Genomic DNA, 72,089 nt, shown 5'->3' on the forward strand with positions numbered 1-72,089 from the left:
AATTACAGACATGCAGAAAAAGTCACCTCTGCAGTGTTAATTCAGTGTTGTGCTTTTATTACTTGGCCAGTCCTTATACATGACCCCAGTTTTTCCTCTGTAAAAGGATGGATTACATTCAGGAAAGTAATGAGGTGCTCAATTTATTTTTCTCTTCTTTTTCTGTAAAGTATGCCCTTAGGTCTTGTTTGCACTGCATTATTCAAACTCTCCTTTGAGGCCATTTGTTTAGACTTCTCTGTGGCGCCCGTGACTATATTTTATGAACGGCAATGCCTTTAGTTTTACAACTGCCCATAAAGTATGACTGCAATATTATCCTCATTTTACACTGGGTAGCTAGAGCACCAAGGTTGAGAACCACTGATTTGGAGAACTCACTGTCTGGGATGACTCTGACTTGGTTGTTCTGACTTCTTAGATCTCACCTCCCAAAAACTGCAGCCTCCACATCAGTCCATCAATACCAGCTGCTTTGCCATTTGGGGAGCTCCTACCACCAAGTATCAAAATCAGGTCTTAAAGAAATGGGAAAGGTTATTAGTCAGCCCTGTAAAAAATGTATTTTAAGCAGCTTGCCTAGCATCAGGCAAAAATTCTGCAGCAGTGTCAGGGACAGAAATAGAAATCAGCTTTTCAATGACCTCATCAGGAGGTAACCTTTGTAGCCTTGCCTCATGCATGGTACAAGTTCCAGCTTCTGTGAGACAGAGGCAGGGAGCCCTGTGGAAGTAGCCTCCCTCATGCTCCAAGGCATTTCATTCCCAATTTTCAGTCTGCCCTCTCTGAGATTGAAGTTGGGTCCTGTGGTATCAAAGAGCACAGAGATGTGTCATTAAGTGCATAATGGGACCTGTGCTGGAACAGACCAAAGGTCACTCAGTGTCATGTCTAACAATGGTTAATAGAGGTTACTTAGAGGAAAACTGTAAGAAAATGTTGAAATATGGACTGACATAACTTTCTACCTTGCAAAAATAAGAAGCTTACAGTTTCTCTCACTCATACACTCTTCTTTTTATTTTCAAGGCAGAAGTTGCGTCCACGTTAGTGTATTTAATAGCCACCAATGAACATTCATTAAATAGAGCTGCCTAATTAACTTATAAACAGTTTTGTTTCCTGCACAATATCTTACAACAAAAACCTTCATAACTATAAAATAAATTTATCCAAAATAACCTGCAGACTTGTTTAGCACATTGTCCTTGTGGAGCAGAACCGAACATTTGAAACCCTTGGGTTCAGAAGAGAAATTATCCTGAATCCTGCGCATTAAAGGATGAGTGCTTTAACCCAAAATGTACAAATCAAGATAGTGATTGCCATGTGTAACCTAAGACAGTGAATGTGTCAGGAAAGCTGTTTGAATGTATAGACTGTTCTGGCACCCCAACTGCTGTTAAAGGGGGGAGTTTCTCTGGTATACACTGTCTACAGGAATAACTCTTGATTAATGTCTTTTAGAGTTCCCAGCTAATACAAACACAAGGTGTTCACAAATATTCAAGAGGAATTACAGACTTGAAAGCAGATGATATCAAGAAAGCTTTGCTGATATTGTTTAATACACCTGAATGCCCAGTACAAATAGTCCTACCTACTTTCTCCCCTTGCATAAATATACACAGAAATTTCATGGTCATTTTAATACTAAAGAATTAGTGATTTTGTCTCTGAAACAAAACTGGAAGATGTTAAAAAATCTTTAAAAATAATCTGTATTTTGTCAGTCTCTTCTGCAAATACTCTAGTTACCACCATTTCACCATATGAGGAAATGTTGAGAGCTTCACCTTAAATTTCTTTTATGGAGTCCATGGAGGTTGCTAAAACACCAAACTCCAAACAGCTTAGGAATATTCAACTCATATGATTAGAAAGGTTCAGAATGTAACCTTGAAACAATTATAACTTGCTGGTAGATCACAGTAGTAGCCACACACCAAAACCATACAGATATCAGTTAAATGAACTACAAATCAAGGAAATTATAAATGACTGACCTTTGCCAGGTAGCCATAAAAAGGAAGAGCAATTATACATCACCCCCAAAATCTTTGTTTTAAAATTTCAGACACTGTTCAGTCCACCATAATTATCCTAACTTATAAGCAGCAAAATGATCAGTGGGACAATTTAGGGAAGCAGAACCTATGAGAGAAATTATGCAGTTAATGGAGAATTGCTCAAGTTATAATTTACTAAATATTGTTCTAGATTCCTTGTGTCAAGCTGCAATAAAAAGAAAATGTTACTAAATTAATTTATATTGGTTTATTAATTCCTACAAAATAACTAACTATACTTTTATGCAACGCAAATCCAATATTTTAAGCCAGACACCTGAGATTAGACATCCAAAATCTCATAGTACCAGCTGTTGCACAGATCTTTAGCTTATGCATTGACTTAAATGGCTGAAAGCAGACAGACACATTTGAATATTGCTTTGTCACAACACTGCTGTACTGATTCAACAATTACTACAATTTTTTACTTCATTCTGATTGGCCCTTGTATGTCTGACATACTTGCTAAAAAATTTGGTCCCTAAAAAATGAAAGAAAGGATGAAAAATGAAAACTGGGCTATATATGGGTTATTATAAACACTGCCCAAGAGTAAAGAGGAGCACAGTGAGTAGTTATTTATTTGAGTGGCACATATTTACTTGAGAGTGCTGGACATTCTTCAATAATGCATATCACCTCAAGCTAGGAAAATGTGACTAGCTAAAGGCAGGGATGCAAATGATGCTGTGTAAGCTTTTTCTACCTTTCTTCAGTCTTTTATTTGCAGTGAGGAGGGGGGCAGAGAGAGGTGGGTGGAAAGAATTTATAAGAAAAGGCTTGGTGTGCTACATTCGCTGTCTGGACTTGCTCCTGCTGTTTGCCTTTAAAGTGGTCTTACATGGCTGTTGCTCTAAGAATAAATAAATAAAAATAAGTTTAAAAAGGCCACATTTTCAAAGAATTTGTTTTGTGAAAGACCTCGACAGATTTTTAAAGCTAGTATGGAAAAGCAGCAGGAAAAAAATCACACCTGCACCCCAGATTCAAAGAGAATCCGAACCAAATTATAGTTAATAGCTGAAAAGGTCAGTTTTATTTTTTGTTGGTATTTTTTTTTGGGGGCATTCATTTTCCTGTTCATTTTCCTTCCGAATTTTTGAAGAAAAAAGTCCCTGAAAAAAATATTATTTGAAATCCTGCAGGTAATTGTCTGTCCTAGTGCATTTTTAATAGTAAGACTCTACAAGATACAAACTAAAGCAACTCACTGAAGCTGACAGGCCTGAAGACAGACATCACTTAAGGTTTTTTTATGTTGTTCCTCTGACATATGGCATTCCCAGGAAGGGCAGTACCATGCCAGAAAACCTTACTTAGACCCTGACATTACAACATCACTCTCAGAGGAACTGGGCACAAAAAGTAATGACACAGTGCTACAGCAAGCAGGACATTTTAGTGAGTGACCACTGATAAGTTACACTTAGGACCAATACATTAGCTTTCATTTGTGAATTCCAGAGTCCTTTGGACAGAGTTAATATCTTTGACTCAAATCTCGATAAAGGACTTCTAATTCTATGCAGCATTCCCAATGCAGGGAAAGCCAATGCCAGAACAAGGATAAGAGCTGAGCTCTTCTCAATTTATGCCTGATAGGATTTAACCAGCTGGCTGAACTGTAGGGTTTAGTCAAAACACTATAAAACTTAATTTTCTTCTCCCCTAGTTCACTAGGGGAGAAGAAATTCACATTCTTGGTTGCTGTTTCCTCATACTTGCTGGGCATTTCAGATCAATTTAAGAAAGGGTAACACTGGGGTGGAGACTGGCCCTTTATTTTCTTTGTTGTTCAGTGATAGAGCAAAAAATCTGTATGATTTCACAAAAGCCTTCACTAGTCACAGTGTTAAAATCACCCTGCTCTCTGCTCTCGATCCTTCCTGTGAGGTGCTGGTGGAAGGCATTTCTCTGCAAGCGCCACTTTGTGGTTTTCCAGGACAAGGATGGAGCCATCTTTTTCGTAAAGCAAAGGTAGTTGCTGCTGCTGGGCAACTTTTAACTTCCTTATTGCTCTTCACAGTACCTGCAGAAATGAGACCAATGTGTTCAGAAGAAAAGTCCATCTTTCTTTATTTTGTGCTTTCACAGTCCTTTACAATTTACTAAATGCTCCCTGGGGGTCAACTTGTGTAGCAGTGCTGTGCATTATGTGGTAACTGCCGTGGCAGTACTTACACCAGCACTGGAGAGAATTACACCTGAAACGCTCCTTTTGGTTTTATAGTACAGAGCAGTGCCCTCTGCAATGCCTCCAACTTTACAGTACAAAGAGCTAGAATGACTCACTGTCCTACTTCAGATTCAAGAGAAAGCAGACTTTGCCTTGCTATTAAGGAAAGAGAGAAAAAAAGAGGCTTTTAGACATCTCTTGTTGCAGCTGTAAAGATGTGGCAGGCAATGTAAATTGAGCATTCTTGGCAGGTAGCTTCTTCCTAATGTTTATGGGTCAGGTTGTCAGACATGAACAGCAGGGTCAGCCAACTTCTTTCCTACAATAAGTGACACATATTTTTACTTGTAGAGATCTAAGTGATTTTCTGCTCTGGCCACCTTTTCCCTGTTTTTGTTTACCAAGCAAAATTTTAAATGAACTTTTAAATTATATTTTAAATTACCTTCAATCAGATGGGTGTTTAGATGCAAAAGACATTTTATTTTTTTCTGCTTCAGGTACTGTGCCAATAATTTGTAATTTTTTAGCATTACTATATAATAACACAAACCAGCTACCACCAAATATATTTACTTCTTGTGTATGTAATTGAAAACAACTAAAACAATTAAAAGCATTAAGGGTAATGGAGTTTCTGAGGAGCCTGTATAGAGGTGTGAAATCAAAGTTCATTTTTTTGCTTCGACTGGAATTTTTTTTCTTCAGTTTCTTCTGAAATTATAGGATCAGGCTATTAAGAGTGCAAGATACCCCTAGCATTCATAGAGAAACACCAATGATATGACAACTCTCCCAGCACCAAGAGGCAAAGCTTTTTAAAGTTCAAAGAGATAACTTTTTCATCAAAAACCCTACCAAAATCTTCCTGAGAAAAATAATTTTTATTTTTTTAATCCAAGAGAGATGTCAGGTAGTATCACTTGATCTCAGTAACAGAAGAATCACTTTCCCAAAGCTTTCTTCTGTTACCAAAGCTTAATATCACGCATTTATGAGACAACCAACATCATTCTCAGAAAATATTATTTCCATAAGGGTTTTTTTTTATTTTCCTAGATTTCTGTATCTGTATTCCATCTTATGTTTTTTTCATCCTTTTAAGTGATTATATTAGCAGAGATAAATGTTCCTGTCTTTCTCTTGGACATTTATTTTATGGAAGAATGGACAGAACCATGGAAAACTTATGAGTGCATTGGTTGCCTCAGCATATGTGCCTTGTGCCTAAATGGCAACTTAAAATATTCTAACTCATGTCTAGCTGCACTCTTAAACAGATGTAGTTGTGAAACTGCTAACCTTATGCCAACACCTGGAATACTCTAGGAAACCTAATAACGCCAGTAGACACCTTTAGGATATGCAGCTGCATTGCTCTCCTGTTTCAAAGAAGTGTTAAAGAACCCAAGAACTGCCAGTAAAACATGCCTTAAGAGTCATTACTTTCATAACCCTTGCTTGTACCGAGAGTGCAATGGCAGAAACAAGGATGAAGCTCAAAACACCTTCTGTTTGTCCCTTTAAAATCCATCTCACGTAGTCAGAGGAAAGCCCACTGCGACACAAGCTAGGTTCCAGAATTAGAGAATTATCTTGGACAGACATCTTTTCACTCTTCCAAATGCTGTATTAATTAAATTCTCTTGTAATCTTCTGGAGTGGCAGCAAAAAGCTGCTGTTGTGGCAACCCTAGAGCTGTCCCTCATGAACAGGCTTGTACTGAAAAATTCAGTTTAAAATATCTTCTCCTAATAGCTCAGAAACTTGGCTTTAACTGGTATTGCAGTTTTCAGAGTAATTGTGACATTTTGTTTGTATGACTACAGAAAAAAATAGAAGTATTTCAACAGAGGGAGGGAGCCAGTTTCCATTTAGATCAATTAATAGTCTCAGGTTATTCTTCTGAAATTTTACCAAGCCCTTAATAAATAAAATTTTATTTTACTTAAATAGAATATGGAATGGTAGTATTCTACAGAAGGTAGAAGTGGTCCTTTTTTGTTAAAATGTCTGTATCTGCAATTTTCTTCAATTTTCAACAGATGCATTAGCTTCACATTTCTACTTTGTACTATTTTGTATTATGTCATAATATGATATTAAAAATCCCAGCCCTGGTTTCTCATTTGGCTGAGCTTTGCTAGCGTAATTATTCTTCAGGTTTCACTTAATTATATGCCCCACCATGTCCTACTTTTCAACATCCTAAGTGGTACCACCTTACAGGTAGGAATATTAAACTATGAAAGGCAAGACGCTTTTGTTTGGTTACACAGCATGCTGTGTCTGACTTCAGTCTCCTCTTATAGATCCACCCCCCGCCCCGAGTCTTCTGATTTATATCCTTTACAAGGATTCAAAGAAGAGGTCTTCAAGTCATACTTGCTCTAAAATGTTAGGGTTTGTGTGTGGCTTTTTGCATTTACTGTATCTCAGATATTACCCAGTTTTTCAGATCCAAATTTAGGAATTAAAAAAAAAAAAAAAGAAGAATGAAAAAAACAAAGCAAGAATCTACAGCATTTCTGAAGTTTTATTTCAGGTAATTTTTTTCTTACCCTCTCAAAATGACAAGCTAGCAATCATGGTGAAAAATAAAGCATTCAAAAAACTACTTATCTGCAAATGGTGTTTCTTAGATACATAACATTGTGTTTACCTTAAAGACTGGAAATACTTTAGAATAAATTAAAAAAAAAAAAAAACCACCCCAGAGAGTGATTAAAAAGATATAAAAGTTCTTGATCCAGTTAAATTGAATCATATAATCACAGAATCAATTAAGTTGGAAAAGAACTCTACTATCATTGAGTGTAATCTAAGACCTAACACCTTCAAGTCAACTAAACCACGGTAGTGAGATATCCAGTCTTTCCTTAAACACCTCCAGTCCCTCCAATGTTGGATGAGAGTTCTAATCAAGACTTTTACATCCCAAAAGTTTTTAAATTATAATCCAAAAACACAGAACCTTTTGCCACACAAGTGCTAAACATTAACAGTTTGACTAACCAACCCAGAAATGCTATTCTTAAACATGTTTTTTCTGAAAATAATTTTAAAGAGTTTGACTTTAAGAAACATATTGACACTGTCTAAGTAAGTGAAAAAAATGGAATTTTTATATAGGCAACACTCTTCTATATCATGCAGAGAAGCTGTGAACCCTAGGCCACTGAAGTAAAAAAAGTCTCCCATTTGTTAAATCGGCTTTTTTGTCAAAGTGAAAATGAGGAGGTATTAGGAACATCACAAAGACAGAAAGCTATTTTAATAGATTAGCCCAAATAAAGTTAATTTTGCTTTAGTTTGTAGCTTATTTTCTTTCACAACATTCCAAGTCATAATTCTAAAATATAACCTCTCAAAAAAACAAACAAAAAGAGAAAACCAACCAACTAAAAATCAAAAGCTCAAATTAAATCTTATTGATAAATCATCCTGAAAAACAAAGTAACTTGCCAATCATTTCCAATCAACAAATCTTAATATTCAATCACAAGCATATTCACACTTCAACATGGACCCACTTCTGTCCTTAAGCTTCTAATTAATAATTGTGTTGTCAAAATGCAGAATCATGAATAGTCCTTAAGGCTTTTCCTGTACAGAAGATGATGAATACTTGTACTTAACCAATCAAAAGTTCATTTAGTTGTTAAAGAATATTTGTCTTTAAAGTAAAATAATTTAATTATAAAATTATTATCATTGGAAAAAGCCTTTAAGATCATAGAGTCCAACTGTTAATCCAGTCCTGCCAAGTCCACTAAACCATACCCCCAAGTAGGTTCAAACATTCAAAACATTCATGCCTTTTTTGCCATTTTAAATATAATTTTGAATGTTAAAGAAAGTTAATATCTAATGAATGATTATTGAAAAAGGCACTTCTCTCTAGGCTGTGGACTGCTGTTCCATGTATCTTACTTAGTACAATGAATTTATTGTATCAGGCTGGATACTATGGGGCAAATTATGTCACCCATACTGATACTACATATCAAGGATGTAATTTTCTCTACAGAGTATAGATGCATGAAAAAATAGTGGAACAAGTTCTTTTCATAAAAAAATCCTTTTCTCTGTTTCACAAAACTGATTCACTGAATAATGACGAGAGAGAGAGAAAGAGATAAAAAAGAGATTGTTTCTACAGTGTGTATGTCTAATACTGGACAGTTCCTTTCTGCTAAATCTCAGATGAAAATTAGTCTTGGATGGGTTTCTGCTTACCAGCTACCTTTGAAAGAAAAGCTTTCCCATTTTGCAATGATCTCTGGAACTTCCAATTCCCTCTTGGCTTCTTGGTCCTGCATTGTTATGGACCTCCCAGTTATCAAATTTACTTGAAAACTATTGTCTCATAGGCAGACAAATGCGGTAAAATAATGACCAAAGGCAAATGCTGACGCTTGCTTTTTGCCTCTCCAGAAAATTCCTTTCACAGGCTGAAACTGCTATGGTAGCTGTTTCATTGATCTATATAAAAATTAAAGCAAAGGAAATACCTGTAGTTAAAATTATGAAAGCTAATTTATTTACTCATAAAAATGAAATAATTTGGTATGTAAATATCTGAAGCTTTGCCAGTGTTTTTCATCCTCTCCACTCTGAAGTTTTCCAATGTGTTGAAAAGGCACTATAGTAGGCATTTTGCATTGTCATTGGCTTACCTCAAAGGGATATGCAATATCCATTGTTGACTAAACAACCTATTTTATTTTGAAATTCTTATATTTGCTCGCATCAGCAGCATAATGAAAGATTACAGTTTTATTAAATCAGAGCTCTCTCCCTTTTCGAGTTAAAGGTACTTCACTACATTGGTTTATGAAGCATGTCTTTTTTTGTTTGTTGTTTTTAGGATTTAAAAAAGTGCATAAAGGTCTTTGGGGAATAGCTAAAAGGAATTGAATTATTTAGCTGAAAAGGTTTGTACATGTCTCATGTTTTCCTGGATAAATAATCAGGAATGGCAATCTTGTACTAGATGATCACAGACAGATAATGATCAAATGGTACTTTTCACAGACTGTCATGTTTAAGAATTGCACTGATTGTCTCAGTTTCCAGTTTCCCAGTTTGCTGAGAAAAGTTGCAGTAATCTGTTCCTATCCTCAGCTTTCTCCTTCCTTAAAGAACTGTCCACAAGAGGGCTAGGCATAGCATAGACTAAAAACACAACACAAAATTCCTTAAAAATTTAATGAAGACAGCAGTCATAATTTAATCTTGATATGGACTGAGATTTTTCTGAAATGCAACAGTTATAGTAGACAGAAATTCATAAGACTGTAATATGGTTAAATGTGGATAACTTGTGGATGATCATAAAGCTTAACTGACAATTGAAAATTACAACAAAGGAAAAATGACCACAGAGCATTGTTCATAAAGACTTATTTGACAAAGATTTTGTTCCAAAACCAAACAATCAGATGACAGATACTATGAAACAACAGAAGAATTTTCAAGTGCTAAATAAGGAACTTGTCTTGCAAGAAAACAGTTTTCCCTAAGGCTACTCTCTACCTTCATGATTTATTGTAAACCTTCACAATTGGAAGAAAACAACAACAACCAAACAAACAAAAAACAAAAAAAAAACCAAACCAAACCAAAACCACAAAAAAACTCCCAAAACCCACAACCAAAAAACCTCAAACAATGAACCCAAAAATACAAAGCCACTAAAAAAAAAATCAATAACCCCAATGTAACATCTCTTCTGCTTTCTTTGCTGCTTTTTCAGTGTGCACTTATACCAACATGCCCATGCCAGTGAAGACAAGGAAAGAAGGGGAAATTAACAATGTGAAAAATATAAATTCACCAGTGAAAAATATAAATTCACCAGGGAAATTAGCAATGTGAAAAATATAAATTCATCCAGTTGTTACTCCTTTAAGGAAACTAAATATGCTATTTGAGCCCTATGACAACACTTTTTTCTTCATCAAACTGACAGGTTTTCCTAGGGTGACTTTATGATGATTTTATTTTTTTAATTTTTTAAAAAATGTAAAAATTTGTAAATCTGTAAATTTCCTCTCAAATTTGCTATAAACCAGGACACAACTGTTAAGGAATCAAGAAAATTTTGGAGCCAACTCTATACAAAAAAGAAAATATAATTCTTTCATGGACAGAATGATGTTTGCTTTAGTACTGTTCAAAGAAGTGGATGAATTTTTCTATCTGGCCAGCATGATAGTTGTCTCCTGCCCTTCTCATTTTTTTGGACATGGTGGGGACATCCCTCACCAACAGTGCTATAAATAGCATGGACAAAACATCCTAGTTACTGTCCTGCTCTCCAATGTGCCTTTCTTCCAAGTAATACCCCAAACCTCTATTTTGTTTGGGATACACCCTCAGAGAAACAAGAGCTAAAAAAGAAGGAAATCAAACTGAAATATCAGTTGAATTCGGAAAAATTGCAGTTAATACGCATAATTCAGGCAATATAACATCTTAACCCAACATTTCTGTATTTTTTTTTTAATTTGGTTTACTAAAAAGTTCTGTTCATACAATTCTAAACAACTTAGGAACTTCAGGTTTCAAAAATTTTCTTAAGTCAAAATGGATATATCCTACCTCTAAGATACTTCTACATTATTCTGGGTATGAAACCCCTGGCAAAAAAAAAAAAAAAAAAAAGTTGAAAAAAGTTTCACATGTTTTCTATAAACTCAGTACAGACTATGCTTAAAACAATTTTTTTTTTTTGCTTTTCTCTTATAAAAGCTAAGAAAAACCAGGAAAAAGCATTTGGATTGATGCCTAAAGTCTCATTTTAAGGTTCTGTGAGCTTTTCTCCCAGCTGCCTAATGGTAGAGAGACAATGGTAGAGAGAGAGCTATAAAATGTTTTGCTATACGTAAAAAGCTGTAAGACTGAAAAGACCATTTTTAAAGTTTCAAATTCAGTACGCAAGAGACAGCAAAGCAAGAATTAACTCTCTCTCTTCATATCCAAAAGCAATGTAGTCTTTAAATATACCATGACACAGGGATTTTTTTCTCAATCCTTCCCCCACCTCATTATGGGTATGTGAAAAATGGAATTAAACTAATCAGCAGGTCTTCAACATTTGGCTTATTTTTATTTTTCACTGTGTGTCCCTAGGCCTCACCCATGCACACCACTCAAACACTGAGCTGAAGACAGAATTATTCATTCCCTTCTGGGCTTCCCTATGGTGCTCATCATGCAACACTCTGAGAGCTTCCTGAAAGTTAATTTATCTTAAAAAAACCTCTCCGAAGTGACAAGGTAATATATTCCACTTTACAGACAGGCAGCAGAGGCATACACAACAGCTAGTGCTGAGCTACCCAGTGTCCAAGTTGTGGGATTTTGTCACATTTTATAATAATCTGCATCTTCAGTCATGACATCCATTCACTTTAATTGCAACTGTGACTGCTCAATGCTTCTTCGTCTGAGCCATCAGGGTCCTGAGGTGGGCATTCGGAAATGAAAAGCACACTGTTATTGACCTTATATGAAATGTCTGATGTAAGGGACTGCGGAGAGTCCCTCAGGAACTCTGATGGCCAGAGACAGACTCTGCTTCTAGGCAGAACTTAACTGTCCTGAGAGGAAGGCATTCATTCTCTTCCAATACTTATAAAGTATAAGTACCACATAAGACAGCATCCTTTACTTTTCAGGCCTAAGCAAGAATCCATTCTTAGAGTAGCAGAACTTTGTCTAATGAGTGAAGTATGAATCCAGGTTAAAAATGGGAGGAGTTCACTTGAAGTAATCATAATTGCCTGTAATGAAAGGAATGGATTAAGATAAAGGACAAGCTATACGTATGTTATTTTCTAACTTTCAACCCTTTCATTGATGCCTCATTTTGTTGTAGAATCTTTATTTTCTCTTACTTTTCTGTTTCTCCAGATACTAATTGCAGGGGGGATTGTGCAGCTAGTCCCTTTGCATGTCTGTTGACTCTGTGAAAATGTCATATATGCTCTCAGTCAGCATTCAGGGCTCTGAGGAATTTAGGCACCATGAATGAATACTGACTTCTAAGGGATGTGAGCTACTATTGAGCATATGCAATCCATTTTTCTTCACATTTTTGATAATGGCCAAATGCGCAGGAATTTTCACAAGAGTGAAATGTCCAAATACAAATGATACCTCTGTAAAATATTGTGTTTCTGATTTGAGGAGGAAGAGTGCAAGAGTATTTTAAATCAAAGATCTTTAAAGTAAAATAAAACTAATTTCTAACATTTTTCTAATCCTCTCCTCTTCCACTGCTGATTTCACAGATAGTTGATATACATTTGAATAAGTGGAGAAAACCCAAAGGTAACAACCACCACTTGAAACCGTGAAAGGCAAAGCTAGCACTGAAACATTGCAACCCAAATGTATAGTTTCACAAAGTCCAGCCCTATAAACTATGAGTATGGCTTGTGTTTATGCAGAACATTAATCAGAACAAGCAGTCTCACAGAAGTAACAAAAAGCATCACTTGGCAAGTGCTCTTCAAACAGGCAATTTTCTCAAATGCTACTAGTTTTGAAGGATTCTACATTTATTCTAGGTCATGAGTAAGGTTATGATGCTGCTTTCATCATGAAATAGCAGTCAACTGTATTAAATTTCAGGGAGCCCACAGTGACATCATATATAAATGTGAGAAATTCTAGTCCCCAAAGAACTTTAGACAAAAATTTGTTTAGATTTTCTCTCTTTAATGATCACAAATTCCCTGAGCATAGACAAGGTTCTCATTAGTTTGGGTACTAAGGATTCTATGTCTGTGTTATCTCCTTTAACTGAATAAATATTCAATTGTGCAAGAGGTCCCTGATACTATCAGGTTTGATAGTCAACCCTGCACAAGCTCTTTTCCAAATTATTACCAAAATAATTACTACTGAGTTATGGTGCTACTTCTGATATATAATTACATACTGTTGAAAAGAAGCAACAATGATATGCTGGGAGAGCTTTATATGAGCACTTGGGTTAACAAAACCAAAGAGCGATCCCCAGTGAGGAGAACCAGCCTCCATTTCAACTTTTATAAGTCACAAATTTAATCAGAAAATAAAAAAAAAATGCCTTGAAACTGTAAAGAAATCATTGAAATAATGATGGAAGAGCTGAAAATATCAAACAGTCAACAAAAAAATAATATAAAAAATAATTTAATTTAGCTTGTTGGATAGCAACACAGTCATGGTCTCAAACATCAGCTGATCAGTTTCCTGCAGGGCAAAGCAGCTCATATCAGTCCATGTCTTTATGGGACCAAAGCACTCCAACCTCGTTGCTGATTAGCCAAACAGTAACTTTCATTTCTAAGCTTTACTGATCTTGGAATCTCCACCTCCATAACCACTTTTTTCTTTAAGAGATGAATACACCTGGGATCTGTAAGCTGGGCAGAGTGACAAACATGCAGAGCAATTAATGATTTTGAAGGAGCATTTGATCTGGAATATGTATTGCAGTCGTAATAAGATACAAAATAGATCTACATAATTCAGCTCCAAGGCATCATAAATGGGTCTTCCATTTTTACATTTCATTGGCATGTTTGAAAAGTAATTCCACTGTGCATGGACATTTTTTTTCTGACCTGGGAGGATGTCCTGTTATGTCTCATCTGTTAAAATCATTAAGAGGGAGAAAAAAAGGCATCAGGAAGCTCACATGAACCATATCATTCATGTTATAAAGCACAACTGGTACTTCTCACTTAAGTTAGTTAAGTTACATTAAAAGTCTTTCTACAGCACAAAAGGCAAACCTTTCACACAAGGTAACTAGACAAATTCACTGTCCAGACTCATACAGCTTAGTTGATTGTGGAGAAGTCACACCCTCAGGATGAATTTTAACACTGATAATACTAGGTGGATTATTTCTTCTTTCTGTTTAAAGTATTTCTTAGAATCATATGGCTTGCTGCAGCACATGAATAAAATAAAAATAAAAAACATGTAACCAAGTTAAATCCATTGCCTACTAAATCCTCTGTTCTGATATTTTAATAACTATATATATTATTTTGTATGTCCCTGGGACATTAGGATTTCATTAGTTCCATTAACTACAAGTTATTTGAGAGAATTATTCTTCCTCTTAAATTAAAAATTGATAAAATTAAATTTATCTATAATGTGTCTTGAATTGGAAGAAGCAAATAAAAGAGAAAAAAGTGATCTGTTTTTGTTTTCTGCTTTTCTTCTAAACCAGGTGATACTGCTTAGATACTTTTTCCTCCTGTCTAATTTGCATTTAACTTGGCTGCTGATAATATGTCTCTAATTTGTAATTTCAACTGATTACTGATGACGTACATGGGTTTGAAGTGAATCCTATAATCAGCCTTCCTTTTCAGGAGTGACTTAGGATTTTGGCTGCCCATCTGAAAAGGAACTGAGTTCTTTTATAGAAATTATTGAAACATTCACTACCTGAACCTGTAAAGATGTCTATTGTGTGCATTTAATCATTGAATAACTGACAAACCTTGACTATTTCAGATAATTTAGGTCTACCACCTTTAAAGACTGGTGCTTCTCTTTTGTTAAACAGGCTTTCTTTGGTTTTGAATATATCCATCATGACCTCCTTTAAAGTAATTAAATCTCTGTGCTAATAGGAAATCTTTCAAGTAACACAATTGTTTTCCCATTTGGGATAAATTTTAATAATTTAAATTATATTTGATTTATTGTATTATTTTTTTTTCTCAGAATTATTGCTAAGCTTAAGTTATAACATGAATGGAATAGGCTACTGCCATGGAGAAATGGCTCCCTTATTTTCATGAATAAAAATGGGAACTCACACAATTATGAAAAAGAAAAAAGAAAAAGCTAAAATTTAGACAAAAAGATTGTTCTCCAATCAGATATCATTAGTCCTGTGAAAGAGATCTCTGCAGCTATGTCAGATGTTTTGTATGCATGCAATAATTTGGCTAGTGCAGTGAGTAAGGTGAAAGTTGCATTTTGTGCCATTGTGCAACTGCTGCACTCCCATTGCCAGGAATGACAGAACTTGTCCTGTTCCAGAAAAACCTACTGCCTGTGCAGATAAAATTGTCTTAATTTGGTACCATCTTGTAGCTTTTTTTAGTTTGTGATTAGCAGTTAAGTTCAGCTATTTGGCTGTCTGGAGTGATTATCAGGTGCCCTTTTCAGTTTCTATTTAATCTTTGTCTCAGCCTTCAGAAGGTATTTGGTGATTGCTTAGTGCAACAAGCACTTTCTAGATGGCTCCTTACTGCAAGCAGCAGGGCGATTTCAGCCAGAGAACTTCTCTCAGTGCAGATGTGTTTCAGGGTGTTTTGAATACCTAACACAGTCAAGGTTAGTGTCGTATCTGAAGATTATTAATATACATAGGCAGAAAACAGGGAGCAAGGAAGAAAAGATTCACAGCAGGAGGAAGCTTTCTTTAATATACTGTAAACACCTTCTCTGGTGTACATAAATATATACATTAATGTCAGTAATCTGTAAGATATTACAATCCATTTTTATCTAGTTAAATATTTTTCTGTAGAAATGAGTATAAAGCAACCTCAGCACACTCTAAGTATCATCCTCTTTATCTGCCTTTGAAGACAAAATGAAGTAATTTTAATGTAAGATGCTGGAAGCATAGTTATTTGGAGCAGGCAATAGCAAGTGCGACAGGATTACTGAGTAACTATTTTCCTCTCAGATCCTGTAAGAGGGACAGAAAAAGGAGAAAACAGAAACAGCTTAACTCACCAAAAATCAAACCACTGCATTGCCCTCTTAGCCACTGAGTGTTTTGGGATGAAAGACCGAAGATTACATCAGTACAATAAAAGCTCCCTCTGTCATAAGCAGTATTCAAAAAAAAAAAAAAAAAAAAAAAAAGGAAAAAATCTAAAAGCCCAAAGAAATAAAAAAAAACAAACCCACCAAAAAACCTGCAGATTTAGCCCAGCATCAGAGGCAGTAGAAGTTAGAACAGGTAGAGGGGTAGAGTATGAGGAGGGAGAGTGAAGGGTTAAAGGCATTATCGCAGCCATTAGAAGGAAAAGTTGTAGCAATACAAGCACAGTAGACTTCTCTTTCCACCCTGCCCCCCTCCTTTTCCTTCCCCTACTCCTCTCTTCCCAAGCTGGATCAGTGTGTAGGGAGGGCAGTCATCACGCCATCCTGAGCAGCAAGAGCTGACGTTGGACGAAGCTGCCAGGTAGCTGAAAAAAGGCACAGAAGGCAGCTGATACCCACTTTTCAACGGTTTGTGTTTTTTTTAGTCTGTATCTGGACTTCAAGCAACACAGCGCCTGAGACAGCTCATCTGAACCACGCTGTATTGCAATACTCGCTCTTCTCAAAGAAAAAGACTCCACTGAGCAGCAGAATGCTGCCAGTGTCGCAGCCAGGTCTACAATACAGAGCCTTTTTGTAACATTGCAAATTTCTTTCTGTTCAGATATTTGAAAGACACATATACACTTATATATCAGTTCTTTGTTTTCTGAGGACACCTTTGGATTTTTTTATTTTTTTTCCCTGATGTGACTTTTTCATCTTGGAATGATGGGGATCTTTCTAGCTTATATTGGATTCATTTTCTTTTCAGTTATGTATATTCAACAAGGACTTTCTACCCAAGGTAAGATCACTTATTGTCAATATGTGTCTGTCTGGTTTTCTGTTAGAACAGACTGAGAACAGGATTTGGGGGGGGGGGGGGGGTGGAGGAAGAAAGGGGGAAAGAAGGAAAACAATGAAAATGTGTACGAGATGAGGACACCAAGCATGAGGTTTGGTTTGTACAGACAAAACTGTCTGTAAATAGGAAAAGAAGTGAGAAGTTTCCCCAAAGTAGAAATATAAAAGGCTTCCTTTAAGCAAATGCAAAGAGGGAAATAGCAGGCACCTTGCAGAAGAGTAAAGGGGTGCTGGGGAATGGACATGCATGTGTTTGAGTTGTGCATGCTGTTAGAGGGGCATGTTTGCATACAATAAACACCTACCCGTGCATGCATAATTATTGCATTCAGACCAAGTACCGGCTGGCTAAACCTACTGCTTCTCTTAAAATATTGCAGTCTGTGCTGCTTTCCCTTTCCTCTCTTATTATCCTGCAACGTTCACAGTCAGACCTTCATTCCTATTCCCTGACTATGTGCATTTCTACCACTCTCCCCCCACCAAAAAAAAAGAAAAAGAGAAAATCGACTTCTTTGAATAGCTCCCCCACCCCCGTCGCCTTCCTCCCTCCCTCTCCGCCGAACGGCGCGCTTTGCATTCCAAGCAGCCCCGGCGCTGCAGGAGCCGGGTGTCCGGGACCCCGAGGCTGCGGCGGAGCCGTCAGCACCACGGACAGATCGCTCCCTGTGCCCCCGCCGGTCCGAGCCCGCGGCCCCCTCCCTCCGCCCCCTGCCCGCCGCCCCTGCCCTGCTCGCCCTCCCCTGCCCGCAGCTCCCCGCGGCTTGGCGCTGGGCCGTGCCACCGGGGGGATGCCGGCAGCGCTCCCCTCCCGCTCCCCACGCCGCTCACGCGTACTGGCCAGGAGGGGAGGGAAGGAGCAAACCGAAAAGAAGCCCCAAAACAAACTTACTAGCGCCGAACGCGCAAAATGCACGGTCCTTTTGGCAGTTTAAGTCGGTGACTAGCAATGGCTGGCTGGTGGGGGGTGGGGGTCTGAAAAAGGGGCACCGTGGAATATAAAGCTATCAGCTTTGAAAGTATTTGCTGCCAGGCACAGAGGCAAGGGTAAAGAGAAGTAACACTGGTTACCAAATTATCCCACCAATTCCAGGTTGGCTAGGAAGACTGTATAAAGAGAGGGGAAGGGGGGAGGAGACAATGAGCAATATTTCTTTCACATCACATTTCCTTCAGATCATAATGTGCTCTAGTCAATCTGTAGCAATTCATAACAGAAAGCGACATTGCAGAGTCTTTCCAATTTTTCCTCTTCTTGAAACACAGCATTTATTTATTAGATTGTTTTTCTGCAGTCCTCCTCACTTGACTATCATAATTCATTATGTTGCACAATTTTAAAGTGAGTGATAGGAAGGATGAGAAGGAAGTAAAGACTTAGACTTAAAGAATCACTGATACCTTACACAATGTCTATCAGCATTAGCTCTTATACCTTGCAGTGGTGAAATGAAATGGGCAGATCTTGTTGAAGGACTGAGATACAAATATGAAGGTTAGTTCTAGAAAGTGTCTGCTGGGACTGAGAAACAGAAGGTGAATTGATTTTTGGTCCAATTATGCAAGTAGAGGTTCTCAGAATCTGAGTAACTAAGTCAGGTAAAGCCTTTGAAAAGGAAATTTGAGGAGTGATTGCAACACTCACTCTGAACAGTACCCAGAGGTGCTTGTGCCAACAGCTGCTTCTGCTGGCACTGGAAGTTTAACAATTTACAGGTCTACAGCCCAGCCCCACAAAATGCAAGAAATAAGTCTGATTTTTTCCTCTCCTAAAATGGTCTTTTACAAAATCCCTGTGTGTCTGGTGACATACTGCATTCTGCCCAAGGGTATTTGGATCTAATTATGTGAAACTTCACCAGCTCATGGGAGCAAGCAGGGGGATCTATAACATTTCCCATGAGCAGAATTGAGGGTGTAAAGGATGGATTTGTGCATAGGGGAGGAAAAACATACCTGGATGTGAGAAAAATTGGGGGAGATAATGTGTGGGACACTTGGGAGAAAAAAAAAAATGAAAAGAGTAGGAATAAGAAAAGAAAACAGAGAATTTAAAGGGGGTGGGGGAGGAAACAAACAGAAAAAAAACAACACAAGAATCATTATTATGATTAGAAGGTAGCAATATGTTATGCATTTGTTTTGCAGCAAAATTCACAGAGTTTCCCCGAAATGTCACGGCCACTGAAGGGCAGAATGTGGAGATGTCTTGTGCTTTCCAAAGTGGCTCTACTTCGGTGTACCTTGAAATCCAGTGGTGGTTTCTGCGGGCAGCTGAGGACCAAGACGCTGGTGCTGAGGTGACAGGCACTCAGGTACTGATCCTCTTCCATGGAGTCTTAAAACCATCTGGGGAATGCTACAGAAAGAGGAAAGGGAGAAGGAAAGATAGGAAAAGCAGAGGGAAGGAGCAGAGAGAGGTTCTGTATCTCCCTAGGGACTTAATTTGAACTATGAAATGACAGAGCAGGAACCTGCAGAGAAAAATGCCCACCTCAGGGGTTGGTGCCTTTGGTGTCTGTCACTTCCACTATGCAGCTAGGGCTGTTCACATAACCATACAGGTTTTCCGAAGTCTATTTCCCCTTCCCCCTTTTTATTTATATGTATTATTATTGATATTATTATTGCTTTTCCTTATTTCATTTTCCCTTGGAAAGCAGCTGTTCAAAGATTGCTCCTCGTGAGAATCTTTTTATTTCCCATGTGGCAAGATCCTTCACGTGCCTTGCAATTTCCATCTAGCGCAGCCGAGTTGGCAGCCCGAACTCCGTAAGCAGCTGCCACAGGAGGGCACACGCAGGAGGGGGCGGGGGAGGCAGGGGGGAACCAATGCCCCATAAGAACTAAAAACCCAAAATCAGTCAACAGCGTGATTTCATCCTTCTGACTGGGACAGGAACAGCCATGTCCACTCACACTGCCATTCGGGAACGCCTTTCTACGGCCGCTGCTATCTCCCCACCGGGCGCGGCAAAAGGCGCCCATAGGAGGCGGGAGGGCGGAGGGTCCGCGGGTCCGCGTTCCTCGGCCGCCCGTGCCGGCTGTTCCCGGCTGTTCCCCGGCTGTTCCCCGGCTGTTCCCGGCTGTTCCCGGCTGTTCCCGGCTGTTCCCGGCTGTCCCCGGCGCGGCCCGCAGGTGGCAGGCGCGGCGCGCCGCTCCAGGGGCTGCGCGGCGGGAGCGGGAGCGGGAGCGGGAGCGGGAGCGGAGCGGGGCGAGGCGAGGGCCGGAGACCCACGGCGGCGCTCCTTTCCCTGCAGGTGGAGTTCCTGCCCGAGCGGGACCTGGACAGCGACGGCACGAAGATCAGCGTAAGTGTCGCCGCAGGGCGCGGGCAGTCCCCGCCGGCCGGGGGTCCCTTCCCCAGGGAGCGCCCCACCGCCTCCGAGCGCCGGGCCAGGTCCTGCCCCGCATCTCCTCCCCGTCCGCACCGCGGACTGCGGGTAGCTGGCAGCCTGCAGCTCAGCGGTTGGACTCGATGAGCTTAGAGGTCTTCTCCCACCTAAATAGTTGATTCTATCATTCTGTGACCACTTCCTACTTACTTCCTTGACCGCCCTGGCAAAGGGTGTCAGGACAGCCTTTCCCCATGCAGCCCCCCACACCCTTGGACATGGAGGCATCGAGCAGTATGGTCGAGGCAAAGTCCATTGGCAGACCCTGCTTATACCCTGTGAAGAATTCAGCCTGCACCCATCGTTGCATTTCTTGTTTTATTTACCATGGGCAACTGCTGAGTCTGCCTTAGCACTCCAAAGTTGGTTTTAAGGCTGAAATTTGTCCATGAAGCTGCACTTTCCTTTAGCATGGTGTGCAGCTGCTTAAATGGGTGTTTTCCCAGGTCCATACATGCTGGCAGAAAGAAAGCTGGGAAAGGCTTTGCACAAAACCTCCCCATTGGGAGTAATCTCAACTCTTGACCACAGAGACTCAGTTTTACAAAAGTGAGATTCTGACACCAGTTACCAATCTGCTGCTTGGAGATTAAACCAGAATCTTATCTCAACAGAATTATAAAGCAGCGGTGCTCTATTCCCCCTGCAGCTGTTCTCTGCAGGGAGAAAATGCCTTCCACAGCCGACTCATGTCCTGAGTCAGGCGCAGCCAGAAGGCTGCTACTGACCTCAGAATAGGTCACATCCTCCTCCCTCAGCATCCCAAGAAATGTATGGTGGTTGGATGATGGTGTGGTGCTCACTGCAGTGGAAAGACACAGATACTTAGCAGATACTGCAGCGGGAATATTCCCTTTGAGCCTAGAGGGGTTTTCCCTTTCTCTGGCATAATCGCTTTGGAAGTGTTTTTTTAGCTGCAGACAAGGCTTTAAGTACCAGCAAAGCTTAAAACAGCGACAAATAAGGGAGAATAATTTCTGACAAATCCTTTACTCTGATGTTTTTTGATGCCTACAAATAAAAAACCAGATAATACATCAGGTCAAAGTATACATAAGTGTAGCTGAAGAGCATTTATAAATGAGGACTCAGGTATGTTGTGTTCAATACAATACATATTCTAGCCATACTTACATTTTCTGTGATAACTCTTACCATTGACTAGAAAGGATTTGTGTCATGGACCATATCTTCAGTTGCATTTGTAGACTATCTTACAAGTGAGGTTCACATGTGGTCCTTGGATACTATTCTGCTAGACATAGGGCTAGCAGATAATTCATTCCTTATCAGTACTGAGCATCTGAAATCCCTGAAGTAATCCATAAGAACTGAGACACAATATAGACTGTAAAGTTTGTCTCATCTTTGAAGTTACAAATCTCTTTCATTATGTATAATAATAATTCATGAGAAGGTACGTATAGTGCTCCTATAAGCTTGCATAAAACATTTCTTTGCTATTTGTAATAAAAATAATCAACATTATTTAGATGTCTAAATCTACTTTGTATCTACTTTTTAGAAATGTAGCCTTTTTTAAGGGATACACAGCTCCATTAGTACTAACATAAATTATCATAATGAAGAGAAAACTAAAGTACATTTAATAAATATTTTTTAAAATGCTGGATGTGGGCTGAAATACACCATTTCTATCTGTTCTAAATGATAAAGTAGCACAAACTGAAAACATGCATATGTGTTCCCTGCAAGAATTTCTAAATTTCAAATGCAAGTCAAAAACAATTCTGTTTTTCACCAGGGATATGCAATACTGTTAATTTTCTGGCTCTTGCATAGGAACAAATGAAGTAACAATATGACCTACCAATCCTCTTTCCATTCATATGAATCTTCTTTAATCCTTTTGCTGAACATTAATTGTTCAGTAGAGATATATATTGTTATTGAATATGATTTAAATAACTATCCAGCACTTTCTGTGCAATTAATATTGCATACATTATGCCTGTAAGTACATAATCTATACTTTCAGCTCAGTTTGCCAAGTATAAATTCAGATCTGGGTACAACACATCAGGCTATAAAGTCCATCCAGTACCTTGAAGCAATGACATATTCATGAGTATTGCTCTTCAATTTATCAAGAAGGCATAAAGGTGCCTTGCCAACACTGGTTACTACAGTAGGCCAAGCTGTCAGAAACAATATATTGTACAGTCCCCAATAACATGTGTCTAGCTTCAGTCTAGTGGTTCACTATTCTTTTGATCTACCATGTATTTATTTGTCATCTTGAGGTCTCCTTATTGTCACTGATACAACACAAAGCAACCTTTGCATCCCTGTTTGTGCAATGATGGAAGTAAACCAGGTTCAGAAGTTCTTCAAAGCTGAAGATTTATATCCTGTGGAATACCTTCTAACTGGCTTCCTGTGGGGCACCAGATATTAATTCAGATAGAGAGTAATAGAAAATTAATTAAATATAAATTCTCTGCAGTGATGAACATACAGAAAGGAAACTGTGTTAACTTTTCCCAATGCATCTTAATACTGATTACACATTTCTGGATGTATAATTTAGTCATGTGTGTTTTAATTATCAGAAATAAAAATATGTTATGTTGCCCTCAGATATTAGAACTAATTAAAAATAAATCAGGAGTCTTAATTTAGCTGATAACTTTAAAAAAAATTCTGAACATGTGCTTCTAATAAATACACAGATAAACAAGACAAAAGAAACAACCTGACACAATATGTCTTGTTATCATTAACAGAAAAAAATACCAAAAATTTTGACACACTTGAAGGAGACAAACTGAATGTAAAATACAATTTCAATATAGTAAAGAGTACAAGCTAATCTAATAAAAAGTTATTTTTACATAGTTTAAATCTTCATCTCTAACAAAATTGTTAATGCACTAGTTCAGAAACTGAATTATTCAATAAAGCCAACTAACTGGAAAGGTTTAACCAATAAAGTACACAGATACTAGGTTCACATAAGAAAGCTCATTAAGAATGTTCATGATCTTAAGCAATTAATTGGAATGAACATGGTAGTTTGGGTTTTTTTTCTGAAGCTAATTAAATTTCAGAGCAAACTATCTAAGCACACTTGCAAAGAAGATGTCAGGCATCCTTATAGACACAATTAGCCATACTCATCCTTGATGTAACTTCCCTGCAGTAAGCACAATCACACCATTGAATGCCCATAGAATTTTTCCTAAGAAAGAAGAATTCATGACAATGTTTTTTTCTCTATTTTTTCCTGGAAAATTTGCAGACAGTGAAAGTACAAGGGAATGACATCTCCCACAAGCTGCAGATATCAAAAGTGAGGAAAAAGGATGAAGGCTTGTATGAGTGCAGGGTGACCGATGCCAACTATGGAGACCTTCAGGAATACAAGGCCCAGGCATTTCTCAAAGTCAATGCTAACAGCCACTCTCGGCGAATGCAAGCCTTTGAAGCATCCCCAATGTGGTTGCAAGACGTGAAACCTCGTAAAAACATCTCAGCAGCTGTCCCAAGTAGCATCCACAATTCTGCCAATCAGCGTGTACGTGCCACCTCCAGCCCCGAAGCAGCAGCCAAAATCCCCAAACAAAGTCCACAATCAGGTATGGTAAAGCATTTTGAGCTTTCATTTGATTGCTTACCAGCATGTAAAAAGGAGGCTAAATCAACAAGGTAACCAGGAATTGTGACTAGGAAGAGTGTGGTGCTCATTTGTTCCTCCTTCTCTCTGGTTCTATTCTTCCTGCTATCTCTTTACTTCCTGAAATCTGAAAAAAAAAAGTTTCTGAGCAGAAGAAGCAAAAAACCTTAAACTTCTATACGTGGATTTTATCTCTACCAGTTTTACCCACCTAAGGCTAGCTCTCGAATCAAAGCTTAGTTTTCCCTGTAGTGTGTGTGGAGAGACAGGGGCATGTCACTGAATGACTCATCTCATTTTAAGATGTCTGTGCATGGTAAATTAAATAAAACACTCATCCAGATGTGTTTCTTCCTAAGTTGTTTTACACCAGTCACCTAACTTATATCTTCAACATTTGTTAAAATTAATCTACTTTCACTGACAATCCTATTTTCATGAGTGACTTGATTTCTAAATCTAAGCGGACCTTAGAGACACCAGATAGTTTCTCTGTTGTGTAGGCTTTAGAAAGACCATGGGTGTATCAGAGATTGTGTGTTTGTCATCTTCAAGTGCTTGATCACTGGCTTTGAATCAAGGATTAAAATGGCAGTGCTTTCATTTTCTGTCATGTAGAAATTAACATTTTATACATTTTGTTGGGGGGATTTTGGTCACTACTGCAAACATAGCCTGTAATGAATATCAGCCTTAATTTTCTACATTGATACCATAAAATTCACAGTTATTCAAAAGTACATGAATATATAGGAGGTGCAGTTCTATATGATGGAAATAGAGAAATGGACAAGATAAAAAAATTATATGTAAATTATTAAATATCCTCTGGAAAACAAACTGTTCAAGTTTAAGGGTTTCTGAGTTGCTTCTGTTTAAACTGAGGGCCAATGTAAGGCGCAAAATCACAGCATACCTTAAAATATGTAATGGAAGCTAACTCTGATGCATAATTTTTCTGCTAGTATGTTGTTGAATCAAAAACTGTGATTACAACAAATTTCACAGCACACCTAATGTGAAATCACTTAAAAGTTACAGGTAAGAAAAGTTAAAGACTTTTTAATGAGGAAAATGCATTTCCTTACAGATTGGAACAATATGATTATTCATATAAATTCATAAAAATTCTTATTGCTGCTAAAAAAGGTGATGCATATACTATCAATATTTTACCTCTGTATACACTTTTTTAAATTTATGTAAGTTACATTCAGTTTTCTTTTCCTGAAATGGAGCCACTTTCATTTTTAAGCTCTTCCAAAAATATCTGAGCTCTTACAAGAAAATAAATATTTCACTTGATTTAAAACCACAATCTATCATAGCTTTCCATTCAGATAAACGTACACACTTCTTATTTTCCATTGGACTCTTACACTTCAAAGCAGCAGACTTTTCCATAAATAGAAAATTTTGCTTTCTATTCCATCCTATGTGAAATTAATTAAAATTAATTTATTTATGAAATATGTAGTAACAGACTATACTGCATTGCAGCCGATGTGTGCACAAAACAGCTAATACACTAAGTCATTTTGGATATATAATTTTCTCTATAGTATTGTGTATGTCCTTAGTCCAAGCAATGTCTTGACTGATTACTGGACATTTCTTATTTGAGATCTTATAGGTGATTACATGGAAAGGCCCTTGTTAGAGAAAAAGAAATCTTTAATTTTTTACTTGAGCAAAGATTAATGCAGATCAAGTACAGACAATCCTAATCAAAAATAATTTAAAAATGAACAGATAAAATACAATTTAGTTTATTAGTTCATTTTTTATGACACAGCACAGAGAAGTGCTACATTCATCAGAGGTATAGTTTATAGACTGAAGAAATAAAAGTGTACCAGGAATCACTCATATGCTTAATTTCAATTTAATTGTCACTTGCTACACAAATTATTTGTGATATTTTTGACATCAGATTTTAAACATCAGTTAAACTGTTGAGAACCAAGATTTGCTTTCCTTTACTTGAGAATATCTTGGCCTGGCCTGGAATATCTTCCAGCTGGGGTGAGATTTGGATTTTCATTCCATTTTATAGTTATTCTACAGAAATAGAAATGCCCACAGGAGCACAAGGAAGTGGGGAGTTTTAGCTTTATCTAACTTAGAGGAGCAACTTCAGCTGAGGGAAGGGATATGTCAGTTTATGAGACCTCAAATAAAGCAGAAATGAGGTTTCATAGGTGTTGATAGTCTATCTTTTTATGATACAGAATCAACACAACTTCCTCACTTTATCAGAGTCTTCTCCTCTTTAACATCATGCTAACCATATTTATGCATGCACAAGATTGCTGTGTGATTACATTATATGTAAGCGATGTATTCATCCAGTCTAGAACTTTGAAACACGTTTGAATACAAATGTATCATAATGAAGTACATATTTGTACTTGAAAGACGTACAGGTTGTGATATTTGTTCATGTTGAGTAAAACATTGACTTCAGCACTAATGCTTGAAGAGAAAAGTGCTACTAACCCTAGGTAATTTTATCAAATATTCTTCAGTATAAAGAGCTGCTATGTAGTTATTGGCAAACTAACAAAATAAATTTTACTGCCATCCTCACAGATTATTGTGAAATACATTTACAACAATGGGAAACATGTTGTAAATGTATTTCACATGTGTAAATGTCAAATTATTGGGAATTCTGTATTCAGCTACTGCTTAAGAACTTGACTACTAATATGTGAAAAATTGACTCTGATTATATGACTATTTTGTCCCTAAGAATTCTTTTTAAAAGGAAGATAACACTGTACTCGACTTCTTCTATCCTGAAGTACACTGTAGAATTTATTTCTTAACAATAGATATTTACTGTGCAGCTCTGTAAAAACATTTTACAGTCACTACTATTTTAAAACATCAGCACTTCCCAACTGTACAGATATTTCTGCTATTCTCTTACTCTGTTCAAGAGTGAGAACATCAGTGATAACTGTCAGGGAGCTATATAGCCACAGCTGACAAATTAAAGAGCTACGAGGCCCATTCACTATTTTGCACTGCTCTGAAAAATATTATGTGAGTGTAAAAAATATATATATTTATTACTGTAAGCATAATGGAGATTCAATACAGGAAGAAATAGGTAATGAGAACATCTCGCACAGAGTCTTCATAAAATATACTAAGAAGCACTAAATAACTATCTCAAAGTCAAAAAGGTCAGGCAAGCAGAAGGCAAAGCCAACACCCTTTGATTGACCCTTTCATTTCGTAATTATGGGCTGCAGCAAATGAAGTAACCCATCACAGCTTAATAGGAATCTGAGTAATTTGACAGAGTAATCTGCATACATCCAAAAAATGTCCTGTGCAGGTGGAGTGACAGACATATTTTTTCCTGAATTATTCATAACAATCTATCTTAGTCCAAAGGTAAAAGCACAGAGTTATGACAAAGCTTTGCAATTCTAAGGAATTAAGTGGGGTCCAAGAGCTAAAATTAATTCAGGTGAAAGGAAGCTAAATAATCTCTAAGCTGCAGTAAATGTCATTGTTTCATGGATGGAACTAACTGCTGTCTGCATTCAAATCAGTCAACATTTATAGCAGCAAAACCAGATGAAGAATTTGTTGTGCTGAGAATGAGTATATCTCCCAAGCTCTTCCTGTTCTGCTGATACTCTGTTAAAGAACTCAAAGCCATTAGTTGCTTTTCAAACTCAAGAGGATCATCCTCAGAGAATTACAAATTAAATCATAATTAGGTCAATTTTTTGCCTGCTTATATACAGACTCTGCACATTTCTAGCAACTTTTTGTTCTTTCGTGAAGTAACAAATTCATCTATTAAGCTATCTACATGACACAACTTCCTGTGGTAATGGCGGTGTTCCAACTAATGACTTGAAAAGTAACTCAAAGGAGAAGGTGGTACTTACCTAGGCAGAATGACCTGGATTCTTGGCATCATAAATCACCCTGAGAAGCTTATGATCAGGCATGAATGCAAAAAAAAAGAGGATAATTTTTTTTCTTCAGTCTGTTCATACTGATAAACTGAGGACATTACTTCCTATCTCCACTTTTATCTAGAGAATCTAGGAAACTTTTGTCATCAACCTATTTTAAGCACTAATTTTATGTCCAGTTTGGAATCTTCTAGGATATAAACTAGTTTCCATGTTCGGGTTTTTTAATTCTTTTTAATTTATGCTCCATCTCCTCTCAAAGCAACGGAACAACATGTCTGCTCTAGCCTTCACCAAGGTGACAGCCACCATTACTGCTTTCTTCCCTCAAAGAATCCTTTGTCTTTCATAGTTACTGTTTTAGAAACTGAGTACCCGTAAGTCTGGGAAGCACCAACCATTACTGTGATTGTGGCATAGCAAAAAGTAATGTCTCTTTCCTTTGGACTTCATGAAAGCAAAAACTCAATGACAGTTTTGTTCTTCTTGTTCTGAACCTTATTCAGCTGTTCTCAGAAATGCTTGCAAAAACACAATTCCAATTTACACCTCTATACACTGCAACCTCTGTTTTTACCTGAAATATACACTTTGATTCCCTCTTCATGAAAAATGCTGCTCTACTTATTTTTGCTTCTGAAAATAATGGAATCAATTCAAACCATGTTAGTTGATGTAACCCTAATAACTAGTTAGCTCTTGACCTTGAAACTGTAAACATCTTTTAGAAGTGCTAATGTGCTCTGAATAAATTAACTGACAAAGCAACACCTTTAAGGCAGCTAACCCTCCACCCTTTGAGTTTTTTTAAGGCCAGGATTTCCAATGCAAAATCAACTCAATAATGCCTTATGTTTCTTTTAAAAAACCCACATATTAATTTCTTATATGTGTGCTTATTGATAGAACAAAATGGATACAAGTACTTAAAATCCTGTTCCTAGTGCTTAGTTCACCTAGACCCAGAAACAAACTCTTCTTGGTGTATCTGCAGTTCTAACTCCTGTCACAAGCCTATTATCTATTTTTTGTAAGCATCCCTCATTGCCTTTGCCAATCACTGATACTATACCACTGAAAATTTCTATTCATTTCTATCCCTCTTATAAAAGCACAGGTTTGGGAATTAAGAAGAGAAAGTAATCACCAGCCACTATTTGTTCCTTTTTCTACAAGTTTGCGCAGTTGTGCAATCCCATGTGTCCGTACCAAACTGAGTACTTGCGTATGCTTCATTACAAACATATTCTTTCTTAAATCAGAGATATTATTTTCAGCCTTAGTTATACCCATGTTTAAACACTAATATTGAATCACAAGAGAAAATAATGATTTTCGGAAATTTCTTGAGACAAATCCCAACAAAATTTGGGATTTGTTGTTAAATATATGACAGCATCCCTGTAACTCATATTTCTGTAAAAATGATGGTATTTGGATGCTGCATTAATTATTTTTTTCTTATGAAGCTGTTCATGAAACAGTGAGAACAGACACAGTTGAAACTAAATGTACAAAGTCTAAGAAAATAATTTTGCCCTTTATCCATCTACATTGTTGTTTACATAATACACATGTACTGAGATCTTTCCTATTCTTTTAGTAACATTACCAGTGTGTTTCACTGCCTGTCATTGCTACATATGCACTTAATCATATCTCTTCCTTTCTTTTAGCTGCTTAAAAATAAACTTTTCTGACTAACCTCATGTTTAAAACAAAATTCACATGCAAAGGTCTTGTAAGAGACTGCTCAAGAGCTCCCAGAGTAGCAGAATCAGTAGTTCTGTTCTACATGCCTGATACAACTATATTTGGTAAATACTACTAGAAAGATTGCAGGAGGGAACACATTCAGTAAACAAAGAGAAGAAAATGAAGGAAGAAGAAGGGAAAAAAAAGGGTAGGGGGGAAGCTGTGTAAGATTTGTTTGTCAACTCACTCAAATTGGTTTTCATTACTTGACAATCAGACAGATTGCAGTGGGTCATCAGAGGTTGCAGCATATGTAACAGGGCCTGATCTTGAAATAACTGATGGGATTTCCTTGCTTCAGAACACAACCCATTTGTTACAAGACAGATATACAGCAAAGCAGAGGATATTTTCGCTTTTTTCAGATGAGAAGCAGGAAGTTTCCCTTCTATGGTGTCCTACTTCATTATGAAAATCTTTTGCATCACATAAAATGGAAAAGAATGGGTGCAATTATCTGCTGGCTGGAACGGACACAACTCTGCTGAAGTCGAAAGGATGTCATTCATCTAAAATAGCAAAAAATTTGACTAAAGGATGAGGATGAAGATTAATTCTCCTCTACTCTTAATGTGAGAGTGAATTACAAGAAGAATTGAAGCTTTGTTCAGCTTGTACCACCTGATAAAGTTTAGGACAGTGAAGGTTTCTGGAAACTGAATGAAGGGAAGGAAAACGCCTGAAAACTGCTCCTTTCAGCTCGCAGATTCAGTGGGAGAGGACATGATTGATGGTGGGTTTTGCTGCTTCAGGTTTTTTTTCTGTGCTTTTTGTTCGCCTTTGATTAACCTTTTTCTAGTGTTTCTCTTTCAAACCTTAACCTAGACTAGCTAGAAAGCTCAACAATATCAGTATATTCTTATTCCCTAGAGAGGGATTTTTATTAAATCATTTAAAAGCTTCAAAGATATTCCAGAGACTGCTACTATATTTATGCTAGAGTAATAATCAATTCTTCTTCGTTGATGATAAAGCTAGATGGTATTTGAAGAGAAGCTAATGATCTTGCTGCTTTCCTTGAAAAGACTACTCCAAACTCCATTTTACTGTATCATAAGGAAGTTGCCACTGTACTTTTTGGCAGTGCAAATTGTTATCCTGTCGGTGTGTGGGTGTTCTAGTCAGATCCATCTCACTGAAGTTTTATCCCCCACCTACTCACGAATGCTACTATCTTGGAAAAAAAGCTGCCTAATTTTCTGTGAATAAAATGTGAAACTTAGTTGCACAGCCCCATTTAAGTGCTTCAAACATTCAATCTGTGTGTTCATCAACCAACAAAAATACAAAGAAAAAATCTGGATGCTACTTCTGCTGCCATTGCTATTTTTAGTGCTGTTATTACCTCAGCTGCTGTTGTTTTGTGTGACACTGACTGAGGATTTTGGACACCAAATCACAGCCATGGGCCAATAAGGATTATAAAAATGACTTCAACAAGGCTACAGAAGATGGTGTACCCAACTCCAGTTCATTCTGTGCTACTGAAAGAAAAAGTTGAAAAGACAAAATATTTTGTCAAGGAGCAAGAATAAATCAATCATGAAGGCAAAAACTAGCAGTAGGTCTCACAGGGAGCTATACATTCAGAGGGTGCATGGCCCTTTGGGAGAATTATAATGTTAGATAATATGACTACATAGGTTTGTGCCTGAAATGCTGACAAAATAACAGGTCAATTACTTATTTTGTACTTTTCTGAATTATTACCACACATTCAGTATTTATTATTCAATGACCATCTTTTACCTGAATAGTCTTTGAATATTGATTAATGATATTTCATGGTTATGATTGATCCCACATCTCAGATGTATTTGGCCAAAGACCTTGAGCTTCATTCTCACAGTCCACAATTTTCAAACTAGTGTACTGTGGCTGTAGGAGTGATTTTATTTTAATCATTTTTATTTGCATCTTTCTTTTTAACTTGCAAAACAGAAATACCAAGGGTGAAGGCTTTAGATTATGAACAGAGATTTAGCTTTAGCAGTTTAAAATGATGCCAGACAAAGTATTTGTTATGCTCCAATCTAAAGTTATTGCCCCAAATCTGGGTAGTAAGAGGAAATAGGTGTTCACTGCTCAGCTTTTCTAGTTCACAGTGTCAAGCCCTTATATTGTCATAAAGGCATCAATGACAGCTAATAAACTAAAGCAGGGCTCTTAAATTGGGATAAGTAAATAGATGGCATGGGGTTTGCTTCTACCACTTTTACTATTGGAGATTTAATTTCCATAAGAGGGGGAGGCAGAGAGGTGGGGGCACTATCATCTTAAACTGCTCCATCTAAACCCATTAAAAACTTGTGAGTCATAGCTCTTAGACAGAGGCAACTTCTTTTAGTCATTGTTCTAATTTCTGTAACAACTGCATTATTCACCAGGCAAACAAAGGATCAGAGGAATGGTCCCTGCCTCAAAACACTTGCTATCTAGGAATCAGACAGAAGAAAAAACATACTCATGCAATGGAAACATAGCTGAATTTAATGAAAATAGTTCTTATATAAATTATATAAACAGAAGGAGGCTGGGTTGACTGTATGTCAAACATAAGCCAAAGTGTCAAATGTGAAAAATGAGAAAAGGGGAACTGCATGTCACATATTGAAATATTGGCAAAAAATCAGATTTTTTATTCTGTCTCTGTTATAATACATTCTTTGCATATGTTTTTCATGACAGTGCTGTTGAAGATTATAGTGTAATATTTAGTAACACCCACCTAAATTTTCTTTCCAATAGATAAAAAAAATACCAAGATAGAGAAAGCAAAGGGGAAAAAGGACAAGTGCAATTCTCTTTTCTTCAAATAAAAGTCCAGTTGTAACGTTATCTTTTAAGAATGGCTCCATTTACTGTTTAATTAAATGTGGTGTATATCAAATACACACACATTTATATACACATTACCAAAATGCTTAGCAGTTTGTGTTGGAGGCATGTTTAGTTGCAACAGCACAAGCTGGCTACTAAAACAATGAGTCAATACAAGCATTTTTGTTAACAGTCTAAATTGCACCTTCATTCAGTAGAGAGCATAACGACATGAAAGTACAGTAATGATATAAAAGTATAAGGATGAGTTACCACAGAACAGTCAGAAAAAACTGCATTTGCTTTAGAATCAGCCATTTCATACAGATAAATACAAATACACCAGTTTATATTTTTCTGTCAGACTTATAAAAGGTATAAGATTTTTTTTTCTATGGTTTTGAGAGATAGGATGGAAGGAAAGAATGAGAGGGAAAAGTGCCCAGTGCTGATAAGAGCAGTCAAAAAACCTACTGCCAGTTTTTCTGAAACAATAACAATTGCATTTGGTTATGTTTGCAACCCTCCCCCTAAGCTTTGAAGGAGTGCAACAGGCATTGTTGCCTGGACTGCTTCTCACCCAAGTTTTATTTAAATAGCTATATTAAATAGCTAACACTGATATTTCACAGACGTCTTTCATGGTTTTTTCAAACCAATTTCAAACACCTCTTTCAGCAACTATTTTCCTAAAAAGTACTCTCTCACTGAAATAGAAAGAGCTGAAGTCAATGCTTTACTTACACATTTGAAAAGATTTTAAAACTTTGCAAGTCCAAATACCAGCTGAAGGAATGAAGAGAAATAGGGTGTCTGCTGCAAATGGCTATTGTTTGGACATTTGTGACTGTAGGCAGAATATCGTTCTCCTGAGAAAGTCGGGGAAAATGGAGAAATTGGCTAAGTAAAGTACACTATCCATTTAATCTTTCTGAAAAACTGTGTTCAAACACGACAGTCATTTTTGGCTATTTTCATCAGAAAAGTACAAACAGCTATAAATGTTGATGAACTGCCCATTTTAATTATATGTTTAAGGATCTTACATCTCCCTCCTGTCTGTTCAAGGCAAAAGGATAACAGGGCTGAATAATTTTGGTGATCTCATTTTCATCTTTGAGAAAGACATTAAAGATTCTCTTAGCTTCTTCATATGCATGATGGCCCAATTAGGAAGCCTGGGTCTACTCATGAGGCTTAAAAATGAGATATGAACAAGAGCACTTCTTTAAGAATTAAACAGGGAATGATGACTCTCAGATATGTTCTAGTAGAAAGACAAAAATGACATGAATTAAATATTTCTCTAGGTAGGGGTTAATGTCAGGAATTATGTAGAAAGTGATCTGAATGTAAAATTCCAGTTTATTTTACACCAGTGTACCCTTAATTCTACTTCTGTCCATCTTGGCACTGTGAAAATGAAGTAATTCAAAGTCCCACTCCTTTTTCCTTCTCCTTTCAAGCTGCTATATGTTGTCCTTTTTTAGTTTTACTATGGCTTCTTCTGGACCGCTGTCTGAAGCCAAGTATAATTTTTCCTACAAGCTACCAGTATTTGAAGTCTCCCCTAGTTTTTTCTCTTCCAAGTATTTCCATCTCATGTTTGCATAGAACATGACCAGAGGTATAGCTGGCAGCAGGATAAAGACTGTGACCTCCCTTAGCTCACAAAGGGCTCCAGAAGTTATTGTGGCTCAGATTTCTGGAAGAACTCTCTCCTCCGTTTAGGGTTGGAAAGTTGTAAATTTCTTTTGCCCCATTACAAGTCTGAACACATCTGGATGCCTTATCTAATAAAAGCTAAGGATTAAGGATCCATCTAGAATCCCATTTTTCTTTCTCATCTTCTCTTCTGGGCATCACTAACAGAAAAGGAATAGACATCAGATAAACAGAGATACATGCTGAATGCAAAGTCTAAGTAGACTTCAGGGAAATTCAATACATAACCTGTCCTAAGTTTCTTCTGGTGTATGAGGCAAATTCATTTGCCCTCTGTAGTGTGAGATGAAGAAATCACATTACTTTACAGCCAATGGAGAAAGATGGAATAAAAGCCTAAAGAAAGGGGTCTCCATTGAATATGAGTGATACTTACTGCTCATCATCATTCAGTCATTCAATTCCCCAGAATTAAACACACATGACTGAACCCTAAAACACAGTTGAGAACTCATTCCCCCAAAGAAGTAAAGGGGATTTTAGGTTTGTGGATAAGAAAATTTCTTCCTGAATGTGGGTATTTGTATCCCATCACTATAGAAGAGTTATACACAATTGAGATTTATGCAATTCAGAGGAATAAGAATGATAGCAATTGGTAGACCAGAGGGGAAGAATCTATTTATTGAAAACTTGTGTGAGACATATTCAAGTAAAGCTTCAAATAAAATCAGTCATACTTGGTTTTACCTGTAGTTATGGAAATAAAACTGCAAATATCCTCCAAGTAATCTTATGCTTCATTTATGTCCCCAGTAAAATTAAGGCAGGTATCACATGAACTTTTACTTACTTTACCTGGAAAAAATGCAAAATTATGATTTTTGTCTGGGTTCAACTGGGGCTGACAAGGAGAGTATTTAAAAATCTAACAGTATAAAGCAAAGATAAATGTTACACAACCAGGCATTTAAAGATGGAAAACCTCAGCACAAATTCCTGAAAAATGAAACTTCCAAGGTTTCAACAGCTCTGTGATTTCAGAAATCAGCAGAACAACAAAATTTACTCATACCCAGCAGAGCCCAAATATATGTCTCTGAAATATATGTGTTGATATGTTGGCCTAATGCAATCTGTGCAGAGAATCTGGGATGAACTTTTTGTGACTGGCTGTGTTTCTCCTGCACTGGTCAACACAAAGCCAGGACTCTTCTAAGGCATTACTCTTTCCTGTGATCAGTTGGTTACTACTTAGAGGAAACTCAAGGATACCCTAACTAAACCTATCTGTTTAGTAAAGTACTAAAGAAATAATGTTGAATTATCAGATTCCTTCTGTTATTTGTATGAGAATATACTGTGCATTGTACACACAACTGTAAGGAGACAATTTTCAGAGGCTCTGACAGCAATTGAGGCTCAGAATGCTGGATGCTGTTACATCCCAGAGAAATCCTAAACCTTACAAAACACAACATTGCTAAACTTCAATTCTGGCAGATGCAAACTGTTTGAGACCCAGGGTGGTTTACCGTGTAAGGTATTCTACAAATAGAAGATGCTAAAATATTAATTCCTGAGGCAGTTGCTTTGTTCTCAATTCAGTGTTTCATCCAGTTGTGAAAATAAATGGGAAAAATTATTCAACCATCCCTGCTTGCATCCCCAAATCACATGTATCATACACAAATTTTGTCTGATCAATATCTTAGTGAAGGCAAGGGGTCATGCCTGTTTGCATTCAGGCATGGAATAAGTAACTAATATTTTGACCAGTTGCATTTTACTAAGAATTTATAACTTTTGGTGGCTTTATTTTATAATTAGTTGCTCTAAAATTAATTTCATTAACAAAGCAAAATTGATGTTTAGCTGTGGGGTTCATACACCATGAGCCTTGAAATACAAGCATTTGTGACAGAGACTTTTTCTTTCATTTTAAACACTAGGGTCACAATTATTTATCACTTTTTTTTTTCTGTTCTTAACATTTAAGTAAATCATAAATTCGAATAAAACACAGTTTCAAACACTTTAATGTCATGAACTAATCTTTCATGCTGTTGCACAAAAACTCATCATCACATGCCTTTGGCAATATAGCATTTGTTTACAGGAGAAAGCTCAGTATTTCAGGGACATTTGTCCTTTTAGATATATGTTAGGAGCAGGAAATAAAAGACAACTAATGGGGATTTCCATATCACAAGAAGAATTTAACTGGATCCCCATGGCTGACAGGTGAAACTGTGAGAGTGGTGAGAATGTCTGACCTACACATCAGGTGTAGTTTAACTAATAATGTAGAAATAATACACATATACATTACTTGACAGCTCTTCTGAGTGAATGTCTTTGAGGATTACATAATTGCAGTTCAGCTTTACCCAGTGTTGTTGACCTGCAATAAAATTTCTTTTCTTTCTTCTCATTATGTTAATTAGAAAATAATGCTTGAAATGGTGGGATAATGAGTAATCAGTTTATCAAATCCACAGTCAGATAGACAGCTTTTAACTTGCATCAACATGCTCACAGTTCAGGTGATACTATTCAAGTCCTAGTCAGAATGGTAGACTAAAAACACACCTGCATGGAAGCCTGAATTTGGATACAGTGGAATTGAGCCTCTGATTTAAGCACACTATGACTTCCAAATTCTAAGTCAAAATGGGAATTTATGAATAATTTTTGTCACATTTTTTTCAAGATGAAAAACAAACTAATAAATATGAGCAAAAATGACAGAACAGGAAAAGGAAAAAAATATAAAAAAGCTGCTTTCAGTTTTACTATGTTCTTGTTCTACCTTTACAGCTTTGACTCTTGCAAAATCTAAACAGATATTTAGGTTCATGAAAGAAAAAATACAATTCTTCTCTGGAAAAGAAAAAATGAAATCTGAGTATACTTAAACTTCAATTTTGTTTCATAAAGCATCACTAAAAAGGTGGGAGCACACCTAATAGCCATATATGTCACTGTATATTTCAAGTCGATTTTGTGTGGGCTGATATATGACTGAAAATTTCTCTGTTTGGATTAAACAGCATTTTGGAAAGTATTAAATCAGATTATGATCTAATAACCAGTTCCCAAAACCTTGCAGAGGATACAGTCTACTACAGTTTTTTTCTAATAATCCTAATAGTCCCCTTTTCACATAGAAACTGAAATTTTTTTAGCTGTTATTTCCCCTATTTTTTTCCAATAAGTTTAGAACTGCTTTAGCTTACACTTACTGTATGTACTCTAGTCTAAATTCCCTGCAAAATAAACAAACTTGCTGTTTAGAGAAGAAAATGGATGTAGAACATGTGAAATTAATTGGAGGGATGTAATGATTTAGTCAGAAACTGACCATTTTAAATAAAAAGGTTATGTGTATACATTATATATTACTCCCTAATTTGGGAATCTACACATTGTCTTATTAAAAAAGCAAAATGAAAACAAAAATCAGAGAATATTTGGTCTGCAAATATGGTGCTGCTTTTCCTACTTTGACATATTTTAACTTAAACTTATTTTATATTATACTTTTTCTCTTCTGCACAGCTTTAACATTCTCAAATTGTAACATCATTAATTGCTATAAAAAACTCTTTTAAAATACATTAATGAGGTTGCTCCAAGTTCCATTATATGTATTCTGTGCAGACAAAATGTATCTCTAAAGACCTCTTTAGAGTTGCATTGAGACATAGTTCCCTAGTTCGATCAAAAAGAAAAAACATTAAATGAAATCAAACAAGTAAAAATAATTCAATACATCAGGAAATGACCTAACACTAACAAAGATTCTAACTCAGTTTTGCTAACCTTGTTAGGGAAAGAAAAGCTTTCATAAAAATTTGTCAACTGCCAGCTTTTGCAGACAGAGAGAACAAAGTCATGCTGCAATAAAACCAAAACCAGAAATTGAGCTCTTGGGTTCAAGATCATAAATACTATCAGTGTGAGAACAACACACAGGAAAAAAGTTGCAGCAAATTTGCTTGTGCACCTGCTTGTTTGTAATACGGAACCAGTGTCCTGGGAAGTGCAGCAAACTATGACAGTGTGCTACAAGTAATGTTATCAGACGGGCAAGAGAACAGCAGGGCTTCTCACTCACGTCTTCTTTCAGTAGAAACTAAGCTCAAAGTTATTGGAAAAAATGGAAAAATGTTATTCATGTCTTTGAGACAAGTTTTCATTTAAAAGTTAATATTTATTTAGCAATTCAGTTCGCAAATGTATAATTGATATATCACTATTGCTTGGAAGTTCTTGTGTATGTGACAGAGGACTAGGAGTGTTTTATGGAAACTGCTATATATGTAACATCTCACACCATATATTTAGCAAAGCAAGCTGTGTTTATCTAAAATCTGTGATTTAGTTTAATCCCCATTTCAAAAAGGAAAAAATTTCTAAAGACAGGAGCAGAAATACTTCTTGCTTCACTTATAGTTTGCAGATACATAAAACAGTGTTATATCTGAAAACTTTTAAAAAATGAGCACTTGCCTGGATTTCTTTTTGCTTTCATTGTGTATATTCTTTATGATAAGATAAATGTGCTTTTGGGGGCTGCAACGAAATCCATAATTTAGTTTAATATTAAGTTCTTTACAAAAATATCTTATACATGATTAATAGATTAAAAAAACCTAACAATGTATTACAAGTCCATCATTATGGATTGCTTATAACACCCTTGTTACCCTGTTATAGGACTGATGCCTCTAACCAGCAATAATATTTATTCTTTTCAAATACATGACATAGATATAAAATCTATTAATCATGCATTAACCTGTTATAAGCTCAACTTCTACTTACAGTGCTATCAAATTACATTTATAGTTTTTACCTTAAGTAATTAGTTTCAAATTCTGAATGTAATTCCAAATGATACAGGGAGTTATCAAGCACTGAGACGTGGCATGTAAGACAACTAAATACTCATGCCTTTGGTGTGTGAACATTTCAGTTTAGTCAGTCTAGCCCTGAAAGTTTTTATTCTGCTACCATACTAGTCATGGGTTTAGAAATAATTATACAGACCATTGTTTTCATAGCTTTTTAAAAAGAAAACAAAGATAATATAATTTCTCAAAAAATAAAGAGTCCAAACCTTTTGGCAGTCTGTTTCCCCCTTGTAAATAGCAATCATTTACCTGTATCTACTTCGGTTTACAAGAAAACACTTTTTAGCCACTAGATGACTTTTTTGTTAGCAGCCAATGATGTGATGCTGGAAATTATTTTGTAAAGAACACTCTGAGGTGGAAGGTGTTTGGTTTTGTTCCTCTTGGTTTATCGTTTCATTGGGTAGTATTGTTTAAAAAGACAGACAAGAAAAAAAAAAAGAAGCAAATCAAAACCAAAAAAAACCTCCCTGGGACTGAAATACTTTGTATGTGTTGTTGTTTGCAGTGCATGCCAAGACATTCATGGGCACCAGAGCCAACCTGGCGAGCTAATTAAATAAATAAATGTATATGTTTAAAACAGCCTTATAAGGAGCATTGGAAATCTGCAAGATGAGCGAATATCTTATAACTTCTTCCGCAGGTGCGAGGATAGCTACAAGCCATGGACTTTCTGTCCTGCTTCTTGTTTGTGGCTTTGTGAAGGGTGCTTTGCTTTAATCTAAAAGTGCTGACTTTTTCCAATATCACTTTCTCTTCTTAAAGCAAAGAGCAAATCGCCTGTAAAATCCACGGAGCGGACAGCAAAGTTGACCCTAACCTCCAACCACCACTCTGCACCCAATGTACTCTAAATCTCTACACAAGGAGCACCTTCTTCAGGAAGTACAAACAAAATTACTAAATAAATAAAATAAAATAAAATAAATACTATAAAAAAGAAGAAGATACCACATGTTTTCTTGATATATCTTATTTTCTTTGGCGTATCACTGATATTTTATTTGAAGAGAACTGGTGTGATGTAATCAAAAGTTTTTTAACAGCAAGACCTAGTTTCCTTTTCTTTCGGCAAGGAGAAGCCTCATCCTTGACTTCTCAGGGGTTGGCCTGTGAGTCCTCAGTATTACAGAATTAACCATGGATGACATTTGGTTTCCTATGCTGAAAGAATTGTTCCAGCCTGGAAGCAAAAAGAGGCCAAATAATGAAACAAACTATAGTGGTTTAACATAAATAGAAAACATACAAACTTTAGGAAATTTTTTTCTTTTTTTTTTGGTATTTTTTTGTTGGGTTTTTTTGGGGTTTCTTTTTTTGCATGAGGATTAGGAATATTCTACTAAGCAGCTCAGCAGACTAGGGGATGTTGTTTCTGAAAAACATATGAGGATATTTTTCTTTTGAGATTTTTTTTCTTTTTGCTTTTCTATATACTATTCTTTTCCCCCTTTGGGCTTTTTTCCCTGTCTTTCTGTTTGTTTCTTGTTCAGTGATGGCAAGTACCAACTTAGGCCAACCCCTGATGACTATGTGGAGGTTTATATATATACATCCTTTTTTTGTGTGTGTGTGCGTTCTATATTTCAGTGTGTTTTCTCTAATTTTGCAACTCCTGTATATGCAAAACCAACATCAATTCTGTAAATTGCTTACAGTCTGTGTGATATAACTTCAGAGTAGACATACTTTGGTCCTCATGCAAGCCAGTTTTTAATATTATCTGTATGTCGTGCCACCAAGAAACATCTTTATTTCCTTTTTTGAAAAAACACCACTTTTTAGTTTTTAATTCAGTAATGTGTGGATTTTGTAATGCATATCTTCACTTTGACTGGTTTGATCCCCTTCAGCCCTCTGTTTACTCTGTAAATGCACATTAAAATTTGTTATGGTCTCTAGACAATGAATTATTTTAGTTTGTATGTTGTGTTGGAGTTCAGATGCTGAAAGCTCTTTGAACTTGTGATGTTTATAGAAGATGAAGTGATTCAATCACTAGAGACTGTAAAATGCAGGTTTGCCGTCAAATACTGCACATTAAGGAAGGTTAGAAACAGAAAACCGACAAATAAACCAGAACATGTCTTTAAGGATGTTCTTTTGGTAAAGAGTTTTAGGAGAGTGAATTTATTACACTGATAAAATATATTTGCATCACAGCTCCTTCTACATGGCCAAAGAAGTGTTTTCTTTGCTTTTTCTGAAAGTGAATTGTCATTACTCATTGATATTCTTAATTAAAATACTTTTTGTCTGTGAACTGAATGTGAGAATTTTGCTGTTGAATGATGTAATATGTGTTACATGAATTACATTCATTAATGCAGGAAGCAAAAATTGCTACCATTTGCAGCTGCAATCAGGAAGGTTTTTTGCTTTTTCCCGTCTTTCCACTGATGCTGAAAAATTCACACCCTTTCATTTATCAGCACAGACAATCACATACACCACATGCTTATTATGATCTATTTATAGCAGCATTAAGTAGCTGCAGTGTGGTCAGCTGTGTGATTTCTCCTCACTTTGTAAGTACTGCAGAAGAAATTTTAAAAGTATGTTTGTTATCTCACCAGTCTGTGGTCTACAGGCCTAACATTTTATTTCAAAATGCTCATAAGTCAGATGTCTTCCCCCATTACTTTAAAGGGATTAAAAACAAATAAAGTCATAGAATCAACATTTTGTTAACCTAATGCTTTGGAACAGGATAACATATTTGTGCAGATCTAATTTTCCATAAATTCTGTAGTATAAGCTTGACTGGGAATAGTCAGTCTTTCTTCAGTTTTAGACAAGTCTTAGCAGTAATAAAGAGAGAAGAAGTTCAGCATAATACAAACAAATCAGGTGTAACCATCAGAAGAAATAAAATTTTTATTATTTCAACATGACCCACTTAGAGTGTTGTATATTGAGAAAGTTTTTCTCCATAGTTATAACAGTTTATCAGGTTACTGACAAAGAAATTAAAAACTGCCCCTATTAAAATGTTCTGAATCCAAGCTAATATTGTGGATCACAGAGGACAGAAAGAGGAAAGAAAAAGTCAAGGGTCAGAGCTCTTTTGAAGTCTCACTTTCTGAACACACCTGTGGAACCAAACTTTGAGAGTTCTGGAGAAAGATCTCCATTTTCTTTCTGAAAAGGATATCTGTGACTGGATGATGTGAGAATCTGCTGCTTGAAGCTCAGAAACCTCAGTTTTCATTTGTCTTAACTGGAACCAAATGCTTAATGTCAAATTACTGTATTGTTTACTGTATCCATATATCTTGTATGAATATTCCATGTATGCACATAGAGACTACCCATCATGGCATATGGGATTTGACAGCACAGTTTAGCCTCACATTGCTTAAGTTGTTACTATGTTAAACTGATACTGTGTTCTGCTTTATGCTGTTAGCTGCTTGGATATGAACCACCATGTACTAGGAATTCAGATTAAAGAACGAGCTGAAATTAAAAGCAGAATTCTAGACCACTTGGATTAGTGTGATGCAAGCCCGAAGACATTGCCATGTTGGGATCTGCTATTGTACAACTGTGCCAGCAAAAAAAAAAAAAAAAAAAAAAAAGACAAAAGAAATCTGTAGGAGTTTGAAAAGCCTTTACATTTTCCATGAGATGCTAAGAGGACACAGAAATTTTCCTCCTTTCCCTCTTGAAACAACATACCCAAGTTCTTCAGATGAGGCTGATTGAGCCCTTCTGGTTGCAGATCTAGAGCACAGCTTTAGTTTCTGCCCATCTGTGTGGATGCAGCAGCAACAGGAGCAGGTATTACATTTCTAAATTTCTAAACTGTGTCTTGACAGCTATTCTTCAAATTAAAAATTTCTCAAAGTGGAAGTTAAGATACAGTAGACACCCTTGTTTCTAGGAATTCTGTTATGAACAATATTTGGCATAGGAGTGAATGATGTTAAATCCAAACAAGAACTGCACCTGGATTTTCTGCCAGGTGCAGTTCTTGTTTGGATTTAACACAAATAGTTTTTAAAAAAGCAGCTTATTAAATCCTGAAAAACTCCCTGTTTAGTAGGGTATTTAGAAGGGCAGTTTGCATCTAGCAGTTGTAACATCTCTCAACTCAATGAGTTACAAAATAAGTCCAGTTTTGAAGTGGTCTTTTACATGACTCATGCTTCTCAATTTGTGTCCCCAACGCCTCATTGCATATGGTGACGTTCTTCAGGTCTTTCCAACAGGTTTTGCTTTTCATAGAAGAATAAACATGGGTGAGTATGAAACACTTTTGTATTTCAAGGTATATGCCATCTACACTCACACACTTTGAGATCTGGTGTATCATCAGGCTAAAAGAAATGTGTTCCAGTCCAATGAGGTGTCAATGACAGCCTTTGTATTATATGGAAAAAAGATCCATGGCATTTTGGTACTGCTACCAGGGATTAGTACTGCAAAAGAGCCTGTCTCAAAATTTCTCCATTTCAATGGTTATTAAATATTCTTTTAAGCTCTGGAACCTCGTGCATAGAAGTTGCTTCATAAAATATTTGAATGTCTCTTTCTTAATTGTATTTGGTAAACTTTGCAAAGAAATTTGTGGAGCATGAGGAGGGCTCAGACCATGGATTTAAAAAATCTTGACAGACTAATTTAAGATTGACAGTTCCTCAGAGCTCCTATTAAGAAAGCTACTAGAAAATTCGAATGGTAAACACAGAATCTATCAGAAGTAATTTTTATTTCTTTTTAATTCTTAATATTGAATATTTATATTACAGCACTACCTGAAGGCAAAGATCATAAGTAGGTATAAACATGAGACACCATGGCAAAAACGATAGGATTCTTTGGAGGTTTATACTTTTTCATCTAATTTAGTGCTAATGTGATTCAAGACCAGAACATGTGCTAAAACCCGGTTTTTTTTCACATTCAGTCTTTGAAGTGCTATCACTTTGTTCAAATAAAGTGAGGAAACAGTGACCAGCACAAAAAATCTGATTGGTTGCCTGATATTTTTCAGTGTTAAACACTTAACTTCTAATGAACTTTAATTTTCTAATGATCTTAACTTCTAAGTCTTCTAAGTCTTAAGTGATGTCATCATTTAAGTCATCATTAAAAATAAACCCAACAAAATCCCCCTCCCCCAAAACACTAAAACTGGCACAGCTGAAAATCTTAAATTCCTTCCTTAAATAAAAATAAAAATATATTAAAAAAAATTCAAACCTTTGTCATTTACAGGGTATGGGAACATTTTTCCATGACATTACTGTTGGTAAATGTCAAACGTTGTTTATAGAGCTAAAAGCATTAGGAACCAAGATTGGGATCATCATACTTTATAATATAAATTTTTAAAGGTTAATCTTCCATGATTAGCTCAGCTAAACAATGCTAAGCACACAGTAAATTGATTAATGCAACTCACTATAAATGCCTTCAGTCTTTTGTTCTAAGCTTCCTAAATATTGATTTATTTCATTTCACAGTCGTAAAGTTTGCACATACATTGACATAGATGAAAGATTATACATAGTTTTTCTACTGTTATTAATCCAAAGAAATGTAAGAAGAAAGTTAAATTTGTCTGTAACAGTGAATTACAATCAATTGGTGAAGGTACTTGCAAAGAAACAAATGTATTCTTTCTTGAGAGTCAAGTTTAATTGCAATTCATTACTTAAATTCTCCTTTTTGTGCTATTCTTTTTTGCAAGCACTTCAATCAACTTCTAAAACAATACATATATTATTACTCCTTACAAGGTGACAGGACAAAATAATGTCACCATTTTTATGAAAAATCTAGTGTGGAAAAACAATTTTTTTTCATTTAACAACATTTTAAACTCTCACTGTTTACCGTATCCTATAATCTCAAAATATCTTGAGATATATTAATATATATATATATATATATATATATAGAGAGAGAGAGAGAGGTAGATATATATAGATATAGATATATATAATTTGATTTCCAACTCTATCATGCTGATAATGGAGATGGTCTTTAGATGGGAGCAGATGAATTTTTCAATTATTGAAATGCTCTTTACACTGATATTACAGCACTGAAAGAGTTCTTATGTGTATATGAGATTATTTACTGAGCGACAGCTCATAAGGAAGCCAAAACATACATAATAGACTATTAATTCCTTTCTTGTTTTTATATGCCATGAACTTGAAAAACAAGAGAGAAGATTGCATCTGACAACTAGCTGCTTAAAATAAACCATTTCATTCAAATCTTTGAAGAAATAAATTCCTTATTTAAATGCCTTGTATAACTATAACCCTTTAAAATATATGGGGCTTGGATTTTTAAGAAAAGTTATATATATTATATATCTTTGTACATAAAATTCGGAAGGAAGGAGTTAATAACTTCTTTTGCTACTTCTGATAGAAGATTATGTTCATTGCTGCTGATTGTCTTCAATACCAAATGATTTAAAAGACCCTTTAAATTACTGGCAACCATACTTTAAAAAAAATCCAATTTTTCTTATCATGTACAATACACTTTAGTTTCTGCATATTAACCAGCACTGGTTCAGATTTTTAAAATGTTGTTTTTTCATCATAATAGAAAAGACGTAATCCATACTTTATTAACAATAAATGTCAACATGTTTACAAAACCACCTTAATGTCTTTTTCTTTGGTGATTCATGCACAAGATATGTTTTGTTCATGTATTTAATCTGCTCAATGGGGCTAAGCACTGAAAAAAAACCACAGAGGAAAGTAGTTCCTAGTTGTTCCAGCTACTAGTTGAAATGCTGTGTAAGAGAGAAAACAGAGGTGTGACTCTTTCTGTTTCCCTACAACAGCCAGAAAACAAAGAACCTTCACAGGGTCTAAGAAAACAAATCACTGCTATAAAAAAATAACAGTGGTAGTTCAACTTTGCAACAAGGTGAAAAACAATGGAATTGAATGCAATTTCTTTAGCAAAATGCAAAGCTTTTTCTTCCAAAACTATTACTCTCCCCACCAATATGAAAGAAGGTCTTGCAATTTGGGCTTCGAAAGGCAAAGTATTTGTCCACCTCTTGCAACTGCACAATGGCAGCCCCAAAGAGACTCAGCTGTCTCCTTTTCACCAGCTCTGTCCTACATATGATTATTAATCATGAGGGCACCCAGAAAACGAATATATATTACAGAATAATAACCTTCTATACTTACAGCTTTTTAAAACTATTTTTAACAGAAAAATCTTTTTGTCTCAGTTAACTTTATTTTAAAAATTAAGGCAATGTTTATATAATTCATAAGCATTGTAGATAGTTTGTTTTATTTTTAAATAGATCCCAGCATTCAAGTTAACAGAACAGGTTTAAAAAGTCTCCCAGTAGTATTGTAAAGCTGTTTATGTGTCAGAACTACTTGCATTAATGAAAAAAAAGAAAAAAAAACCAAAAAAACCCCAAACCATTAAAAAAAACCAAAAAATCACAAACAAAAATCTTCCTCATCTGGAGTTAATTCTAATTAGGAATGAAAATGCTGAGGGAAGGAGGAGACCAGAAAAGCTCTTGGAGTGATTCCGGAGATAGTGATCTGAACTTTAACCTTTCCAGTATGCTTCCTCAACTTAGCAAGGGAGTAAATTTTGAAAGAACTTATGATGCCCGTGCAGCGGCAGAAATAATGAATGCAATACTGGTGTCATTCTTGTGTGAACCACAGGACCTACTGAGTTTACACATGAGCACTATTCTCAAGGGCAGAATACCTGGCCTTGTCTGGATTCTAGAAATCTTAATGCCTGGAGCTGCTAGATACAGGCTACTGCCACCTCTGGACGGGATTTGTTTAACTAGAAAATTGGTTTCCTTTCTAAAACTCCCAACCCATAGGACAAAAAAATATAGAATATTGAAAAATAGTGAATATTGAACAGAGTTCCTCAGGAGTCTCCCTTACTCCCTGTGTTTGTGATTGACACTTCTAATGTAGAAGTCCAACAAAACTGATCTCCTCAACAATAACCTCCACAGATGGACTTGGAGAATACTATTTGACCTGAAGTTTACATTCCAACTTTATTTCTTTCAATTTTGAAAAGGATGTCAACATTGAAATCGGATATAGGCAAATAGAAAATAGTCAAATGACACACTGTGCCAAAATCCTCAGTCAAAAAAATATTAAATGTGATTTATTAATTATATCTAATATTGAGCTAGACTCTTTTATTAGACACTTTAAAGAATCACTGATTTGTAGTCAGGAAATTTGAGGAGAAAGGGAATTATGCTCTATTATGCATTTTGTTTCAAAAAATAGCAAACTTAGAGCTGTTTGCAAAATTTAATGCTATTTAGTACATTTACCTAGAGAGGTAAACTGTATAGATGTTTAAGCCTTTTGTCATGAAAATGTACATAGTAGACACAGAATTGTAGAGACAGACCTGCTAATGGTAACACTGCTCCTTTTCTCAGCAGATGGATGAAGCAGATGGAAGACCTGTGTTTTCTTCACACTTTTCCTACTGATCTGTAGTTGTCAGCAATAATGTCAATTCTATTCTGGAAATATGTATGCAGTGATTTTTTTTTTTCCATATTAGCCTCATTTTTTTTTCATCAGACTAGGCTTTTGGTAGTTTTTGAAAATATGTAACACGGAATAAAACTGTGGCAGTTGTATAGAAATACGTGGGCCTTTGAGTATATTCACCAGACAAATACAATCAGGTTTTTCTTAGGAAAAGAAAGAAAAAATATTGTACTGTAAGATGATTTTTTAATATAAAATTAATATTTGAGACACTGTTCAGAAAGATTCACCCTTACATGTGTCAAAAAGAAGAAGGATTTACTTGAAAAATTCCTGCTGCAAAATTCTAAAACATTCTATTTGTCCCCATTTTCTTGTGGATAGCTCTATTGTAATCTGTATTCTGTTTCAACAATTTGGGATATTAAGTTGTACAACCTTGCTGAAGTAGATGAGAAACACTTGTAAAATCTGTTCCACCAGGTCATCTTTGAAGGCTCTGACTGCCCAGCTGTAAAATGGTAACAAGCAAGTGGCATAGCAGAAATGTTTTAAAACAGTCATAGCTGTCAGGGGGGCATTTCAAATTCAGGAAGGTAACATGAGATCAACTAATGAACCAGCATACAAAGTTCCTAACATTGGAATAATTTGTTTCTCTACTAACTGTAGATATTCCAAAGGAAGATAAATGTGCTCAATGTGTCAGAATCAATGAAAACACTATTGTAGTGGTTAATGGGCAAATAAGCACAAAATATATTATGACATATATGAAACAAGCCACGTAATAAACTCTGAAAGTAATAAAAGGACATGACATATGTTTGTGTTGTATGCTGCTGAAAAAAACTACCTGCAGGTTTAAACTCATTATTCCTGACAACACTGATACCAAAATGTGGCAGTGAGATAAAGATCTAATTCAAAATGAAGCTGTGATGGCTGAAGTCACTGTATACCAAGAACCAAGAATATGACTGCTAAAGATAAATAGTAAAATTCTAAGTGAAAATAGACACTTAATAATAAAGCCTACAAATCTTGTAGAAGAGTTTATTAAAAGGCTCATGTGGTTGTATAGCAAGCAGGACTGAGGAACTTTCATCCCCCTGTATTTGGCACTGGTGAAGCCACTCCTTAAATCTCTCTGTTCAGTTTTGGGCACCTCACTACAAGAAAGATACTGAAGGGCTAGAACATGTCCAGGGAAGGGCAACAAAGCGAGTCAAGGGTCTGGAGCACAAGGCTAACAAGGACTGGCTGAAGGAATGGAGCTGTTTAGCCTGGAGAACAGGAGACTTAGGGAGGACCTGATTGCTCTCTACATGAACCTGAAACGAGGCTGCAGTAGGGGGGGGGCCAGTCTCTTCTAATAAGTAACAAGCAACAAGATAAGAAGGAATTACCTCAATTTGTGCTGGAGGAGGTTTAGTTTGGATATTGGGAAAAATTATCTCACCAAGAGGGTTGTCAAACACTGGAACAGTCTACACATAGAAGTGGTTGAGTCACCATCCCTAGAGGTATTTAAAAGACATTTAGATTTATCTTGTAAGGATATGATTTAGTAGGAGATATGACTTGTTAGGTTAATGGTTGGACTTTCCAAACTAAATCATTCTGTGACTCTGTGTATATAAATCTTCATGTTTAATAACTAAATATAACAGACACCTACTGCTGGTGGGGAATGAAATAACCCTTAGACATATAATTCCATGTACAAATTATTCCAGGAGAATAGTTCTTCTTATCTCCGTGAAACATATAGATATGACTACCACCGATACTGAATAAAGTGGACCTCCTTACATTCTGAAAAAAATGGACAGTGCAGAGATTTCAGAGATTTTTCTGACTGGGAAGATGGGAAAGACCATGGCAATTGCTAAGACTGCAATGCTGTACTATGTCTTTTTAAACTACTCTTCCAACAAAGTCCTGTTTCCAAATTTTCTTTTTTTTTTTTTTTTGCACTGTATTTCCTATTTCCTTTGAATAGAATGGTGAAAACAATATGTTTTTTCATAGTCTTCTCTGTAGAAGTTTTTAATCTTCAAAAGGAAGACACTGGTGGTTTGTGATCAGTTTACTGCCAGCAATTATTAGTACGAAGAAAGGTAGATATGGTAGTTACTTCAATGTCTTACAAGTAAAGCATTAGTACTATCTCTTTAAGGCAGAGTAACTGAGACTCTAATTTTATAATTCATAAGATTTTGTAATGACCTTAATTGACAATATTATTTTGCTCCGGTTGGAAGTTCAGGCAGATAATTGTTACATGCCAAGAAAAAGTATCAACTTAGCCTAAGTTATTGGGTCATTCTGCTGACTACATAGAATCCTATTTAGGAGAAACGTACCTTGTATTGGTTTTTAAACTGACTTCTATCCCCATTAACCAGCATGTATTTTGGAAGAGTCTAGCCTCAATCCTAATGCAGTTACAACAATCTTTCTACTGATTCATTTGAGCAAGAGTAAATGAGACATGTATGAAAATGAATGAGTGTAGAAAGTAATGCAGAAAGTAAAAGTTAAATACATGTAGATTGGCATAAAATTTACCATCACTACTGGCTCATGTCTTTCTGGCAGGATCTACCATAGAAACATATTTTTGCCTTTTCCTCTCCTACCCCCTTAATTTTCTGGTTTCTTCTCATGAATCTATTGTAAAGGAATGTATAAATAAGATGTGCTCAATTATTAATCATGTATCATTCAAATCTGGCAAGCAGTTTCAGAAATAAAAATGCAGAGAAGACTTAAAATTATATTCCACTTCAGGAATTTTACCTAAAAATAGCTGGTTCCTATGTGAGCCACATCCTGTTGATTTTTATCGCAGAAGTACCAGGCTGGAATTCTAAGTATTCTCATACTGTAAGATATATTGACTTTAAAAAAAAATTAATAAGTCAAGCTAACTCAATCCAAACTCAAGTACTTTTCTCTGCTGCAGTGGTACAAAGAACCTAATAGGAGCAGAGAAAATGAAAAGTAAGGAGTGGCCAGAGGAAACCACTATGTACTGACCGTAACTCTCACATACACACAGACACACTCCCCCAGCCTTGCATGGTGCATTGCCTCTCTGTAGGGATGAGTGTAATCTATGGCAATAATAAGGGGGAAACAGGAATTTGAAGTGAAACTGAGTGTGGAAAAAAGGGCAGGAAAGGTGTTTTTTCTAAGTATGTACATGTTTGGTTTATTGTCCTTTTCCTTCCAATGCCCAAATAAGTAATTCCATATTTATTTTCATTGACAATAAATTTATTCATCTTAAATAAAGTCTGTTTTGCTGACAATGATGATTAGTAAGTGATCTTCCTGACTCCATATTGATCCAAAATGTTTCTCATTCCTATTTTTTCCTTGTCTTCCTCTGTCCTACTGAGGAGGGCGAGTAAGGGAGTAGCTGAGTGTGAGATTGCCTACCAGCCAGGACCTACCTTTCCTTTTTCTGGAAAAGAAGAATGGAAATAGAAAAGAATTAAAGTCTTCTCACATATTTTTAGTTGCAGACTGCGTGGGATGATGTGTCTGATTTTTCTTTAATTTCAACAAATCCTTACTGGTTGTTTTCAATCTTCTGGAGTGGATTGTTGGATCTTGGAGGCAAGTGACTCAAAGGCATGTATAAGACACTCCATAAACTATGTCTCCCTGCCTGATTCATTCCAGGAAAATGTAGGAATTGTTTAAGCATTTCCAGAATTTACATTCAAATGCAGTCTCAGACTGAGCTAATTCTCATTCTGTCTGCAACAAAATGGGCAACCTCCTCCTTCGTCAGTGTCAGAGGTTTAGAGCACTCGGCTCTAGACCACAGAAAGGGAAGATGCCTCATATTCTGGGTTCTTGTTTCCTTACATTAAGTTACAACAGCTTGGGTGGGGAAAAGATAGCTCTTTTCATCCTCCTACAAAATCTCTATAATTTCTCAAATAGAAATTGCTGGTGTCAAAATATACAAAATATACAAATATCAGAAGGTGTAGAATGACAGTTAACACAGGTCATCTGTGAAACTTAGCCTTTATAAGGAATCATCACAGAAGCAAACGAACAATGTTTCTCCAGATGTTCTTGCCATGTACTTGCCATGGGTGACTACCTCAAATAAGTAATTTTTTTTTCCATGATCACTGCCTGCTGGTAAACATGATGGGTCTTTCAGCTTCCTTCTCTGCATTGTTTTTCTTCTGGGTGATTTGTTGCTGGATCCTCTGAAAGCTTATTTATTAATGCATTTATTTTTCATTGCAGTTCTTTATGTCTCATAGGAAGGAAGACAAGGAAAAGGGAAGAAGATTTGATGTGTCTCTTGACTAGAAATATTTGTACCCAGATGGAAATGAGTAAGGTTCTTTGCATGGGTAGCTGGGATTAGAAAACAGTCAGTGCCAGGCCAGAGAGACAAATTAAGGCTATTTTTCTTTAGAACACTGTCTTTTAAAAATTAGAGAGTAGCAGTATCAAAGAAACCTCTCAAGGACTAAGATTTGGTAAGCAGGGAGCTCCAAAGCCAGATAGAAGCTGGAGCTTTTTATTAATGAGGGCACCTTGTCAATAAAAATCAATACCTGAATAAGATTTCACGAGAAGAGGAAAGATATGAGAAAGAAGAATTATGTTTCTATTCTTGAAAACATTAGTTACTGAAGCCCAAAAATATCACTAGTCAAGAAAGGGCATTCAGAAGAAATAAGAAACTGAATATACTTAGAATTTGAAATGCATATTCTCATGTCTTTGAATGACTACTTGTGGTACAGTTTTTCCTCAGCTAGCTAAGGGACTTCAGTAGTGATAAGAGAAGTTTTTAGATCGTAGGAGGTTTTTCAGTGTCAAATTCTTCTCTTAGAACTTGTTCTAAAGCTGATTTTCTAGTGACAAATGAGAGGTTTTGTAAATTGCCTCCCATAATGCTTTAACAGGAGGTTCAACTTTTCTTCAGAGTCATTCAGAGCAGTGATAATGATGGTCTTAAATAGCATAAAGGGAAATCACTAAAACAGCCTCAGACCAACAAGGGTGAAAATATATGAAAAGAAGGAGTTGAGACTGCGTGAAACAGGGAAAAAAAAGACTGGTCTGCAGTGAAAAGACAAAAAGGAGAAAATAGAGAAAGTTCTCATAACAACAAACCTACTACAAATGGTTTAGAAGAGCATAAATAATGAACACAACATATTCCAGTTTATGTAATGAGAAATTTGAATAGCTCAGCAATCAACTGTCTCTGTTCTGTGGCACTGGTTAGGCTTTGTAACAACAAAGGAAAAGAGAGATAAAGAGAAAGCATTCTTCATCACTTGCTCAATTCTGCATGGTAAAGGAACAGAAATTATCACATAAAACTACATACAACTAATAAAATCAACAGAAGTATATTGATCCAGCTAAATCTCTGTTAATATATCACATCTCTCTATTATTCTATTTGGTGAGTGCTAAATTGGTAATCACACCATACAATTAATTATATTTTAAGTTTTCCCACACATTGGAAAACTTCAGCACGTTATAGATATGTTTTTATTTCATTAGAAAATGTCTCAGTGATTTCTGTATACTGACCTATGAAATGACTTGTCACTTTTCCTTGTGGAAAAGAAAAAAATGAAAGAAGAAATTATAGAGGATAATAAAACTACAAGTGACATAAAGTAAGATGGGCAGAAATTATTTATTTTCTTTTCCAGTGCAGGAAAGAGGAGGTGTCAAATTGAGCCAGTAGGAATTCATTCCAGGATAGAAAAAAGCAGGTGCAAAAGACCTTGTAAAAAATAATGTGGATCCAAGAAGTTCATGTAGGTTGGTTGATTGGGAGACTGGAAAGGTTTATGGAAGAGAAATTTGTGGTGGGTTGCAAATTAATAGGACCACATAGACTCAGGAGTTTTTCAATGTGAAAATAGCTGGAGCATGAAATTAGCATTACACAGAAGTGTCATTTTATAACCTTGTCCGGCTCTTCTTTTTTCAAGCCATTCTCTTGTGGATGTTGAGGGATACAGAACACAACTCGGCCTTTGGTTTGAGCCACTACAGCTGTTAAAAGTGTGTTAGGTTCTATAACTGCTGTCACTCCTTGATGTCTCCAAGTGAAACTGTAAATGTGTCTTCAAATTTATTTGACTCCATTAACGTAATATAGTCTAAATAACTAATCTAGGAGTTCTTAAAACCCTTTTAATAACCTGCAAGCTTTACTTATATTCCTACTCGATATTTATTTATTTATCGCATTTTGTGTGTACTATCCACAAACTCTATTGTGATCATATTTCCTTCCCCTGTTTCTTCTGACAAAGTTTTCCCTTCCTATTATTCCTACCACTTCCAGTTTCTAAGAGTTCCTGATCTACATGCATTGAATTTTACAATTGAGCTGAAATAACACTCTGGTTTTGTTGTTTTGTTGGGTTTTTTTTTCTCCTACCTGTAAGCTGAAAATTGGCAGCACTTTTCCTGTCAGGTATCACTTTAATTTGTGAATAGTTACTCTTGGATTCAAATTCTCTTTTTAATCCTGTCCCCTGCATTATATAGAATAAATTTTAGATAGGTAACTAAAAGGAGAATCTTGTCCATCTCTACAAATATTAGAGAAAAATTTTAAAGGTTTGATAGCCCCTGAAAAGTTCTGCCAGTAAAATTTTAAAAACAAACTTCTCACTTTTAAAACAAAAATTTTATTTCCATAGTTTTATCTCCCAGCAGGAAGCACTCTACTGTACCTGGATTGTTTAGACAATAATGGTTAAGAATTTATCTCTTGCTGGGCATACACATCAAGCTATCTGTCTTGTCAGTTCTTTGTCTTATGCAGTCCTAATGTATATATTCTTTATAAATTCTACATCAGAAGCACTTTATCTGACACTGAATTTTATTCACATCTCAGCTGAAGCTTAACTGTCTAGAAATATTCTGCAACACCTTCACAGCAAAAGAGATCAACAAATAAAGGTGAAAATGCAAGGATAAGTTTTCAAATATACACAATCTAAGTAATTAAATTAGTTTAATGATCAGTATACTACCTTTACACTTAAGGACAGCACCAAGAAAAAATTAATAATATATAATAAGCAGAAGGCTTAATATTATTTGGCATTTTACTTTTATCACTTAACATCCAGTAAACAAGTAATTTTTTAAGAGCAAATATTTACCACTCATTTATAAGATGTCATACTTATTTCCTTCTTCCATGTTGGAGAATTATGATGGTATTAAGATCCTGCCTTATGGCAACTGAAAATACTTACTCATTCTTCTAACACGGCTACTGCACCACCAGTTTCAAAACAAACTCAACTTTCAACATTAAGCATTGGAGTGGCAGGCAAGACTTGTTTCCATTTGTGTCTCCCGAGTTCTAAGATCAAAATGAGGGGATATTTCTTTATTATTAAATTAGTAAATAAACTATAGCCTTGCTTTATACAACACTTGCTTTACACAGTATGAAACGACATCCTTTTCACTGACAGGAACCAACTGTATGTATTGTGGAAAATCAGAGCTGCTTGCTACCTTGCCTACTTCTAAATGCTGAGAATCCAAATCAAGTTGTTATACCAGCATACAGTTAATAAAAATCAATTAAGTTCACCACATGGAAAACCAGCTATAACAATTTGCTCTTCCGTCCTAAAAAAAAGACAAGCTTTTACATAAAATAAACCTAAAACATTGGAATATTTATTAAAATTATTCAGTATGTCATTCTCTAAGAGAAAAAAAAACCCAAAAACAAACTTATTTCAAAAACCATAATCCAGAAATACTACAATTATAATTTATTTCTACTTCCTAATTCGTGCAATACTATGGTTTAACAGCATGTATCCATTGACTCCTCTGAATGTATTTTTTCCATACTGTGTCTATGTATAGCAAGACTAGACATGAGTCAGTGAAAAGAGTGTGCAGTGTACAGTGAATGTTTCTCTAAGTAATTATTTACCTGCAGAACTTGGATAGTTCAAAGCATATTTTCCACAGTGTTCTTTTGTTTATCACTGATTTATTGAATGTGACCAGAAAATCTCTTTCATTAGAGGCTTTAAGAAACAGATTAGACAAACAGTGATCAGAAATTTTGTTGTACAATTTGTCCTGTATGGGAGCAGTGAAATGAAATTGGTAGCTCTCAAGGTCCCTACATCTTAAGTGCTAGGCTTTTACAAAATTTAGCCGCAAACTCAAAAGTGAAAGAAGACTTTGACATTTTTGAGCATGAACAATTGTCATGTCATATCAACAACAGCTTTCTCATTAAGTTCCAAATAATGCAGGATTAAGCAACACAGCATTAATCATTTTAATCCATGTTTTTACCATCTGTAATATCTTTTATTATTAGACCATAGGTTGACAAAAGTCTGAAATTAATAGATATTACAAATACATTTGAAAGTATTTGGACACACACATACATTAAAAGTATCAGACAGCAATGTGTAATCTAAATTGTGAAATATGTTTTGAACACTATGTTTATAGCCCAGAGAGTTGCTCAATGATTTGTAGAAGGGCAGACATCTGGATCATTATAGTATCTGTATGAACAGAAAATAGAGAGATGATTTCACAGCCATTTTTGACCTCTCTGAATAATTTCAATCTGACTATGCAAAAACTCTTCCCCAAGCAGACAACAGCATTGTACCCATGTCAATTATTGTAGGCAGTCAATGTATGGCTGCTGAATAAGTGATTCAGTCCTTACAGAATTGGTATTTAGATCTGGCATCTGTTTTTCTTGGCTTCTTTCACTGCTGATTCTGCCAGCTTCTTAATCTGAGTCCCTTGCTTTCTCTTACATGCATAGACATTTTTCCATTGCCTCTAAATTTTCTGCATCAGGCAACAAGTTGACCTGTCTTCTTTTCTGTGATCCTGTTTTGTTCAGACACAGTGTGCAACACATTCTATAATCCTATCAAGGATATTTCAACCTTTAGCACATTGTTTGATTTTGGTTTCCCTCTCCATTTGCTCTATACACAAAGGACTGTGAGACAAAATGAAGAAAGGTCTGAATCCACTGTAAAAGGTAAAATACTTGAGGTAACAATAGGAATTTTTCCTCCCAAATACCTATTCCTTAAACAGAACAGAAAAAAAAAAAAGTGCTAGGATACCACAAAAGACATCCAAAACCTGAAAGGCTGCAGAGAAATCAAAAGTCTTGCTGATAACAGATTTCTAACAGTGTTTTCACAGCCATGTTATCACTTCCTTCTCTTTAATTTAGAGGCAGTAAAGCTCACTTCATCTCTTTCTATCCTGAGAACCTTAATAGCTACCAAAATTAGACCCACCAGCTACCTAAACATTTATAGGCAATGTCAAATCTAGCCATGGTAGAGAAAAATATGAGGCAAAACAGTGTGATATAGTGCAATATTTTATTACACAGTGTACATATTATAGAGGGTAACTCAATATAGTGCAATACTGCTTAAAGCTGCTCAGGATCTTCTGTTAACCCACCCATATTCAGGCATGGTAGTTTAAAATGCAAACACATTGAGAGTGGCCAAGGTCAGAGACAAAATGCAGTACTAGAAATCCCTCCGCTATCACCCTGAAGGGCATTTCTAATGTTAATCCAGAAATCTAATCAGGCAGCCTGACTAAAAAAAAAAAATCCCACTTGAAAAACCAGTTAAGGTCATTAAATTGAATAGATTCCAGCTACCATGTGGAACAACACTAATCATATGGAATGTTATTCACTGCTCACTTTAGCATTACCAAGCAAAATATTTGCATGCAATGTAAACAGAAAAAGAAAATAGTGCAATATTAAGTCCTTGGAAATGGAAAACAGAAGAACAATTGGTAATGATGGCCAATATGACCAGCGTTTCCTGTACAGATGTACATGCAGGTGGCTCACAGACACGAGTAGATGAGCTTAGAGCACATTTTTGGGAGGCCTTTCAAAGATGGTTGAAAGACTGCTTTCCATGATAATGAGAGGATGGAAAAGAATTTCTAGAGGCATCTGTTTTGCAAGGATCTTATGTAATATTCATTCCAATGCTATGGATCTCTTTCTGTCACCCCCAGTGGAAACAAAAAGGGACTTGGAGAAAAACAGAATCTTAAAATAGTAAAGGAGGTAGTTCTACAGAAATATTTTATTACTACTTATTTGGCATTGTTTCAAGAAAGGTCACAAAGCCCTTGAAAATATGCCTAATTTTCTGTGAACCTTTCAATAATGCCAGGGCAAAAATAAGAAAAACCATGACCATTCAGATTCTTACAGAGACTTTAGAAAATTATCTCCTCATTTCAGTGCATGCTTGCCTCCTGGACTTTTATAAAACAAAGCAAAAACTAAAAAAAAAAAAAAGACAAGAAGGAAAGGAAAAAGCAACAAACTTATAATCAGCAGAGGTATATGGAATATATTTTATCTTCTCTGTAGTATTCATAAAATTTCACCTAATCAGTCAATTACTCATTAGTCCTTTTCAAAATCCCTTCTAATTTATTTCATATTATTGAATGCTGAAGTACAAAGGCCTGTTGAAGTACAAAGGCCAATTGTACTTTCTTCTACTGGATGGCGCAATTTAACACCATTACTTTTCTTAGTATAAAGGGATTATTTTTCTTTCATTCTAATTTTATGGAGTTTTTTGCTCATGTTTTAAAACTTGATGACATTTGAAATGCCACATCATTCAACTTAAGTCTGAAAGTAAAGTAGCAAGGCTGACTTTGGGAATTCCATTCAAATCCAACAATTGAACTCTCGAAGCCTGTGTGAGCTCTGCTACTCGACACACAAATGAGGAGAGCTTCTGCAGATGTCTGCTTCACACAACCTCATGTAGTAAAGGTGTGGCTTTCCCCTCCTCTTTCCCCAGCCAAGATGAACTTACGTTATTTGCCCAGGAACATTTCTCTCTCTGTGACTGGCACCCCTTGCTTCTTACCCCTGGTAACATCCTTCCAAGGAGCCCCAGAAAAACCTGTCTGTCCACATAGTGTGTCTGTCTGCCGCATCTCAACTTTGAATATGGTTAGCCATAAATTCCACCACCTAATAGAACAATTTATAATAATTAGGGCATGCTTTTAGAGAAAAGTGAAGCAGCTTCAGGGAGGTTGGAAAGAGAGGAGCATCAAGTAGGCACATAGGTCATTTAGCTTGACAGACTTAAAAATTTTCTTCCTTCTGCCAAGATAGCTGTTAAATAAAATAAAGTTAATTCCTGAAAGTATATGTCAGCAAAATTTTCCAGGGCTTTTACATTCTCTTTAATAAAAACATTTCTTAGAAGCATGTCATTATTCCCTACCCTCTAAATGAGTTATTTACTGACTTTTACTGACTATGAGCAATGCTAGTAGAATATTTATTTTGTTAGCTAGCACTACCTTTTCCCATATTTCTACCGTATATCACCTTACAGGAAATGAAATAAGTAATAAAAATATATAGAGAATTCTTTTTGAGAAGTCATATCATATTCAGATGACTGTACTCAGGAGAAATGGCTTTGAATTTAGGGGAAAATCCCTGTTCTTTTCAAATCTTTATTTTCTGTCTTATGTATGCTCCCAACATTCTTGTGATTCTGTACTGAATAATACTGATAAATTCTGTACTGAAATTATATTTACCTTTCATAGACAGTATACTGACAAGAAAGAGAGAAGGATCATCATTCACTTGCTGTTTCCATGTTATGATTTCTTTAAGGTGAACTCTCTAACTCCACCACCAGTGCTATTCATTTAATAACAAGATTAATTAATGAGAAGATCAGTCTGTTTTACTTTGGCTAACATTCATAGACCAGTATGGTTCTTCTCATGTTTATGAAAGTTTCATGTTAAAAATATAATTTAATTTAAAGAACTCAGACTTCTACCAATATTCAAAATTTGCTCACCTGTCTCCATTTGAAATTAAAGGGACTTCAGTAGTGCTTGTTCAAAAAAAAGAGATTTTCTTGTAACAGATTTGTAGCTTCTATATGTGACAGCAATAGGTGAAATTATTTTTACCTCTAAAAATATACTACAACTATAATGTGTATGTACTAGTTTGTGTTATTTTTTTTCCAGTGGTTTACACAAAAGCACATTGTTAAATTGATATTATGGTCTGTCAGTCCCAAGCCTAATTCTCAGCTATAAGCAGGGGCAACTCTGAATCCATTTGAACAATATCTAATTACAACCATAGGGTCTCATTCTTTCTTAATCATTTAGAGTTTCGTGTGAGACTATCTCCTGAAAGTCCCAGGTTGATTTCAAGCTCTGATTTGCTTCTATCATCTCTGGTTTTTTGTGGGCTTGCAAGATTACAGCACCTAGATGCTCAGTTGACAACATCACTGTAAGCAAAGCCTCTTCTAATTTGGTTTTATATTTTGGATTTTGCAGACACTCAAAGTTTTGGTAACATTGACTGTATATGCTAGCACTAGCTGAGCCAGTTTTTAAGCCTACCTATGACTGTACATTATGAGGCTGTTGCCATGGGCAAGGTCTGCTGAGTTGCAGACATTTACAACTTTCCACATAACCTACCAGATCCTTTTTTAAAAGAATGAAATAGATGTCTCTTCTGTCACAGTACAAATACAGCCATTTGATTTTTCATGTTACTGAAGATATTATTCATCTTAGGCTATGCATCCCAAATCTTAGAGCAGTTTATATCTTGCAAATTCTGCCACTAGACCTACAACATATCTTCTCTAATCATTCCTTTCTACATCTTATTTTTATCTCTCCTTTACAAAGTGCTCAAAGTTTTGGTGTTTTTCCACTCCCTTGGATTTACATATTTTAACTTGTTTAATTGAACTGGTATATTGCTGGTAAATCGGAACAATTACGATCAAGCACAGCAGGAAGAATATTCATTTTTTCTCTTGTGTTCCTGAACTTCAACAAGACCTACTGCAACAATTAGCTGGTATGCTTCTCTCGCTGCCTTTTAATAATGTGCTAGCATTCCAGGAGCTTCACTCAACAGACCGACTCTTAGAAAAAAAAGTCCACCTCATTTTCACAAAAGCTTTCTACCTTTCTTCTGAAACTGTGAAGACCTCTTCTGTGTTGCTTTATGAAAAAAAGGAAGCACCAGGAACCACAGGTAAAATAGAATAATTATTAATTTTAAGCAACTGCCTACAGATACTACAGTAGAAGGATATCACAACTTCTTTTATTGCCTTGTAATTTCTACAGAAATTGAATGCATGTGGGTTATAAAAGTGAGTGTGGTATTTCCTGAACAGAAGCATAAATGGAAAAAGCAAGAGATTTTTTTAGCTGTTAGGTGAACTGTAAATTTATTATTTTAACTAGTAATAGATCTTGGGATCTGTGGATACATTTAACTTAAAAGAGTTTCTGTTCTATTGCAATAGAGGAAGCAAAATATTAATTTGATTTCTGTACATAGAGATGGCAATCACCCTCCACAGACATGCTGGACGGGTCCATACATGAAAACAAGAACCATTTTCCATAAGATATGGCAACTGCCAGTGTCATTTTGGAGGACGGCTTGGGAGAGAGACCCAGACTATTGGACCTACAATTGCAGAAACCTGGAAGTAAACATAGCTAAAGAAATTAAATCTCACTGCAATTATTGAGTATCTCACAGGAATCTATGTGAAAGATTTTAATTTATGGATAGCAGATGTGAAAACAGGGTTAAATTTCTTGAAAGAGATAATTTGGTTATTTGATATTGGCATGGAAGTTGCCTATTAAATTATACAAATTTGCAAATGGAAACAGACATCAGTTTTCACCCAATCTTTAAAAATTCAGAACTATTTTATAATTTTAATATATCTATTCTACTCATTCTAGCAGAACAATGAAAAATATGAAAGACAGAAAATGAAATTGAATTTTTCTTGGTCAGCTGACATATGGTGAATTTTCTGTTGACATCACATGCAAATCTGTCGCAGTCACCCTTGAATAGTGGTTATAGGAGCCCTAAGGCTGAGCAGATAACGTTTTAAAAAATAGAATATATGAATGGATATAAAATAATTTATCCTACTATTTGAGCAGTAAGCCAGTACCCAATATGCCCATTACAGTCACAGTGAATATCTAATGTATAACAATCTCTATTCAAAACATCGGCTGAAGAACAATTTAATAGATTGCTTTTTCCCTTCCTCAAGTTCTTCATGATCTCAAGCATTTAAAGACATTTAAACACTTCAGACAAAGAAGAAGTTTAGATACAGAAGCACAAAGTGTTTTCATAACTTTTTTTCTAAAAGCTTTGCATGAAATTTATATATTTGCTTAAAACTGCTCTTCTGCTAATCAGTTGCATCCATAGACAACATTTCCTCTTTCTTTGTTGTAAATGATTTGACTATGAATTACAGCTCTGACACATTCTATTCAATGTGACAACATTCTTAATTCTAGAGACAAGAAGCTCTGGCAGTCTTCTGATGATCTATTCATATGAGGTTCTTTTACATAGTTTTGCATTTTTACTGTGAAGAGGAAAAACTCTTTGAATTGGAGTATCAACTCTCAAAGAATCTCCCCCTCAAGAGTTAGGTTACCCAAACTCTGATTCTTATTCTGGTAATTGTCTTCTCTTGGAAGAATTTCTACTCTTTTATAGAAAACACCCCCAGTCTGAATGGATATATTGGTGTGAAGGAAGAACCATCATACCCAGACTCCACTAAAGGCATTCACGGTCATCATCAGCATTATGTTATGGTAAGTAGATAAATGGATATCTGTTTCTTAAGTCTTGCACTTCCCTTGTGACCATGAGTATATTCAACGGGTGCACTAAATTCTGTAGAACAGAAGGAAAAATTTATATTGTGCTTGACAATTTTGCCTGTTTTTCTAGAGAGAAAACTCCATGTTGATGTTCCATTAACAGCTGTGGTATAAGATAGATTTTTTTTTAACTAAAATATATTAATTTTTTCAGGTGTTTATTACCACTCTTACAGACTTACACTCTGTGAATTCTGTGACTTCCTTTTTAGAATACCAACATAATTTTCTGGTAACAGCTGCCTGAATATGAACCACAAACACTAACCAAATGAAAAAGGCTGTGTAATGTTTAAGAGAACCAGCTTTTAGATGATGATTAGTGAACTGTTTCTGCACAGATATGAGATAAATCACAGAGCAACTGCAATGTCTCAGCACCCCTCATGATGGTGTGTTTTCCTATTCAGAAATTCTGTGAAAACCAATAGTCATTACACATATGACAGGTGGAAAGAGCCCACAAATTTATAGTAGTTGTACAATTCCAGAAGCTGGTGTTCAAACTGGTAAAAGTAACAACTACATCATGTATTATGTCAAACTAAATTTTAATTGATATACTTCATTTTTCTTGAGAGTTCAACACACACAGGGTAGAAAGATCTAAAATGTTGTCTAATGCTTCTCTGACTCTCTAATTTTTGCCCCTATCTAATGGTTCCATAGTCTAATTAATATATATGATCTATCAGTAAAAACTAGTTTTCAAGTTTTCAAGATGATTGTTTAAATAAGGTATACATTGTATATTTCATATATATGGCAAAATCACATCAGCTTTAAGGGCTGTGAAGGGAAGATGTGATGATGTGCATTTAACCCACAAAAAAAAAAAAAATCAGCTTTGTGTACTGCACAGCACAGGAAAATCCCTGTCATTTCTCTGTAGGTGGCACATCCTTATCATGTCAATTAGCACAGGGGGGTTCGTGTGAAGGTGACAAACTGAGATGAGATATGTGAGATGATGTATCTTTGAATGTATAGGAAGCAAACAACACAGATGAGTCCACATGTGAATCATGAAAGTGAACTCACAGCCATCAGTCAACAAGCAAGTATAGCCTGTAATGACAATATACTCATAGCGATACTGAGAAGGAGCACAGCTCTCACAACTCTTTCTTCAAAGTCAGCAGATCAAGTTGTGAATAAAAAAAGAATACAATACAATCGTGGGCAGCTAATAAGTTATGGGGGGGAGGGGGAAGAATTAAAGGTTTTGACTCAGAAATTAAGATTTTAGAGTATTATGTAATTTTATTGAAATATGCTATCACATCCAAGCAAGGATCCTGGAAAAAAAAATTTAAAAAGGACTCCTACGTGTTTTCAGCACCATCATTCAAAGCAATCTTCACTGAAAGTGGATCAGAAAAGCAGGATACTGTCTAGATCAGCAATCACAATTACTAGAGTGCCAAGGAATGGAAGGTCATTGGGCAAGTTCCCCAATGTGCAGCATATGCTGTGGTCATGAAAGCTGAAGCCTCATGACCTGCTATGAACACAAGCTGTTCCCAACTAGCAAGCGATAATTTTCTGTATCATTTACAATAAATACTAAAACCCACCAACACAGTGTGAAACTATGCCCACCTGCTTTCTAGGACATATTTGCATATTTGCTAGTTGAACAGGCATCAGCAAAGAATCACTCTGTAACAGATTTTATTGAGAAATTCTGGAAGCATTTAACCTTAAGAATTAAATTCGGACTTAAAGTTCAAGAAACATGGGTTTTTGGAATGCTTGTCAGCCTTTTCTATAAAAAATTTATTTCACATACAAATCATGGGAGTTTTGTCATTGTCTCTAAAAGAAGTAAAATCACACCCTACTTTCACAACCTTTCACAACTTTCACAAATATTAGACCATAGGAAATTCAAAACTGCTTTTCTCCCCATACATAAAATCTTCAATAATATATAAAACACTATTTTCCTGTATACTACAGCTTTTTGACTTGAACACCTGTGTTTCAGAAAAACTAATTCTACCAGTTTGTATTGAGGTATATGCGTCCTTCTAGCTGGTTCCTGACAGTACTAGATCTTAAGAAAGTATCTCTCAAGTGATTCAGACTGGAAAACCATTGTATGTCAAATAGTTAGTGATTTATATAATTGTTTGGATGACCAAAAAGAGGATTTGCATCCACAGACAAGATCTGCACAGCATGTATTGCAAAAAACATATTTGGGGTCAATCAAATGCTGCATGAAAGCAGGAGTCCCAGACCCTGGAGGAATACAGGATTTACATGCTGTCTGCATTCCTCTTTTTACTTTATCTTATTAAAACGGCTGGTTTTTTGAGCCATTTGCTGTCAGATCTGTCTCTACCAAGATCCAGAAAGAACCCTGCACCATCTCCTTCATTCATAAACACCCTTTGCCTTGGTACAAAATTAATTCTCAGGGTTTCTCTTGACTCACCTGACTTTTATATTTTTCTGTTCTTCAAACAAAAATGGATTTGCAGTGCTATGAAGCTGATTAATCTTTTGCCCCAAGAAAATAGTCAAAATTGCTATAGTTGCTGAGCTTTAGTTCTGAGTAATTTACTCCCAGAGACAACAGTTTGAAGTTTTTTTCAACTTTTGGTGAAAATATGGTTTATTACTACACTGTTGCTGAGGGGCTACTATATATTCCAGCCTAACATGACCTAACCTACCTAACCTTACTCACCAAGAATCTTCAAAGACAAACTAGTTGAGAAAATACTCAGTTAACTGGAGAAAGTCTTGACAGCATAGAAGTTAACACTCTTTTGATAGTCAGTGGTTAGATGACAAAAAGATCAGGCAGTATAACAGAACACAGATTTCAAAACAAGCTACTAACTGTTTTTTTTTTCTTCCTCAAAGACTCACTTTCAGCAGAGGGAAGATAGCTTAAGTGTCCAGATTCTGAAATATCATTGCAAAATGCACAGCTGACAAAGTTCAGGAAGGCTGGAGAATGAAGACTGCTAAGCAAAATATATCAGCAGACTCCTTCAGATTAACCTAGCACTCCATTAAAAGGGTTCCTTGGTTAGTAAAAAGACATTTCAAAAGAATTATTATTTGGGGAGCTTCACAATCAATCATGCTGATAGATGGTTTCATTTGTCTGAGAGAGGACTGTTTCAGTACTGTGACAGGGCAAAAAGGAACAACAGCAAATTCGGCTGTGAGCCACTTGGCACAGTGTTTCAGCATATGCTGCTCTGCATCACAGTTTTGGAAGGACAGAAAGCTCTTAGAAAAGTAAGTGGACAGAATCAATCTCATATGAGGCAGCCAAAGACATAAATGCCATTTTCATTTGAAAATTTCTTCTGTAAAAGAAAACTGATTCTCTCCATTAGGCAGTAGTCTTTGCTAATAAAGTAACTCATTTTGTTCAAGCGTTCATGGAGTAATATTGAAGTGGCAGATTTCCTTACTGAGAATGTCCTGAGCAAGTAAGCACTGAAGTAACTACAGTTACAGACTAGGCCACAAACTCTTGCGCACAGAAGGATTCAGAATTAAGCTACATCGCAACTACACAGTTTTCACTCAATGCAAATGATGATGGTCTTTAGAGAGCAGATATTCTTCATCTGACAATCTGCTCCATGGCCCCTGTAATGCTAGAGACACTGGTCTTTAATGAAGCCAGTGCCACTATAGGATTCATCTGGAGTGATGAAGGTCAGCTACATCACTCTCAACATGCCTCCTACCAGCACAGGACCCGAAGGGGAAAAACTAATGGCTCATCAGTGGCACAGATGTGCCTGCAGGAAAATGTCCCTCTGGTTATTTATGGTTCGATAAAGTCATTTACAGAGTCTCAGTGGAGCCAAAGGGCCATAACCAGTCTTGAGAATCTATTTTCTTCTTTAATCTCCACAGGAATTTCCATATACTGTAACTACATTGCATTCATAGAATGTCCCCCTCAAAGAAAAATCTGTTTCATCCAAACCCATTATTTGAAAGAGGTTTCTGGAGGGGGTTTTCTACAGAATATTTCCCACTAAAACATCAGGGTGACATGAAAAATTGGCATGTGTTCAGTGTAATCTACCCATTTAGCTGGGGCAAAAGAAAGCAGGAACTATAAAGGAGAATGAGATAAAGAGACAGTACCCAATGCCTTCAAGAGTAATCAGAAATATCTGGTGAAGATACAATTTAATAATAATGTTACTCAAGCAAAATATTTTAATGTATACAAAGGTATTTTTGAAACAATTTTCAATCAGAAGAAAGAGGGTTCTTTATTTTCTCTTTTGAAGAGATTGAGGACAAAAGAACATTATCTCAGCACTTCCCATGTGACAAAATTCCTTTTGCAGATAGTTTCTGCAAAAGACAAGGATTTGCCTTTGGATCCTTGGCAAGGATTACTCTTTGATGACTATAAGCAGAAGTTAATCAGAAAAGACTAGGTGAACCTTGAGATGGATAAAGCTGAGGTATTCAGAAGATGCAAAGCAAAGACGGAAAGAGAACATAGAGAAGTCAGCATACAAATGAAGAGCAGGGCTGGGAAGTAACTGAAAAAAGATGGTTAAAGCTTAAGTAAACTCTTCCTGCTAGTGGTCTCGAGTATTTTTTCTGTCCTAACCCTCCAAACATAATTTATTAAGTATTCTCATTACAGCTACATACTAGTCTAGTCCTAGTACATGATTTAATAATATTCTTTAAAAAATTAATTGCTTAAATTTCATAAGACTTTTTCCCCCCTACTTGAACAGTGGAAAATGATCATTCCCTAAATAGCTTCATATATTTAGGAAACTTTTTACACACAGGTGTACCATCATTGAATTAATCTATTTATCTTCATATTATTTGTCATACACAAAACAGAGTATCACTTTTAAATTGCAAAATATAAAATGTCTGTCTCAAAAGCGTTTTACACAAATTTAATCACCCCTGTCATAAAGTGAATCATCATTTCCTTCAGCCACCACATCATAAGGTTTATACTAAGAAATAAAAAATTTTCCTGATTTCAGTATGGATTCTGCATTAACCATCTCTAAAATGTTAAGATAGATCCTGACACTTGTGCCATATTATATAAAGAAAGGATTTTGATATTATTTATAAAGTTCTGTAATTTAAAACACTCTCCAAATCCTGTGTTGGGTAGTTTTAGCTAACTGTGTTTAACAGAAAAATGTGAACTCATAAATAAAAACATTTTGGTTTTTTACTATATGGTTAATCCACTTAGTGAGACAGTACTAAGTTGATCTATAGTCACAATGCTCCCCAAAATAAAACAACAACAAAATACAGCAAATAAAACCAAGCAAACAAACAAAAAGAAACAAAAATCTTCATAAGCAGGATATATGTGTGCATAATACAGAGGAACCAATAGTTAGTATTTTATATGTAGCACATATGTTCATGATAAACACTTTCATTCTCTACATAATTTCAATAAATCCTGAAGACTATTGTGATTTTCTGAAACAGTGATTAGATTACTCTATTGCAAAAATCAAAAGTAATTTAAAAATATTTTTGAACATTTGTATGCAGATCTGAAATTTATGTTTGCATTTTAACTTATTAATTATTTACTTATGCATTCAAAAATAAAATAAAATATGGAAACTTTAAAATTGTTAATGATGACAAGAAAATTTAAAGAAAGTCAAATCTGGATCTCCTCCATCAATGAAAACGGTAATGAAACTTCTACATGATTAAAGCACTACCTTTAAATGATGATGCTTTTCAGAAAAATGCATATTCATATTAATTAATAAATTCTTCATTTAATATCTGATATAGATTTTTTTAACCAAATTTCCTACTGGAAAATATTATGGTAAATGATAGAATTTAGAAAGCTATGAAATGGGCAGAAGAAGCGTGTTGAGCATGATAGAGAATAGGAGAGGTTTTTTGTCACCATTTCTTGTACCACTTATATGATATCATATGGTCTGCTATTTCAATAAAATGAAGGTTCACTGGCCCAATTCTAAATACAGATTTGAAAAACATAATGCAAAGTATAAAATACTAGTAAATATATTCATTTAAGGGTACTTTTTAGAAGTTTACACAACATTACAATTGTTCAGCACATGATATTTGACATAATGACAGGATAGATTCCTCAAATGCATAAATCACAAATGCACTTGCTCAAGGTAGGATACATATTTATACAGGAAAGTGAAGAGTCAAAATAAAGACTGTGCCTGTTCACCTTAACTTATTTTAGCTCTACCCCAAAATACATTAACAAGTCAAACAATCCAACTGCTGATGAGCAGCTGTGAGTTTCACAAACTGTCTCTGGACTTACTAAACTGGGCATAAAATATTGTGTACACTGCTTCTAAACAAAAACGTAGGGGAGTCCAATTTTAATTAACAACATAGCTTTCCTGTAAGCACACTAAAGCAAATTCTAGCCACAGAATAACCTTCAATGAAATCAATAAGCATTAAGAATTTATATAGCTTCCAGGACTGGGGTACTAACAGTCTCAATTTGGCAAGGCCAGGGTGCTTTGCTGAATAAGGAATTCAAGATATACATAAAGTTTAGCTGTAATATATTTTACCAAGTATGGCCCATAATGATGAATTAAGTGAAAATCAAGAATGTTTCAATCTTTCAAAACTACTTTTAGCTTAAAATTAATTAAACTTCTTTCACAACATTTTTAATGGCACAGATTTTAAATTTTATTTCTTCCCTTGCAATCTGTTCAGCCAATCAATAGACTGGGATTTTAATATTTGGTTCATGTCTTGTAAATTGATCTATGAAAAATCAAAAGTGTTAAAGAGATCAGTTGTAGCCTAAACAAAAATCAAATATTAGCTCCTGAAGAGCATTAGCTGGGGCTTTCTACGATATGAATTAAAACCTGCAGTACTGAATTCCTTGTAAGAAATATGTGGATAAAATTATTGCACTTTTATAGTTTCCCTGAACAGTTTTCATTAAATCTACTGCCTAGTCCACAAAGTCCTTCATCCTTATTTAAAATGAATATGGATTTTGACACATGTTCACAGATGGTTACCTAGGAAATTTCAGCATGCTTTGGACATAACTGAAAAAAGTTATTCTTAGAAGCATTTGCAATTCTAGGTGGATGCTACTTGAGAAATACACATGCAAAAAGGTGAAAAGACTAGCTTTTCTCACCATGGATGTGTCAGTGTCTCCATTACCCAGATCAAATTTAGCTATACTTTGCATAAAGAGGAAGGGTGATTTACCTTGGGTCAAAGAGTCAGTGCTCAGTAAAAGGATAAAATTTTCAGTGACCTTATCTCTTGCTGGCACTTGTCATTGTGGGGATCAATTTAACTTTACAGCATTCAAAGCATCTTTAATTCCCTTTTGCTGCCGCAGCACAACTCTACACAATTCTTTCATTGAGTGCTCTTAGGTCCCCAGTGGGCACTTAAAACTCCCAGGATAATTGTGTAATAGAATACAGTCTGAATGGCTGCAACCTACTGACTTTCTGGCACTCCACAACAAAAACAAATCAAAACAAATCCCCAGCATCCAAAAACCTCCTTCACTCTTCTACCCTGTAAAGCATGATCATAGGAGACTTCATGGGGTTTTTTTAAGAGGAAAAAAATGGAAAAGTGTGAGTAGTGTAAATATCTATGGAATGCTAACAAAAATCAGAAAAAAAAAAGAGTTTGCCACCAGTATTCAGTACAAAATTGAATTCATTGCATACAGAGTAAAGACTGATTTAAAGTCACTCATAAAAGCAACATTAAGGAGAAATCTAGGTGTTCAGACAAGAAGTTCTGATGTAAGATAAAATGGTATACAAGGTTATACCATCCAAAGTTTCAATTTTTAATATATGGGATTTTTTATCTCATCTGGAAAATCTGGCAAACAGAATTAGCTATGCAAGCCATCTACTCAACATCTCCTCAAAGTCAAACAGAATAACTAGTTACAGCAGTTCTTCATCATATACTCTTTTAAAAAGTTACTTCTTATTTATTATTTTTATTGCATACAGGTGTTTGCTGGTATACAACAGCAAATTGAATATGTTTTATAAAAATAATTATAGCCCTTAAATATTTTTGAGTAATTAATAACAATTTCATCCACCTTGTTTGCAACCTAAAACGTCGGATTTCCAGGAGAAGCTGAAGGAGAGATGATGAACCCTTTAGCTCTAAAAAAAAAAAACCCTACAAAAAAGTCCTTATTTTGTCATTGAAATTATTTAGGTCAGGGGGCTTAACACTAATAAATTGTTCAGTAAAATGTGCACAATTAAATGGCATTTAGAATATTTTAAATATGTATTTTCAAACTTTCTTTTAAGAAGGTGTAGTCGCAGAAAAACAGGGCTAGCAAGCTAAGTCACTTTAATGCTTTAAAATTATTATCTTCAAAGGGAGGCAGAAGCCCTAAATAAGGCAATATGATGTTTTATCTGATTTGATTCCAAAACTCAAGGTCTGTATGTTCTCATGCTGCACCCAGAAATTTTGCAAACATGAATTTATTTCCCACATTCAGTGAGGCTGCTCAAGCATTTAACTACATATTTACATGTTTTTTGAGGAAAACATATAAATCATCCATCCACTGTTAGGTGACAGGAAAATTAAAGGAAATATTACTGGTTTAGTATCTATATGTGTGTGTGTATGTATATAAATTTGTTTACTTTTTCCACCTCAACCCCCAGTTCAGAGACTTAAACCAATTCAAGGACCGAGGTGGGTATGAAAGGTGTGTTACAGAGACAGCTAGACCCTGAATCAGCAGGTTACACATCACTGTACTGCAATCTAGATGAGCTTTCAAGATTAAGACATTTCTCTAACTAACAAGAATAACTCATGTACTGATTGTGGTGTTTTAAAGTACACAGTCTTGTCTTTAAGTATCTAATTACTGCACATGTTTTGAGATAAACCTGAAAGTATAAATCATGGGCTATTTCCATCTAAAAGTCCAGCTCTTCTATTTGGGGCTGAGAACAATCTCTCCTTACAGCAATTATTCTGGCTAAACCCTCTTGTTAAAGAGACAGATGACCCAGACCCCTTAAAGTGTTCTTAATCTTATGGGTGGAATTACAAGGAAAATAGTGAATTTTCAATACTGATTATAGAGAGTGTGTCTTTCAATAAGGGAAAATGTATAAAATCAATCCTTGTTGTCTGTCTTTTATAGTGTATCAAATATTACACAGAAGACTTTTTTTACATGCAACATATATCAAAAACAGCAGCTTAATAAATTCGAGAGGCACCTTGATCAGAAGGCAAGTAAGGAATATGAATGCCACTGCTAAGAAAACAAGACCTGCTTGGTACTAAATATATCTCATCCCAATAAAAGAAATCCAGGAAAACTTCAGAAAGACAAACAAACAAAAACAACCCACAGACTTAAAAAATATGTATAAGATTTCTGTCTTTTCAGAGTATAAAAAGAGCAGCCTCTGAATGCATTACTGGAATTCAGAAATGGCATTCTCCCCCTGCAGGTGCATTACATAGAGGTCAGTATAACCCCATAGCCCACTAAATACAGTATTGCTAAGAACAGGCCATATGTTTTGTACTGATGTTGCAAGGCCTCAGAAATTAGCTTTGTCAGGATTACTTTG

At 35.7% G+C, this 72,089-nt stretch overlaps 1 protein-coding gene and 1 long non-coding RNA gene across 6 annotated transcripts in view; both read left to right on the forward strand.

Moving 5' to 3' along the window:
• Positions 1-16,294: 16,294 nt before the first annotated feature.
• On the forward strand, positions 16,295-42,689 carry VSTM2A (V-set and transmembrane domain containing 2A). 5 transcript variants are annotated; one of them, XM_064429607.1, is made up of 5 exons: positions 16,295-16,900; positions 19,108-19,274; positions 20,220-20,270; positions 23,617-23,953; positions 30,056-36,323. In XM_064429607.1, exons 1-5 carry the CDS (start codon positions 16,822-16,824, stop codon positions 30,100-30,102), a joined length of 681 nt encoding a protein of 226 aa, XP_064285677.1. In that variant the 5' UTR covers positions 16,295-16,821; the 3' UTR covers positions 30,103-36,323. The 5 variants fall into 5 exon arrangements, with proteins under 5 accessions (XP_064285677.1, XP_064285672.1, XP_064285658.1 ...); XM_064429602.1 differs by lacking the exon at positions 30,056-36,323 and adding an exon at positions 39,603-39,740 and having other exon boundaries at positions 16,297-16,900; XM_064429588.1 differs by lacking the exon at positions 30,056-36,323 and adding an exon at positions 39,863-42,689 and having other exon boundaries at positions 16,302-16,900.
• A 19,694-nt stretch (positions 42,690-62,383) lies between these two features.
• Positions 62,384-72,089, forward strand: part of LOC135306067 (uncharacterized) — a 16,035-nt gene continuing 6,329 nt past the window's right edge. Inside the window, exon 1 of the long non-coding RNA XR_010366940.1 lies at positions 62,384-72,089. This exon is cut by the window's right edge and continues 3,007 nt beyond it. This is a non-coding gene — a long non-coding RNA (uncharacterized LOC135306067).

This window comes from Passer domesticus, chromosome 1 (assembly GCF_036417665.1).
Source record: "Passer domesticus isolate bPasDom1 chromosome 1, bPasDom1.hap1, whole genome shotgun sequence".
In the NCBI taxonomy this organism is placed as follows: domain Eukaryota; kingdom Metazoa; phylum Chordata; class Aves; order Passeriformes; family Passeridae; genus Passer; species Passer domesticus.

Excerpts from the sequence above, each read along its gene's own strand:
- VSTM2A (XM_064429588.1), top strand. The coding sequence starts at position 16,822 with ATGATGGGGATCTTTCTAGCTTATATTGGATTCATTTTCTTTTCAGTT. Across the intron at positions 19,275-20,219 it reads CTGAGGTGACAGGCACTCAG|GTGGAGTTCCTGCCCGAGCG; the intron begins GTACTGATCCTC and ends CTTTCCCTGCAG. Across the intron at positions 20,271-23,616 it reads GCGACGGCACGAAGATCAGC|ACAGTGAAAGTACAAGGGAA; the intron begins GTAAGTGTCGCC and ends GAAAATTTGCAG.